At 37.4% G+C, this 60,467-nt stretch overlaps 2 protein-coding genes across 2 annotated transcripts; one reads left to right on the top strand and one right to left on the bottom strand.

Annotated features, from left to right (window-relative positions):
* Positions 1-9,059: 9,059 nt before the first annotated feature.
* On the bottom strand, positions 9,060-10,846 carry LOC139145027 (uncharacterized). The gene is made up of 2 exons (XM_070715928.1): positions 10,689-10,846; positions 9,060-9,810 (listed from the first exon to the last, which is right to left on the bottom strand). Exons 1-2 carry the CDS (start codon positions 10,781-10,783, stop codon positions 9,198-9,200), a joined length of 708 nt encoding a protein of 235 aa, XP_070572029.1. The 5' UTR covers positions 10,784-10,846; the 3' UTR covers positions 9,060-9,197.
* A 3,070-nt stretch (positions 10,847-13,916) lies between these two features.
* Positions 13,917-57,503, top strand: LOC139145028 (uncharacterized). The gene is made up of 11 exons (XM_070715929.1): positions 13,917-14,143; positions 38,646-38,757; positions 42,109-42,202; positions 43,741-43,795; positions 47,126-47,266; positions 48,931-49,196; positions 51,456-51,601; positions 52,354-52,516; positions 53,273-53,385; positions 56,739-56,823; positions 57,243-57,503. The coding sequence occupies exons 1-11, from the start codon at positions 14,029-14,031 to the stop codon at positions 57,294-57,296; spliced, it is 1,344 nt and encodes a 447-aa protein (XP_070572030.1). The 5' UTR covers positions 13,917-14,028; the 3' UTR covers positions 57,297-57,503.
* The last annotated feature ends 2,964 nt before the right edge of the window (positions 57,504-60,467 follow it).

Raw genomic sequence — 60,467 nt, forward strand, 5'->3', positions numbered from 1 at the left:
CGTCTCTACATCTGATCTGATGATTTGCGAAAATGGGGTGAAAGGGATAAAAATATCAGTAAAATACAAGAACAGGCATAAGGATATGGTGAATTGAACAGTTTGCTATTTCAAAATACTGACAGATATTATGCGAATTGAGAAAAATCCATTCTTCCATTTTCAAACAATTTCTCATGATTCTGTCATCTACTGGATTTTTTAGGAATAAGTTTTTGTTGATTCATTTCTCCTTACGGCCAGAGAAGATTTACATGTATCATTTGTAAGGTGATAGTGATGATAGATGGTAGCTTTGCTGACTGGTTGTCGGTTGGAAATGCATGTATTCTTAGCAAATTGAATGATTTCAAAGACTTTGCTATGAAAACTGCTGGTACTTTCACTGAATTGATAAGTTCAGTGACAGTGGATAAGTCAAAACTTGAAATAAAGTGAATGGACTAAGAATACCAAGTTTTTTTCAGCTTTCCTCCTGCTTTTTAGACTTAGACAATTTAAACTACGATAATCGTCTAGCGGGGAAGGGGAGGGACTAATACGCATGCTCTGACTACTGGCGAAAATGTAAATGATTACCCTCCTTAATTCTGATCAACCCCATTATTAAGATAAAATGATGTACGCTCTCTCCTTAAAGTTTGAATGTCTACTCAACATCCAATGGATGGGCAAAGCAAACATTATCTTTGTTCTTGGTGAGGAAGTCTCCTGATCCAACAGCTTAATGGATATGCAATTTTCCACTGGGTCTCTTTCTTGTTCCAGATCAGTATGAAAGTTAAGCTTGCTTAGCCATTAGGGGCTCGCAACTAAATGATTAAAGCATTGAAGTAGCCATGGTTACATTGAAACTGGGAAAAAGTAAAGAAACATTAGTTATTCTTATTCTTGTTAGTTTTTGTAACCGTAACTTTTTAATTTTTAAAAATGCAGAATAGAGCTTTATGAGCGAGGGTGTGTATTTATGCCTTTGTACTATATCTATACCCAAAGCTGCGTGCCTAATATATGACCTGCTGTGACCTGCCTTTATTATTTCCAGGATATAGTACAATCTTGGTTGGCAAACTTTTATGCCCTCTGTCTATTCAGTCATATTGGACAAGTCATGCTATGCTTCAAATACATGTGCAGACCCCAATCTGCTGAGATGCCCTAACTTGCAACAGTTGTCTGATCTGAGAAAGGACAGGTTTTACGTTCACTTGTGGGGGCACATCTTGAGAGATGATGCACATATCAGGTAGCTCCCGGTGTAAAAAAGAAACCAAGCTGGCCGTCTTTGGAGGGCTAGGACTCAGAATTCGGGGATCAAATCTTGTGATATGGCCGGTTACGCACGTAGCTCACAATACTGGTAGACTGGCACTTTTTGGGCAAAAATATAGTAATGTCACACAACTGTCTTTAGGTCATCATTTTTGACCAAACAAATCAGTATAAGATTGGGAGCTGCAACCCTATTACGTGGGATTACTGCAAAAAAAAAAATCAAACTTACACAACTATGTCTTGTTTTCTCTCTACATAGTGAAAACGAGGTAAAAACGAAAAAAGAAGTTTATCGAACTTTTTTGAGGAAGGGAAGAATGTTGGAAGGAGCATCAAAATCTTTGACGCTGGTTTTCAACAGTGTTTGCGCCAGCTTTAAATCCCCTTTCAAGGGATTTCCATAACTCACCTTCAGAAGGAAATTGTTCCTCTTTTGTTGATCCATGGTATGGCCACTAAGGGACCTTGGTCAATCAATGGTCCTCTTGCAAAGGACAGTGTAGGCACATGGTCCCGCCATCAAGGGACTGTGGTCAGTCTATGGTCTCTTTACCAGAAGAACGTGGTCAATCCATGGTTTGTATACCAAAGGACCATGGTCAGTCCTAATCCCTCCACAAAGGGGACAGTGGTCGGTCAACAAGGTACAATGGTCAGAGCCAGGTCTCTCCACAAGGGACTGCCGTTAGTACATGATCTCTCCACCATGGAACTGTGATAAGTTTATGGTTCTTCCACCAAGAGACCATGATCAGTCCATGGTTTCACTAGCATGACCACATTCACCGTATGTGTTGATTTTGAATCCGATCGAAAATTTACTGAATATTCAACAAAGGCACCATAATCAGTCCAAGGTTCCACTAGCATATGACCACATTAACCATACGAAGTGAGTTCGAATCCAATAGAAATTTGCTGAATTTTCGACCAAGGCACTATGATCAGTCCATGGTCTGCGGTAGTTCATGGTCAAAGGGATCATGATAAGTACATGGTCTTTCCAACACAATTATTGCATGATATGAGGCAAAAAGCAACCATGGTCAGCACTTCATTCATCCACCATGGCACAGTCAGTCCATTATCTATCAACTAAGGGACAATGGTGAATCCAAGGTCTTGCCACCAAGGGAATGTGATTAATACATGATCCCTTAATCGAGAAACTGTGGTCAGTCCATGGTCTGTAGTCAGTCCATAGTCACAGCACCAAAAGACAATTATCGTTACGCAGTCCCTCCAACAAGGCATTCTGATCAGTCCATGATCCCTCCATCAAGGAACAGTATTCAGTCCGTGGTCCCTTTAGCCAGGGACCTTGGTCAGTCTATGGTCAATCCATCAAGGGGTCATGGTTAGCCCATGGTCACTCTGATCATGGTCAGTCCATGGTTGCTCAATGAAGGGACAATGGTCAGTATGCAGTCTCTCTTCCAAGTGACAGCGGTCAGTACATGATCTCTCCACCATGGGACTTTAGTAAGTCCATTATTTCTCCGAAAATGGATAATTGTCAGTCCATGGTTCATTTGAACTAACAGATAGTAATCAGTCCATGGTCCCTCTACCAAGGGAATTTGGTGAGTCCACGGTTCCTTCATGAACAGGTTGTAGCCCGTACACCAACTTTCTTCCCAGGGACTGTTGTAAGTCCATAGCTAAGTCTTTTTCTTTTAGAATTTTGAGGAATAGATAACTCAGTGAATAAAATGCATGGCAGCATAAACTTAGGGTAGCATGTATTTTATTCATAGTGGGCAATAAAGTTAATTTGTCCACAAAAATTTAACTTGGCAAGAACAATTGAATTGTTTACTATAATGTACTTTTGGTTCACTTGTGTTCACTGTGAAAACAGTTCAGAGACAAAAGAGTTACTACATTGCAAAGTAATGGTGACATGAGGGATGGTCCATTTGATTCAGGGAAGTTCAGAGTGGTCTGGAATTCTTGCAATGCTGTCATAGATGCTTGTTTCTGCCATGAGAGTATCACATGAACCTAGGGTGTTTTTTTTGACCAAATGACAGTTTTCAAACTATCTGCCCTGATATACCTCCCTGGCTCTGATCACTCCATCTGACTTAATAGTCCACCCCTTACTCATGGCAAATTCTGCAGAAACATGTAAAAGTTAACTCTTGTAATATCTACATTGAAACATATGCTACAACTTGTCCATAGTTCTCCACAAGGGGATTTTGAGGGGTGGGCCACTCCTCTGTTGTTTTGAGTGATCCATTCATATGTTAACAACTAATAAAAGAATACATTTTCACAACAAAAGAATATGCAAACCATGTAGTGTTATGTAAATTGGCCACCCCTCTGATTTTCCAAGCAATGGAGAACACTGTTGTTTATTACAAAAGTTTTAAAGAAGTTCCACACCATAAGTGGTACATGTCACTAACACTAGATAGCATAATTTTGTCTAAAAAATTTGCAAAAAAAGACTTTAACAGTTGAGTACTGTATTATTTGAAATACATTCTTTTCGAATGGCAATAAAGTGTGTGTTTGCAATAATATACTCACAGAGTAAAAATATCACTGGATACACATATTCTACATAAGTGAAACTGTACATAGTAAAGTCATGTCATTCTAAGGATACCAAGCTATGATTACAGACAGAATGCTTGACATGGCTGTGTTATGTATAATCTGGGAGAGTGACTCATTTTCAGAAACACTTAGCGCATGGACTACTAGCTAAAAGGATCATAGCTCAGTCTAAGTTTCGACCAGTCATTGGTCAATAGTTTAGTCATAGTAAGTTCATTGCTCAAGTAGTAGCAATAAACCTACTAGCCCACTTGTAAAAACTACAAGCCTATAAACTCGGTCAAATGGATTTGCTTACTTCTGTATAACCACATTTCGTATATATAAAGCTAAATCCTGTGTTGGTGTGAGCATATTCTGCACATGTATAAGTCTGCCATAGGTGTATCCATATTAAAATATGCATAATGGAATTCTGTGAACTTAACCATGTTGGCCATGTCGGCAAGCATTCAGGTAGATCATGTGGCAGGCAGCCATCAAAAGTGTCTGGTAGTCCCCTTCAGCATCAGATTAGAGCTTGGGTGAACATTGTAATGTGGTAATTCTGAAATACACACCTGAAGTTGATGACATTTGAAAAGTAATTTGAACTGGTTCATCTCCATTTGACTTCAGCAAACAATACTTGTTTGACCACATTATCTACATGACTCCCACTTTCCCAGGAAGATGTTGAGATAACTGAATTTCAAATTTGTAATTGGTGCAGTGATATTTTCTGTCACCATCATGTCATGTTGGTTATAAACTGTAAAGAATACCATGTGTTATGTCACGTATTTTAACAGATGTCATCATTCACAGGTCCTTAAATACATACATGTCCCAGATTTTCATTCAGTAATCTTGTTGAGACGCACATAAACCTGGTGATTTTGATAGTGTGAGTCACAGCAGAGTGCCTATTATGGCAATATTCATGGCACCCTGATTCTGTACTGAATTTAACAACCTGACTTGAAAACGGTTAAAGAGTGCCTAAGACATGATGGCGAGAAGCTACCTTATTTACCGATAGTATTCTGTAAAGCAGCACTGTATAGAAAACTAATATATTCTTTTTTGGTGTAGGTGTGGTATTGGGTCTTGAACAGACAACAATTCATTTTGAGCATGAGGGTGCATTTTCTTGAGCTCTGTACTTCAAGTATGAGGTAAAAATTGCATGTCAATTGAATTGGTTTTGTAGGTTAAGGGGTTTACGTACATTAAAATGAAATTATCTAGATACACAAAACATATAGACAAGGCTGGGTCCTTAGTTGAATTACATGGTAACATTGCATATGCAACATAAGTTTACTAATGTTGCTTTGGTGTTGCTTGGTTCAATAATCCTGACTGGCATTCTCAACAGGCTTCTCAACTGGTATGGACAATCGGACAGGTGGTACTGTAAGGGTAAACCTAAATTCACTCACATGTTGCTACTGAGATTGTCCCATTCTTGGTAACTTCCTTCTGAACATGGTTGTAGAGGATGCAAGATGCAGTATGTAAAACAGCATCATTTGCTAACAACCTGGTGGCATATGCCAGTAACAATAAGAATTTATCCATGGAGAACTGACAGGACCCGGGGACAGGACATGACCAAATATTGAAACTCTAATAGATCTCCAGTTCATTTTTGTCAGCCAGAAATTTTATTTCCATGCCACAATGTACCCTAAAACAAGCTCCTTTTGAGGTAACACCTTGAGTTGTTGTCACGGAGACACTCATGGTTTACAGCAATCTTCCTGCATTGAAGTGCCATGATCTCCCATACTCAAAGTGCAAAGTCCAATTTTGAAGGTCTGGTAAATTATGTGTAAATAGGGCAAATGCCAACCTGCACACTCATGTTGGCTTTTTTGGTGGCAGTACAGGTGCCGTATTACTTACAAACATTCACTGTGGCCTTACCTAACACCATATACACACCAGAAGAAAAATACATACTGATTTTGTGTTGTACAATGGTTTGTTATACAACAATGACACAAATTTTCAATGCCAAAATATACCTTGTGTATACCTTGTGTACCTTGTGTATTGGTATCCATCGCCGACGAAAATATAGCTCAGTGTGTAACCTGTTCAGTGTGTAACATAACCTGCATATACCCTACGGCTAAAAAGCTCTATGAGTAATGGTAAAAGAGCTATAGCCACTTTAAGGCCTTGTGTGTCATGAATTTTTTTTTGACTTGGGAATTGCTAAACAATACTGAATACAAAAAATGTTATACTTATCCATTATACAAGTCACACATGGATTTTTGAAAATTGGAAAGGATGGCATATGAAGCGACCAGAATTACGCTATGGCATCTTTTGGCACTGTATTCTCATTAGTAATAACCAGATGAGTTACAGATCCTTGGCGATCTTCTCTTGCCCTGATTCTAGAGGTCAAGTCCAAACACCTCAGTGATATTGTTGGCATGCATTACAAGTGCCATTCCCTGTACAGATATTGAGGTTGCTTGTACACAGGAAAGACAATTTTCCAAAAGACCCTTTACAAACTCAGTTAAACAATATCAAAGTATAGAGGCTTGATACCTTGTGAAATGTGGGCAGAAACTTCAGCTGTACCTTACTCTACGCTATACCAAAGGAAAACTGATCACTATTATGTAATAACTTGGTCTACATAATGCTAGAAAAAGACAAGATTTTGAACATTTCAGTGTCTCTGAAGATGTGCCAAATTTAGAGGTCTATCTACTTATGATGATGATGATGATGATGATTACTTTGTTATTCATAGAAGTTTCACATTAATAGTTTGATATTTGTATTATGGCATTTTCACTTGATGCTTACTTGAAAAACTTGTCATGTTTGCAGAAAATTAAAAAAAGGCTTTGCACAAAGATCACTATACCATTTCTTTGGTAATCATGAATGTTATATTCACGTCCTGTTACGACTCATACATTGTCATTGGCATTGGCGGTATGAAATATCAAATACGTCTACAAAACAACTTTACTCATATTATGACATACACTACACGAAAGATCTACTTAAAAAAACTCATTGACAATGACATAGTCCCCATTGTAATAGGAGAATTAGTCTTGAGGGGGCAGGGAAATGAGGTCATTAAGAAGTATCACTGAAGTGTATATGTTCAGATCTATGGACACATAGGTCTATGTCATTGTTCCCAATTTGAAACAAGAGGCATGTCTAAGTTATGGTTCTAAATCGGAAAAAAGATCAAACCTCTAGCTGTATTGGCCAGCCAAGAAATACATATGTGCATAATAAATGAGGTACAAGATGTGACATCTTAAGGTCTATTATCCTATCAAAATTGAAGCGTAAAGAACTTGTGATTACTGAGTTATGCATATATATGCATATTCAAGGTCAAAGGTCATCAAGGTCACGTGACATTTGAAAAAAAAACATTGTATTGCTAATTAATCCATATATGCCAAAATTCAGACCTCTAGCTCTATTGGCTTGCCCACAATTATATATGGGCATAATTAACGAGCCAAGGTCACGTGACATTTTGTCAAAAAAATTGTATTGCTAAGGTATCCCTATATACCAAAAATCAGACCTCTAGCTCTATTGGCTCGCTCAAAATTAGATATGTGCATAATTAATGAGGTACAATATGTGGCGTCATAAGGTGTCCCATCATACCGAATATGAAGGGTGTATCACTTGTGGTTCCTGAGTTATGCACAAATATGTATATTTGAGGTCAAAGGTCATTGACATCACTTGACATTTTGTCAAAAAATTGTATTGCTAAGTTATCCCTATATACCAAAAATCAGACCTCTAGCTCTATTGGCTCGCTCAAATTAGATATGCACATAATTAATGAGGTACAATATGTGGCGTCATAAGGTGTCCCATCATACCAAATATGAAGGGTGTAGCATTAGTGATTACTGAGTTATGGACAAATATGTATATTTGAGGTTAAAGGTCACCAAGGTCACGTGACATTTTGTCAAAAAATTGTATTGCTAAGTTATCCATATATACCAAAAATCTGACCTCTAGCTCTATTGGCTCGCTCAAAATTAGATATGCACATAATTAATGAGGTACAATATGTGGCGTCATAGGGTGTCCCATCATACCATATATGAAAGGTTTACCACTTGTGGTTACTGAGTTATGGACAAATATGTATATTCGAGGTCAAAGGTCACCAAGGTCACATGACATTTTGTCAAAGTGTCTGAGATATCTGCGTGAACGGATGGACTCACGGACTGACATGACCCAATCTATGAGCCCCCTGGACTTTATCTGTGGGGACTAAAAACTGTGTCACTGCATCCTTTTTGCAATATGAATACGATGAGAAAAGTTACATTTTTATTTATCTTGGGAGCCTATGTACTGCCTTATACATGGGAGTCTATGGACTGCCTTATACATGGGAGTCTATGGACTTCCTTATACATGGGAGTCTATGGACTGCCTTATACATGGGAGTCTATGGACTGCCTTATACATGGGAGTCTATGGTCTGCCTTATACATGGGAGTCTATGGACTGCCTTATACATGGGAGTCTATGGTCTGCCTTATACATGGGAGTCTATGGTCTGCCTTATACATGGGAGTCTATGGAGGTGAAAACTAAAAAGTCCTCTACCATGGCCAAATTTGATCGCATTGTGAAACAAATCGACGTGCATCTGTATGAGGTATGGTACTATCCTTGTACCAAGTTTGAACGAAATCGCTCCAGGCGTCTCTGAGATATCTGCGTGAACGGACGGACGCACGGACGGACGCACGGACGCACGGACATGACCAAACCTATAAGTCCCCCCCGGACGGTGTCCGTGGGGACTAAAAATGATAGAGAAAACAGTGTGAAACCTCAGTAATACTTTATGGGTTGCCTGTGCCAGTGTGAAAATCTCAGTAATACTTTATGGGTTGCCTGTGCTTATACATGGGAGTCTATGGACTGCCTTATACATGGGGGTCTATGGAGGTGAAAACTAAAAAGTTCTCTAACACGGCCAAATTTGATCGCATTGTAAAACAAATCGAAGTGCATCTGTATGAGGTAGGGTACTATCCTTGAACCAAGTTTGAAAAAAATCGCTCCAGGCATCTCTGAGATATCTGGGTGAACGGACGGACGCAGGCACGCACGCACGCACACACAGACGCACGCACGGACATGACCAAACCTATAAGTCCCCCCGGACGGTGTCCGTGGGGACTTAAAAAAACTATTAAAATGAAAATAGCTTACAAAATATCTAATAAATCTACCATGTTAGGTTGTGCAAAGCAGGTTAATTGCTTATATTTAAAAATAAATATTATGATCGGAAATACACTGTATTCTCTGTATACTTCTTTCTAAGAGTTCATCCACGGTCTTTCGTCTCGTTGCTGTTTGTTGTACGCCTTCATGGCTTTCTTTGGGGGAACGAGAGTATTGCCGAGACCTGCTCGCTTCCTCTTCTGATTTTGCAAAACGTCTTCATCATCTCCAGCACTGTTGTTAAACGCCTCATTATCAAATTGCATGGCGTTTGCCGCTGTCCCGGCCGGAGCGAACTTGAGCACAGGGCCCCTGCCACTGCTGATGCTGCTGCCGCCGCCACCACTGTGCACAAACTTGCATTTGTCACCAAATCTGCATTTTCCTTTCAGAAACTTATAGCAGACCTTTTTTTGTTTGGCTTCCTGTCTCTCTACCGTGCTGAGTTTCACATGCTGTTCCAGGATTGATGTCTTGGCGTCCTCCTGGTCCTTGAAAGGGTTAGCATAGATAGACGAGCTACTCCTCTGCTTGGAAGAGTCTCCCGAGCTGGTACTGAAAATATCTGGAAGGGGCAGTTTCTCTTGTGATTCCACAGGGGAAGGCGTCACCTCATCATCATTTTCACTTTCATCAGAGTCACTAGAGTTGGTCAACAAATTAACTCCACCCTGGTATGTCCTTGATACTGCCTCGAGTTGGTCTGTCCTGCATTGTCACAAAATGAAAATATGTAAAGCGATTTATTATTCATGGACAGAGAAAGACCTAACTGAATAAGAAGTCGCCTTTTATCCTGTCCTATCAACTCTTTACTAAGGCTTAGACCTTATAGTAACAATAAACATGTGTGAAGAACACAAATTGTGAAAATGAATGGGAAAAAATCAAGAGAAAAAATCTATTATGTGGATCTTGAAAAATTGTGGTTTTGTTAATTGGAAGATACATATTTCAAACCATGATAGTTAGCATTACATGGTCACACACTTGTGCCTGCTTAGTTTTGACCTTGGTTTGTTTTGCAAATTTGGAGAAAAATCTCATATTTGCAATTGCATGTGTGTGTATCGTGTTCAGTATGTATGTAAATGTGTATGTGCATATATGTGAGTACATATATCTATATAGCTACGTACACTTTTCTCCATATGTACGTATACACCTGTAAATATATCAGCATAATCTATCCGATGCATGTGTACTGTACTGCTGCACATTTTAAATATCTGTCAATACAAATCAGGACTAGGATAACTACATTGCGGTTGGGAATTTAGAGACTGGGTTCTCGGTGTTCACAGTCATGAACCACCTCCCCAGCTCCATGGAAGGACCATGTACTGTGTGCCACCTCCATGCCCGTTCCAAAGGCCCGTCCCCTCTCCTCTCTATGCCAATGAACGACAGTTTTTTAGGGAGACAGCTCTGGGTTAGTCGCGTCCTGTGGGTTTCACATGTATGTGTTACGACAAGAGCTGGTCTGCAATGTTTCATCAAATATGCCAGATTACCAAAGCGTGTTGCGAACTTATCATCTTCGTTTCGACAGGACGACCACTTAATAATTCTTTAAACTTGCTTACTTCACACAACTTTTGAACACAGCCTCTTCACCTTCGTCTTGATCGGAATCACTGGACGAAGCTCCGTAGTCTGCAACGAGAGCCATAGACGCCATACTAATCACAACTAGGGCAGTAGGTGTAATTAGGTCAATGTTGAGGGCGCTGTGAACCGTGGCTGCATGCGTTGTTCGGGGCGCTGTTCAAGTGAGAATTTCGGTAAATTTTCGATCGGATTTGAACTCAAAACGTACGACACCTTGTCACCTAGCGAGGACATCACAGCCAACAACGCTCAACTAAATTAAATAAAAAGAGGTGGTTCAATAAACGAGACTGATTTCTGAGAGTAATCAACTTAGGAAACTATCATTGCAATACTCTCATCCTTTTACAACACTTAATGCGTGTTCAAGCTATTTCATTTGCTGCCTCGTGTTATCTGTTGGGGCTGTAATCCTTTTTCTGTATAATTGCTTGTCTCTTTGGAACATGTTTCTCGAGACGTATCACTCCCGTAAGATTAGCATGTTGTCCTCACGTAGATTATTAAATACTTACATGAATGGAGGGTTTTCTTGGGGCATCGACTTTCTCAAAATGATAACTTGCTAATCAGACAGTTACTAATTCATTGGCTAAAATTTTGCGATATCGATTAAAGTCAATAGGGTAACAGACATAATAGGGATCGATAATTGTCTCCGAGCGTGTCTTATTTCAGGAATTCAGCGAACTACAGACTGTGAGCGAACCAACACTAAGGCTCTAGTCACCTTCGAAGACATCAGATCTGAGCGGAGCAGACTTCTCCGTTTTAAGCTTATAAAGATCAAGCTCAATTTGTCTGTAATAAAATATCGATGTAGATTAAATAGCTTACCAGAAAATCATATCGGTACTTTTGATATTGCGAAGTACTGATCAAAGCAGTTCATGCTGCAAACTTGTCGTCTATCTGACTTCGCCTCAAACTGCTTCCTGTATTTCAAAGTCGAATGCATTATTTCACACACACGGGCAGGGTCAACCTTGAGGTATTGTAAAAGTCATATCTTTTTCAAACCAACTGCCAACAGCACGTACGTATGCAAGGCGTACCTAATAGCGGCTGCACAAAGTTCGCGGCAAAAACGTTAGTGATAGGGCCTATAGGCCTGCTGTGTTATGGAATAAAAAAATGCAACCCCTTGAACACACCACAATTGGCTCTTGTCCGCTGTATGGAAACCTGGCACAAAAACAAATAAACAGACGATGTTTAAAAAGTAAATTTCGTAATTTTATTATAATTTTAAATATTCACGATTTTATCTTTCGCAAAAAAACTAACAAATTTTGTTAGAACATTTTCTTAAGCAAAATTTTCGCGAAATAGCCCACATGAGGCCGAAAATAAACAAGTCAAATAAATTTGAACTTGTCGAAAATCTAAATCTGTGAGCGCGATGACAAAATTATATGTAAGTTCATACTCTGTGTATTATTCCTTTCATAGTAGTTCCTGCACAGCTTCCCTATGAACGCACCCTCCCATTCACACACAGGGATTCTTAAACTAGTAAAATTGTTCCGGGGTAATAGGTCGACCCTCTCAACATGCGCTGGCTACATACCAAGTTTCCTTCGACATATAAGCTTACGAGCAAATCATGATCGCTGAGCTGCTAAAAAACGGCTGAAATTTTTAAAACGTTTGCTTATGTTATTGAGAATCAATCGGATTTGATGCAAAAACTGCCAAAATATTAACAAATAAACTGAAATTTCTGACTGAACGACTATCTTCTGGTCATAGGTGAACAAAAGTGTTCTCATTTTTCATCAAGTTCTCGGTTCGTGGACTCTTTGAGTTCAGGTGAATACGGACTCTAGTCGTTGCATTTGATTGTCCCGATTGGTTTTTATACTAAGCGTCTCAAAGTCAGGTTCCTACTTTATATGATTTTTCAAAATTTCTATTTTTCCTCGGTAATGCGAGGCTAATCAGCTGGTTGAGTTATATGTAGTCGACAATTTGCGAGATAATTGAAACCAACAAGACTGAAACATGCAGTCGAGTATGGCCGCCATCTTCGACCCCGTGGGGGTAGCGTCGCAGTTGGCGGTCTACATGTAAGCTTATGAATCATAGTTGTCGTATTGTAAATTATGCTATAAGTTGAAAAAAAATTGTATAGCCACAGGGCCATAAGACGGTATTAGTCATAGCAAGAGTGTAAAAAATTAATGATTTATGATTATGAATAATGTTGATAAAAATTTAATATTTCTAGCATTCTTGTATACTTACAAAAGTACCCTACTGCATTAGAACCTTGAATGACAATATTAGTTTTTATGCCAAATTCACGCAGTTGTATTGCAGACTCTGTTATTAATAAAATTTATGATCATGAATGTTGTTGATAAAAATTCAACATTTCTGTCATTATTGTATACTTACAAAAGTACCCGACTGCACTGGTATTAATGCCAAAAATTCACGCAGTTGAAGCACACAACCTCAGAAATATAGTCAATATAGTTACAGCTGTAGCATTGCACAGTAACTTGATGGCACGGTCAGTGTTCAGAGAGACTGCCGAGACAGTACTATGACCACTCATCAATGTATGAAAAACTTAAAAAGGCCAAAATAGTTACAAATTAAAACGAAATTGCTGATCGACTGATTCGATAATTATCTTCACGATGATATGTGAACAACGGCGTTTTAAGGAAGTCAGGCACTTCGTGCGTGACTTTTTGCCAAACTTTACCGCTTCCAGTAATCTTAGGGTTGTTATGTTAATGTTAGCTACAATAAAAGAAAAATTTACATTTACGCAAAAGACACCATAGCTTAGTTGGTCAAGTTACCCTGTGTCGACATGATCAAACGAAAACACAAACCGAAGGAAAACATAAACATCAAATCAAATGATAAACTTCTCGGAAGTATACGTGCATCCTGTACGATTTAGAGTTTTAGACCTATGTCGTAAGTTTGCACCTAACCTGATGGAATTTCTTTTATTATCACATATCACTCAGCTGGATAAGCTTAACCATTGTTCATTTTTTCCAGTTATCAGTGACGCCAACAATGCTCCGTAATAATATCATTTTGTTTTGTTAATTGCGTTTTCTTATTTTCATATTAATGAGATAATGAAACGGCAACATTGAGAGAGAGAGAGAGAGAGAGAGAGAGAGAGAGAGAGAGATCTTATTACCCAACATACATTGCGAATGTACCTTTCCGGAAGTAAGTGGTTAATGACCTAACCGGCACGACACCAAACGTCGAGACACACGTCGACAGCTCAGCTGGCACTGTACTGAATATCGACGGACAGGAAGTGTGAAGCAAGTCAACATGTCAGGCAAAGTCAGACAACGGGCATCAGCAAACCCTACCGACTCAGCCTCAGTTACTGTCAATGAAAGAATTCTGAAAGAATGCCATACACTGTACACTGGCGAGGAGCAAGGTAATATCATTGAGTCTTCTGACTCCAGGAAAATGAGTTTTTGAGTCGACTGAGTGGCTGCGGTGCACGATAACCGGAGTTCGTTATTGATGGTTTGTGTGTCAGTCTTTTGAATGAATCTGCGCGTTGAGCACATCTTCACGAGCAATTGGAAGGTTTCTACATCTGCTGTTTATGCGCGTGAGTGCTGCCATGCCACTGAAGCAGCTGTCTTTGTCAACTCAATCCAATTTTGGCCGAATCACCTTCGGATCACATATGCCGGTTTCAAATGACGTAACCGGTAGCGCCAATGCATTTCGTGCAGTACAGTATTTATATAACGGTCGTTGGTGGCGGGCTGCACGAGTGCCAACACGAATTACACAATGAGTGTTCTGGATTCAGTCATTCCAGAGTGGGGAGTTAAGAATGGACTTAGTACCAGCCTCTCAATCACTTTCATCCCAATTGTCTAAGAACAGCAGAATGATTAAGAATAACATTTTGCCACAACTTGCATTGTCATGTATATTTACAAATAACATCACAAATCAGTAGTTATGAAAATAAAAATTAGAAATTATCAAATCTACTATCCCCTGTACTGTGATTTTAAATCTCTCCATGTGCACTAAAACTCAACATTTTGTAGTGAATTTGTAATAATTGTCCTCTGAGTCTATGTCCTAAGGGCTTTGCAGTTCTTCTGCTGCAATTTTGTTGATTATTTTTGCAGTACTTTGTAACTTGTGATTCAAACTATCTCGTGCAAACTCCATTGGATTTGACATGTGATCCATTTGGTGCCCATCTTTACTTTCACTGTGGGTGGATACTGGATTTTTCCTTCGTGCCTCATTCTGAACCACTTAAGTGTATCACTTGTTCAAAAAACAGAATACATTTGCTCTCAACTGGATGTGGGAAAGATGACAGTTTCATTCATTTTAAGTATTTTGTCTGAGTAATTAGGCTGCATATCAGCCATACTGCCTTGTTCTACCCTTTTTGTGCTGAAACATTGAGATGTCTCAGCTTGTCAAACTAATCAGCCTTAAAAGGTCCAGTGCATCATTGTCAATGCAATGTTCTAACCATGGTTTGAGGAGTGACCCTAAGTTGGACCTCGTCACCCCCAATTCCCTGTAAACAGGTCCACGCTCACCATTGATAACAATGAGTTTGGGACAAACCATGGTGTTCAAAGGGTTAACCTCACACCCCATTCCCCTGTGTGTAAATCCGGGCACAATGGGAATGCACCAAACCCTGGTTGTAGGATGAACACTGCATGTCCATTTCTTCTATCAGCTTCATGTGTACCCTTCAACTGCCAATATCCAATGTGGGCAAGCAGTCATTCTTAAAGTTAAAAGTTAAACGTTCATTACTATTGTCATAGTAAGGAATTACATGTCCTTTCCTATAAAATAAGTCACATTGCAAACCATGCAGTTTTTACTGTTGACCAATGAATCCTAGTCTCAATTTGAATCCAGGTGTCAGCAATAACACTTACATGATGTCACACACACACGCACACACACACACACACACACACACACACACACACACACACACAGAGGCAGTGTTGACAAGTTGAATATTAGGCTTTCCAACGTGATTTTTGGATGAAACAAGAAACTGCACTTCACAAACAGAGCAAAAATACTGGAAAATACGTCAAAAGTTACAGGTGATTGCAGCTGTCCAGATTGCGAACCACAGGAACAAGTTTAGACAATCATGATACAGTAGCCTCAACTTTTGATGGTTTTTTTTTCACTATTTTTGTTTTTACCGGTAATGTCGACCACACTATTTTGTTCTATTCTCCAAAGCATATTGAGAAACACAGTATACAGCTTGTTAAATCAGCCTGTGACATGTGTAGACTGCGTTGTTATTGTTGACAAGTGAATTCTGATCCAGACTAGAATTCAAATGTAAACAATAACAGTGTATTTTACATAGACAATGTATTGACAATTTAAAGAGTTGGTGATTTGACATGCTTTGGGGAGTAGAACAAGACATTGCAATTTACATACAAAACAAAATAATATTGAATTTGGTCTCAAGATACAGCTACATTGTACTGTCCCCTTTACAGCTCAAACATTACAAAACATGTACAATGATAGTTGTAGTAATAATAACCCTCTTTTTTTTGCAAGTTGAATCTTGTTGCATACCTGTCTATGCCCAAGACACGCCATAAAACAACATATTCAAGGTCTAAAAATTATTACGCTGACCAGTGTGCCCTTCAAAAAACATGTATTTCTGGAAAGTGCATCAATTTGAGGAATTGTGCAAAATTCTTTGTGTCAGCCCTACATCTTTACATGTAAACTGGAAAATTTGCATGCCTCACAGGCAATTTTTGTGCGTCATTGTGTGTCATATTGGCTTAGAGGGCACGCTGATGCTGACTGTGAGTTTTTCAAATGATTGATTTTGTTACTATGGATGGGTGTTGGTTGGCTCATAGATTAACAACATACCTGTAGAATGTACAATCGTATGGCTGGTGTACATCTACTTTCAATAAATCTCAATCACATATTTGTGAATTGTGACCCCTTTGGGAAATACAGATGAATTGTGATATCACCAAGGTATTTAAATACTTGGTAGCCAGCAGAAATGTTATTCCAGGCAAATTATCTCAAAGGAAAGCGTTTGTAGTTCAAAGCTAAAAAAATATTGACATCATAAACGGCTCATGAGATAAGAACTGTACCACTAGTTTAATCTAGTAAAAAGGTGACATTTTTAGGGAAAATAAGTTGGATATATAAAAGACAATATCTTTTTCGGGGGAGTTTTCAGGATATTAAATAATTTGATCCAAGGGATCCGGATAGTTTGGTTTAATGCGCTCAGCAGGGAATGTGAGCATGACATTTTAATCTTATGAAAATTAAGCTTTTACTAGACAAAGCCGATGTCTTTAAGTGGTATTTTTTGCATTTCAAGAAAATATGAAACACTGTCTTAAAACCAGCATAGAAATTTTTGAGTAAGCATGCAATGTATTTTTAAATCAATTAGGAACTCAAATAATGCTTAAAATTGCTAATCATGATCATAATGATATTAGATATGAGGGGTGGGGGTATAAGCTCACTGTACTGTTGTCCTAAAACTTTTCATCAATTTTGTATTTCTGTGTGACCGAAGGTAAGTATTGTCAGGAGTTCTTTCTCAGCATGATGAGTAATGCCAATGTAAAGCACATCCAAAATAACATCGAATGACAAAAAACGTTTATTAGATTTGTCCCGTGGAAGTAGATCAGCACAAACAATGAGTGGCCAGTGTATGTGTGTCAGCATTTGAGTTGTCTGTTTCTATTTCATTGTACATGTATGTTTGATTGGGGAGAGGTACTGTAAGTAGCTGGGTTTGGCTCTATACATGTGTATGTTTGACTGGGGAGAGATGAGTGGCTGAGCCGTTTGCTCTCTAGTCTAGGAGTCAAATTTATCCAAAGAGAAATATGGCATTGTTGAAGTCCAGTTTGGCATTTTGAGAAAGTGAAACTCATCATGTCAAACAGCAATCTGATTAAAATCAGATGTAGAGTACAGCAGCAACATCTTCTTATGTGTACGCGGTATTCTCTCGTTGTCGCCTCTCACTACAGGCTACAGCGAGAGAATACCGCATACGCATAAGAAGACGTCGCCGTACTCTACATCTGATTTGAATCAGATTGGTCAAACATGTTTATGTTTGAAAGACGTCTTTGCCATCACCTGGCTGATCTGTCGGAAGTTACACCCTCAGGTATAAAGTACCAGGGTTGGGCAATATTATATTGAATTGATGGTCCAAGGGACAGCATCAGAACAAATCCTATGGTCCTGCAACTTAAATTTGGTTGTCATAGTTTCATTCTCAATCATAGTGTCAGTATTTTGTCACATTATCCAACGGTCACTCTCTATGAGACCATTAACAGCAAAACAACTGCATGAACTGAGACCCTTCATTAAAAAAATCGGTGGTCACAGACCTCGGACCACTACAGTACTTACTTACTGACAAGGATAAGGATGACAGATTTGGATGCACAAGAATAGTAAACCTGAGCAAGCAAACCTGAAAGGGTTTTCTTATATTTGATTCCAATTATGATCTTGCTACTTGAACTTACTAATAATTTTGGCACCGCGTTAAAGGTATACTGTCACCTGTTCCAATATTGCCACAGTTACTACGGAAAGAGAAATTCTGACCAATCACAGATTTTAAGCGGATGGCCACTTTTTAAAAACAGCGCCCTCACATGAGCATTTTGAATACCAAGGAACGCCCCTTTGACCATATACGGGCATATTTAGATTACAGGTGACTGTATACCTTTAACATTTGTAAATTATTTTTACTCAGTTTACACTTCTGAATACAGGTGTATCAGACCGAGGAATATGAACATGCTCCATTGATAATGACTCATTATAATCATATTTGCATACCTAAACAATACACTTAATATAAATTAATACTGTATGGCTATGTCAAGCATCAACCATTGAATGGAGAAGGTGATATTTCCACAGCTTGATAAAGGATTTCTCTTCAGTCCCTGCTACACCCCTTCTTGTCTTTGTTGATCAGGCAGTGTTCAGTATAGATAGAAATTCTTTAATTATTGCAGATGTCAAATGTTTAGAACCTGCCTTTAGTTTCCCAACCCCAATTCATGCACATCCCTATCTTTCTTATCAGGATGGTATGGACCTCCATTGGAGGGAAATGAGCTGACAGGAAAGAATAATCGCCGCATCACTTTGACTTGGAGCAATGATCAATGTTTTCACAACTAGTATATAATGTATTTTACCTGCCATGGGTTAGTGAATGGAGCAATGTCAGTACCAGCATGAAAGTCAAGAATGACAAAATAGCCCTGCTCCCCTCAACATTTATACATAGTTTCTTTGAGAAGGCATTAGGAATCTATAAAACTCTACAAACAATGATTTTATTGGTTTAAAAATTTATCGTTGGAACTTACTTAAGTTCAAACTGTCTACCACTATAATAATGAAAGTCTGTTTTCTCAAGTGGATAGTGATGTATTTTTAGTTTTATGAAGGGCTTTTGATACATTTATAGGCGCCCATTAGAGAGAGACTTGGAGCATTTCCAAGTTCACTGAAATTGGTGTCAACTGGATCATCCCATTCTTCTGAAATAATGGGTTGGATAAGCACAGGAGCGCCTAGCATCCGTTTTTGGTGTGCAGAAGTTTGAATACGGCAAATGTGCACTGCAATTGTATTTAGCCAGAGAGAAAGTGTGATGTGAACTAATATTATTTGATATCGTCAAAAGTTTACATCGTAATGCTCTTTGTAACCTGACAGTAGGCCAATGCAACAAGAGCTTGAACTTGACTAAATAAGACCCAGGAATATATTATTAACTCTCTCATGCTAATATCCAACACACAATTGACAGCCAAGCTGTGGTAGGGCCAGTAACCCTTACTCTTATACACTAGTGGTAGCCAGTAGAAGCATATCGAAACACCAAACACTTAGCTTATCAACACAGACTGCATATATTTATGAAAAATGCACAGTTATTATTTACATTTGAATTCTAGTCTGGCCCCACAATTCTCTTGTCAGCAATATTACAATGTAGTTAACACATGTACAGGCTGAGTTGACAAACTGAATACTGTTTTTCTCAACATGCTTAGGGGAATAGAACAAGAAACTGTAGCTTACAGTAAAAACAGAAATAGTTAAAAATTCATCAAAATTTACAGCTTCTGGCACTTCAGCATCTTTTACAAGGCAAACTCTAACTAATTTATCCCAAAGCTATTTCTGTCTTATATTTTCTTAGTATTATCATCTCAAAGGAATTTTTGAGTGGTGACATTTCCTTCTTATGTGAGGAAATGGAAAAGAAGGAATTATATAAAATTTAATAAGAAAGACGTCTTTCAGTTGTTCTTTGCCATGGGTAAGAATTTCCGCAATTAATGAAAGTAGGAGGCTCAAAATTCTCCCTGTCTACTTTTTAGTCCCCACGGACACCGTCCGGGGGGACTTACAGGTTTGGTCATGTCCGTGCGTGTGTGCGTCCGTGTGTGCGTCCGTCCGTCCGTTAACGCAGATATCTTAGAGATGCCTGGAGCGATTTCATTCAAACTTAATACAAGGATTTCTTCATATGTCATACAGATGCACATCGATTTGTTTTGTGATACGATCCAATATGGCTGCCGTGTGGCCATTTTGTTACGATTTTTAGCTCATATTTGGTTTTGTATATAAATACCAAAAAGAGCTTAAATGATGAGTCAGTGGCGTCTGTATATCTGTATATTTGTGGGTATGTATGTATGTCCGTCACACACAAAGGCTCCCATACCGCCAAAGCTACCATCTCAGTATTTGGTGTACAGGTAGATGCAGGGGTTGAGATGTGAATTTGTTCAAATGAACATGTCAGTGTCAAAAATGTGCAAATGAGGTAAGAAAAAGGGAAATCCTGCAAATATGCATGAGTGATGGCATTCCAGTGTCTGAAACAGGCTTGAGTCATTGCCTGTCATTGTTTATGAAGTGTTACATATTAACAGACAAGATCAAACCATAGACAGTAGAGGGGGGAAGACTGTCTATGGTCCAACTAAGAGGGACTAACTGTTTCTGCTATGCATGTTGCTAAAGTTGTCAGACCTCCAGTACCGAAAGTTTCAGACCTTATTTACTTTGTCATTCTTTTTTTGCTGGTTTAAATATTTCTTGTTGTTTTTCTGGTTGTACTGTGCAGAAATCATTGTCATAACATCAGCGTAGAATTTTCCTGCACTGAACAGATAGAAACAATATGTATTGTTGATCTTTGGTACCCATACTGGTATATACCAATTCTGATCAAATTTGAGCGACACCGAATAATTGCGGTATTTTTTCATGTACAGAGCCATAACTCAGGCATATCTCAACCGATTTTATTCAAACTTGGTACAAGGACATTGACCAATGTCATAGATATGCACGTCGATTTGTTTTGTGATACGATCCAATATGGCCGCCAGACGGCCATTTTATTACGATTTTTTCATGTACAGAGCCATTACTCAGGCATGTTTCAACAAATTTTATACAAAGTTGGTACAAGGACATTGACCTATGTCATACATATGCACATTGATTTGTTTTGTGATATGATCCAATATGGCTGCGGTGCGGCCATTTTGTTATGATTTTTTCATGTACAAAGCCTCTCAACTGATTTTATTTAAAGTTGGTACAAGGACATTGACCTATGTCATACATATGCACATTGATTTGTTTTTTGATACGATCTAATATGGCCGCCAAGTGGCCATTTTATTACGAATTTTTCATGTCCTGAACTACAACTCAGACATGTATCAAGCGAATTTATTCGAAAGTATTTTTATCACAGACCTAATGAAGAGAACTCTATCCTCTCTGAGGACCTGTAATCAAAGTACCCATTAACAAGTGGGGACTGTGTCATCAACGATGACTTGTTCTATACAAAAGATGAACTTTGAGATCATAGGGGCCTGACAATGGTTAAAAAGGGATAATTCGTACCGAAGGTACAAATACGGTACATCTTTTATCCAACTCATGTCAATCTGCGTGAAAGGTAAGCTTTACAATTTTGAATACCCTTGGGCCTGAGGAATGACGGTAAAATGTTATTCTGTATGTTTCCTTGCTAAGACAACAAAAATAACAAATGAATATTTTTAGTTTTTTTATGAAGCAGTAAATTTTTCATGGTTTCATGACACTGAATGCCCCAATCACTGGAACTATAAGTACATATCATAGGACAGAAACAATCAAATATAATTTGTGGGAAGTACATTGACTGGTATCTAATTAAACCACAATGATCATCAATTGGACACAAAGGGGAAATGAAATGCAGAAAAATTTACAGCTGATTGTCTGTCAATTTTTGAAAAAATTCAAAATTGGCAAAATGATGACTAGACTATGAAAGGAACAATTTGAATCTGATTGACCATTGGTACGATACAGCTTGACTCAAAATATTGTATTTGTGTATGTCTAGTCTTTACAGACTTCAACGATTAGCTTCTTGCTTTTGAACTTGTCCAAGAAAATAAATTTCTTAGCCTTGTGGATACAAAATTTTTATTAAATTCCGTGTTTTGTCAGATCCAGTTTCAAAAGATACAATCAATTTGAAAAGTGTTTGCATCTGATGGGGATGCAAGTACGTAGGATTGGAAGTTACAAATTTTGACCAATCAGGCGTGTTGTTTTGCACTAGTCACGGTAAATTAAAACATTCTCTGTGATTAGTCAATGTACATATATGTCTGCCAAATTGACATTCTGAAAGGTTTGCAATGACAAAATTGTGACCTTTCTGAAGTGATGACGCATGTAAAAAGGCCATTTAAGAGACAGAAAAACAAGACCTATCATTAATAGAATCTGTATGGATGAATCCATAAATTTGAGAATTGTAGGCTACGACATCTGAAAAGTGTCTTTCCCATTTCAAAACGAGATGTCATAATGTCATGTTCAATCCCTGTTGATTGTTTATTCCGATGATGGAATCACACCTCTAAACAAGTTCGTTGAATGCTTTGCACTGATTTTTTTTGTCTCTGTTCATTCTCTGTAGGTCATTGACTTAGATATACCAGCAACGCATCCCAACACAATCTTCACACATTCATTTTGGTTTTATAGGTAGCCTCTAGACGTGAACAGCATTATTATCTGTAGCTTTAGAGAAATGAAATAAATAAATAAACAAAAGAAGTCAATAAATAAGAAAGCAAATACGCATATTTAAATGCATGACTAGATGTAGATGTCCAATGGCTGCCAAACCACATGTATGTGTCATTAACAAAGTCATTTGCTGTCAATGCCCTCCGAATTGTTTGGTTTGGAATTGTCAGCTGTTGCTTAGCAACAGCAGCCTTGGCTCTGGCCTTCAACTGTGTGTTTGCCGGTTTTCAACCTCCTTTACTTTGCTTGGCACACACCTTGAACCATCAGTTTGTTTTCACACACAATGCCATTTTGACTCCAAGCCAGGATGTACCATCGTGATATCAACCTTAGAAAGGCTGCAGGGAAATCTTTTATGCAATTGAAAGAGTAGCTGAATGTAATTAGGTAAAGGACAATTTAGTCAAATTAACCCTTTGAGTGCCAAAGTCAAGTTTTGTTGCCCTTGTAAAATATATCCCAGTCAATTTTTTTCAGAATTTTGCCTAAATTTTGATAAAAAAGTATAGCCAATGAAATGTGATGCCCATTTAGTCAAGAATTATCAAAAACATTTCAGAAAAATTTATAAAAATTTGTAAAAATTACAGCACTCAAAGGGTTGACAAGCATTTGGTACTAGGATTCAACATTTGTGAAAAGGGTGTCACAGGTCCTTGCTGAACATCTGCTGTAAATAAATTTATGTTGGTCAAAAGATTGTACTGATGCCTATTGAAACCTATTTTGACAGAAAGATCCCAAAGCTTGGTTGAAGACTGTACAAGTACTCTTCCTGCCTTCAGTGGAATTTTTCTAAAAATATAACATCATCACCAGTTTCATGTTTGATCCACCAGTTTCATGCTTGATCGATGTGTCCATATTACCTGTTTGACACAAACATTGAGATTTATGTTATTGATAAGGCATAAACATACTGATTAATTATTCATGTTTGTTGAAGGCAACAGCATGGTTTTTCAAGAGGAGAATAATTCATTTGCAGAGTTGAACTCATTACGTCACGAACAGCCAATCAGCATTAAGGTGATGAAATTGACCAGTGGTAGGAAGTGATATACAAAATGAACATACAAAATGGAAGTTGAAATATGATATTAGATAAAGATTTTCATTTACAGATATTATTTACATCCTATTGTTACAAGAGAGATAGAAGTGGTGTGCACCTCTGTCTGTATGTATCAAGTTTCCTGTGAAACGGACTTCTGTTCTTAAAATTGAAATTTCACTTTTCTTAAAATTATCCTTAGGTGTTTATACAGTTAATACTTTATTAAGAAGACCACAGCAGTCGTACAGAGAGTCATTCCCACTAATGGTGGTTTGTGGAAATATGCTTCAAGGGTGGCTGTATAAGTTCAGTCAATTAATCGGTTACAATCCGCCATTGAGTCCAAACCCTTTCACCACCTATAATAATATTGGTACTGTATAACCCTGTTGCTTTCAGTGGCAAAATTAGAACACTACATTTTAAAATGGGGGTGAAGGCCCGGGTTTGTTCTGTGAAAAGTGTTCAAGTGAAGCATGATTCTGAGAATCAACTAAATTCATTTTAGCTTCTTTCTGGGTTACCTGAAATGTTATTATTAGACTTTAGTTATTTCTCATCTCCTCATCTTGTAGCTTGAAGGTGAGATCGCATCTCTTCATCTGTATATTTTCATGCTCGATGCCAGGCAAGTTGTTTGTTGTTCACTGATAATAATTGATTGCTTTTATTAATTACATTTGTCCATGTGTGGGTGGCATCAGAAACTTGCAAACATTAAAGTGGTGACGGTATTGCAGTAAAATTCAAGCTTACATGCCAGTGTTTCCATTGCTTCATTATGACAAAATACACGCTATGTCCTTAACTCATTCAGAGAGTAATAAGTAATAAGTAATAAGTTTCCTCATTCAGGGATCACAAGTAATCAGTTCTGAAAACAGAGCAAGCTCTTGAGACTCTCACAGTGAAAATGCAAATGTTTTTGAATATGCAAATCAGATATGCAAATATTCAAGTGTTTGTGAGTGGCAGCTGTGACACCATGGCAAGACAGAGGTGTTATATTGCATGAGAAAACTAGGGACTGCATCTGACCTTGACCAACTATTTCAAATGTTTTCGTTCGGTCTTTGTCATCCTGCAGACATATTCATTCTCAGAAAGATATGGTGTCTGGGTGATAAATTAGCATCTGATATTCATAATTCATTGGGTTAATGATGTGAAAAGTTCAACGCAAAACTTTTTAAGATTCAATTTGAACACGAATCTCAGGACATGGATGCATTTGAAGCCCGGCTGTATTGCAGTACAGGGAAAGAAATTCTGTATCAAGTCACTGGATCCCCCTCCCCCTTCTGTGCAGACAAGTTGTGACGTATAATACTGTTGTACTGAAAGGGAGGTCAATAGACACAGAGTCATTCACCCGGGGACGTAGTGAGCCGACATCATTATTAAAAATTCAGCAGACATTGTGTCATCGACATGTGTACGTGTACAGCGTGTCTGCAATGTTAAAAAAAATGAGGTGGGTGTTGTACAGTTTGTGTTGCGTTTAACTTTGATTTTAACTTTAACTTTGATTTGATCTCCCACGTGCTGACTGATCGGTATGTTTTGGGCTTTTTTCCAAAGCAAGCATAACTGCTCATGGTGGATTTTTCTGAAATCTTGGACAATACCTTGTCCTTTTTCAGCCGGACTCCAGCCACATACTGGAGCTTTTCAAGCTTGTTGTCAAGGAAACATATTTGCATAGGCACAGCAACAATATGGATAAAAAATTATGTTTTTGTCAAAAACATTTTCCAGAGGCAAGTTTTTGATGCACTATGTAACATCCAATGAACTCAGATATTGTTTAACTTTATAGTCTACATGCAAGTAAATGAAGAGGGATTTGAAATTCAAAATGAAAAAGAGTGCCTTGGTCAAAATGTGGAGAAGAGTGAATACAAACAAACAATACCAGTTCATTATCAGGTCATTCTTGCATGTGACATATCAAAGTTCAGTTAGGATTATTTTTTTTCATGTTTGCAGGCTTCAGCAATATTTTAGGGTTTTTGATTTGAAAGGAATTCACCACACCATTTCTGTGGTGAAAACTCGTTTCCTGTTTTAAGACAATTTCATAATTTCAAATATACTACCAGTATTTCTTGACTTAAAAATAAGTGTCAATAATGTCTTTTTTGATTTCATGGTTTCATATTTTATGATCCAGTGCTCTCCAATGTCGACTTTTATTATATCTCTGTTAGAATTTGTATACCTCAGGATTGTGCTACAAGCTGAAAAATTAACCCAAATGTTTTTAAGGTACAATAATTAAATTTCTGAAAATCTCATATGCTGAGTTGTTTGCCCGCAAAGTTAAACAGGATGGACAGAAAAAGGTAAAGCACCATTAGTAATAAACAGAGTTACACAATTTGTGAAAATTAATGTATTCTTTGATATTTTATGATAACTTGTTTTTGGAGGTCATTATTCTGGAAAGACAGGTATACATTGAAAATTTGTTTAGATTGTAGCGAATTTGAGAATAGTCTATCCTTTTTATTGAAATAGCAAAAATATGGATATGGTTAGAGGGTTGATCCATCAGTGCCGCCATAATTTGCAACTGTCATGCTAATCACCGTCATCTTGGCGAGAACCTTGACATGTCTGACTTGGGATTGTTTTGTGCTGTGTACGTCTACCATACCAGCCAGTTTGCTCTGAATACATAGCATTGAAAACTCACTGTGTGTGAGGCATATACAGACACAGTCTCCCAACGAATGAAATCGATCCTGCCATGCTGCATTGTTTTCGTTTTTTTTTTTTTTCATTTTGCTGCTCACTGTAAGTTGTACCAAATTACTGTGATTTCACACTTAGATTTGGACAACATGTTTTGACATCAGAGTCATGAGAACAACGTTATATCAAGATCTCTTAATACGTTTTCAACAGTAATTACATTTTGTGTCTCAAAGACCGTGCTTCCATGAGAAATTCATGGTCCATTAATTGACGTTCAGTCGGAGTAGAACAAGGGATTGTAATCACACAATGTGCAAGGCACAAATATTATCCCTTTTAGGGATCTGATAAGAGATGCTTAACTTTTAGTTATTCCCAGAGGATTTCGTTTATTATCTGTAATGGCAACGTGCCTTTGGTGGTGATCGCTCTTCTTTAGCGTATCCTGACATGGTGTTCACAATTATCAAATTACAGCCAATGTAGTAACCCTGAGATCTTGAAATTGAGATTCTAAGGTGAGATTGTAGATTGCATTCTGTTGTGCGTTCTGTCTGGAATTTACAGCCTGCAACGTGTCTGCAAGACACGGTACCCAGTAACCGTTTCTCCACGGCTGTAGGTCTGATGGTTGGGTCTTTTTTGCCAGCATTGTCAGCATACACTAAAAGTGGGGATAAAAGGATGATAGAACAATTTTTGTCTATAAAATGCGTTGTTTGTGGAAATTTCATCATCCATGACAACTTAATTCCCATGTTCTAGTTTTAACACACACAGTATTACTTCAAACAATGGTCAAGCAAGTTTGTGAAATATGGCTTGAAATGATATTTTCCCTTTCTTGTCCATGGGTGAGTCAAAATAAAATCACAATGTACCTGCCCAGATCAGAGTTAAATTGGTTAAATTGAAACTGGTACATATATTGGATAGCAAAGATAATGTAATACCCATGATCGAAAGAAGATTTTGACTTTCACTGATATTGGAATTTGTCAACTACTTTTCCACAATTTCAAGGCATCAAAAGACCTGTCTGAGGCAGACAAGTATGATCTTGAGTCTTGGACACCAATGAAAAATCAAAATCGCAAGGTTTTTTCTGCCAAAAGTGTATATGCTTCACAGGCATATCTCAGTGGTAGGGCGTGTAGGGAGTGTACTGTTTAGTTTGCTATATGGAAGTAAGTTATCTCTAGCTGCCGTTTAAAGTATATGATTATTGAACTGTGATGTGACTTTGCATGAACCCGCTTCTCTTCGACCTTCCTATTCCATACAATTGAAAGTGTATATGTCTTTACCATGAAGGCACAGCATCTGGAAAGTTTACCAGGTAATTTTCCGTGGAAGAATGATAGCGCATTACGATTTCACCTTGTGCATCAGAATCACGGCAGACAGAAATTGAACAAAGCAAACATTAAATCCAGATATATCAAGCGAAAGGTTGCTGAAAGGGTAAGGTCAGCTTTGCATGGCGGTTATGAAAAAAGCTTTAAAAAGATAACTAGTGGTCCCTGGATTCAAACGAATTGAAACATTCTCAGCCAATCAAATCGCTTGGTTCATATCACAGCCAATGAAGTACAATATTAATCAGTCAAACAGAAATCATGGATGGACATGATATGGAGTTAATAATTCAAAAAAAGACATCAAGTTGCAAGGCACATTTTCATAAAATTTACTGTTTTATCAAAGTATGTATTCATATTTGACAATTTTAACTGGTCAACATCATACCCATGTTCAAGCTTTATCAATGAAAATGTTGATAGACAAGGAATTTGGTTATGTTCTTGGAAGTAGAAATTTGGAAAAGGGACAGTAAACTTTAAACATTTAATTTGCCGTATAGGGTGACAGATGACTGCAAACATTTATTTTTATCAATTTTTCCTACAAGTGCACGTTATAGTCTTTGCAGCAGCACCATCTATGCAATATAAATATTTTTGCTTAAGTTTCTGTTTGGCTGTATGACTGCAGACTGAATGTGTTGTCTGTTTATTGGCCGTTGTTTTATGATAAAAAATCCACAAAGTAAGCTATGAAGGGGCAATATTTCAGTTCCCAGAACAAGTAAATGGAGAGAGTGGTCTTTTGCTGCTGTTTCGTCTTGGACATGTTTGTTTCATCTGCCAGTTTCAAGTTGGAGACTAAAATACTCTTTTTTTTGCCAAGCGACTGTCGAAGGACCTACAGGGCTCAGCATAGCATCATTATTTATTTTTTTGAAGTAAGCAGGGGTACATGTATGTGCATAATATCATTAATGTGAGCTCCCAGAATGGAGCTAAGTTAGCCTGGATAAACTTTCCAGAGTGTGGATAATGCCTGTGTTTTTATTTTTATTTAGTCCTCATCTAGTACAATTGTTTGCCATTGTTAGGAACAGAGTAAGCAGTCGTTGTCGCGGATAACAAAGAAATTTACATGTAGTCGCCCTGTCTGTCCTTGGATTGTGGAGAAATTGAAAAGGAAAACCCACAATGCCATGTGTTGCTATGTTAAATGGTCAAAATCGCGATATTATGCATGGTTAATATCATCTTGGTGACATTTTCCTTCCCAAAAGCAGGAACTAAATTTCCCCAAGAGTAAATTTTGTCATTGCGCATTGCAAGGACGCATTGAGTGCCATTTGATTCATATTTGATGGTGGAAGACTGTAAGTGTTAACTGGGCTTGCGTTCAGCTACAGCACTCAGGACCTCCCTATGGAAGTCTAATTGTTACCAGGCGTTCTTGTATATGCATTTGCAATAACAACATTATGATCTTAACAACGAGAATAACATAAAAACTTTGTGTTCTTCAATTTTATTAGCAAATAACAATATAAACAACTAGATTACTACGTTCTGTGACATATACCATTTCCACGTGCCTTCCCATGTGTTGATGTGCAGTATTTCTGTAGCTGTATCGGAGCAGTCAGTGTAGAATGGTTTCAAGGAACCTATCGGACGATTGACAGAATATCTCTTGTGCTCTGTACGTGTAGTGCTCAGGCTATATCCAGAAGGACATCCAAATTAGTGTTCCACACTTGCGTTATAAATCAGAAAAAAATTGATAACATTGCACAAAAATGGTCAGACAGTGGCGCTTTGCCTCAGCCAATGTCCTGACATCTTTTGTGGTATTTTTGTAATAACCTCACATAACATAAAAGGGGGTCCCTCCAGAAATCATGATCTACCATCATGCGCTAAAAATGCTTCATGGAACGGGCTTTCTGTGATATTGATTGTTTGTTTTCAGGTGCCCAGAGCACAGCACATTCTAGATATGTCTCCACATTCACTAATGGACGGTTTCAAGGGACCCATTGGACACTTCCTGGACGGTACATGTATCTTGCACTCTGTTGATGTACATGTAGTTACACAGGCAATCAGAATCGAGTCCAGGATAGCTTTTCATACTTACGCTATTAATGATCGTGACATCGCATGAAAGCAGTCACTACCCGACCATTTGACGCTTTAGTCACAAACGTACGACGCGTAGTTCATTTCGAAAATACCGCAGAGGATATGATTGGAAAACTAAAAGGGATAGAAGAAGGTTAGAGGGGGCATTGGTTTCGACTTTGAACCAAAATGGGTTTCACATTTTATCACTGTCCACTGTTCTTGTGGCACAGAGTGAAAACTGTGTGAAAATCAATTGGTTTTGCCTTTGGGAATATTGTAGGTCTTGCCAGGTGTAGCTTACCACTCCATTTGTAAAATCATAAATACGGCATTATTAACAGCTCAGGAAAATTGAAATGTAGTTGAGTGTGTGATTCAAGATTTTACTTTTAATTTGAAGCCTGGATGTAGGGATATAACAATATAGAACTCTTTGTATGAATTCTGGAGAAATCGTGAAAATTTTCATAAAAGAAATGACTGTAAGGCCAACAGAAAATTCTAAATTAATTCTAATTAATGGTACATTGTTTAGATCAAGTGAACAAGACAAGACCAAAGATGATTATTGTCATCAAAAATTTTAAATCCTAATAACTGTAAATATTGCTAGAAGTATGTGTAAATAAATTCCTTTTATCCGGAAAAAAAGAAGATCATATTCCTAAGATTGCTTTGTTATCTGGAGAGGTTAAATCTGTATCTGTCAGTAATATTTGGTCATGTCTTTTGAGGCTGGTAACCTTGCACATGCAAACCTGTCTGAAATTTTGTTAGGTAACAAACCAGACGAGACACATCATTGTCACTCCATTTGTTGAACTTTGACCTATGCAAATTGTACTGCACTCCAGCTCAGTGAGGGGCAGTGTACTATTACAATAAGTGGCAGGATTTCATTTATTTATGTTATCATTTGATTGTATTTGTTTATTCATTTATTCATTATGTCTACCATCTAAAAGCAGCAGTCCCAGGTGTCCATGGGGGGGGGGGCGGCTATTTTCAGGGCAAGGGAGAATGAATTAGAAGTCAAGTGCCTTGTTCAAGGGCATAGCGCTATGAGTCACGCCTGGGACTCAAACCCTCCATTCTCTACTCATAAATCTGATGCTCTGGCCAGGGCATCATTATGTGTCCATTTCATGAATTTAACTGACATCTTTTTCTCACAGAGTTCAGTTCATGAAATTGTTATATTTTTCGTTGACATTTCTGAGTCTGAAGGAAATCCTTAATAATAATAATATCAATAAATAATAATAGTTTTTGATACATCATACAAACATTTCATATCTATGCCAACTACCCATGCATTTCAAACCCTATCAGATGTTGTACTGCCTTTCCACATAATTGCTAATTTACAATAATTTCAATTTCAAACATTTCATCACAAATATAGGGGTATCAATAAGTATAAAACAAGAGGGTGTGATCATGGTTGTCAGTGAAAAATCATTAATGTTTTGATAAGAAATGACTGAATATTGTCATTCTGAAAAATGTGTTCCTTGCATCGAAAAAATAAACTTTGCAAAGATAGCACACGTACTGTATAATAAAGTGACATGCAGCGTAAATTCAAACGAAGAAGTCTGTTTCAGACTACAACTCAGTTTCTTATTGTAACATTGGACATTGCACACCCAGACAGGCTCGGCTGACAAGTTGAACACCGGGGCATATAGACGTACAGGGAAATTTGGGTCTTGAATGAGAACAATTTTACAAACAGTTAAAAAAAAATGTAAAACTCATCAAAGGTTACAACTAATGGAATTTTATTAAGATATATCAATGATTCTTGTTATTTTGTGACTTGTACTGGTAGGACTGATTTTAAAAAGACCGAAAGAGAAATTGCTAGATTTATATCTTGATAAAGCTTTATGTCTTGTAGTTAACACATGACTATACAGGGCAAAGGACATGTAAATTTATACTATTATAATTATTAACATGACTTTATGACGTTGTCATATTGGATATGATAATGTTCTCTTTGCTTTCTAATGAACATTGTCAACCAATTCTTTCCATCCGTAAGGCAAGGAATAACTGTCAGTCCTGTTTAGAGATTGTCATAAATTTTACATTTTGCAAGTCAATGTATACTGATTATCTTTTGTGCACCCCCCTGCAAATCTATATGTAAGGTGGGCCAAAGTTGAAGATTAGCTTCAAGTGGGTTTCATGTGATTTGAAATATTATCGAAAGACTAAATTTTAGTCGGTACAAATTTTCTAATTATTCTCTCGATTTTGATTCAGCAATATGAAGTCAAGCCTGACAACCTGTGAGAAAGTGCAAAACTTTTAGCTGTGACTTTCCGGTATAATTGGCATTCTGGTTGTGGCAGTCTGCCATTCACATTCAACATGCACAGCATCAGTCAGGGACGTGATTGGCTGCCTGATTCCCATGCAAATATAAACATGTATAACTGGCAGACAAGTTACGTAATGGGAGTCCTCGTGATATAATGAGACTGGGCAGGGTACAGAGTGGCAGTTGAGATATCAAATACCTGTGGCGTCAACCGCTGTGAAAACTTGGAGGCAGCCATGATGCTGGCATAAAAGCCCAGGGACGTGACCACTCCCTCCTCATATTGGCAGAAAGCTGTGAAAATTCTGAAAAAAATGGTGGCGATTCCAACACTGCAAGAGTAAGTGTCCAGTCATGCTGTTCAAAGATGATTTGCAAGTTCAAGATATTCGTTAAACCACACCGACAATATCAATGTGTTTCCTATGCATCAGCAACATGAAATTTTGAATGGGTTTTCATTTCATTTATATTGTTCAAAATTCCAGACAGGGCCTTGTTTTGAGTTTTACACCATTATCATTATATCAATTTTCAGAATTCATCGTAGTTTGATGTAGTCAGGATCACAGGTGAATCGATCTGTCTGGTCTCAGTGGTCAGCTGTGAATGAAAAACCTTAAATATTCACCTCAAGGACATGATACTAACAAAAACCCCCAACATATTCAAGAGATGAGATACATAATACTGATAATGACCATAAAGAAGTGAGCATTTAGTTGTGTGAATTGCATAGAAATCAAATGAAGTCATCACCCCCATGTGAGATGCTTTATCCCCATGCTCTATCAAATTGATTTAAATCTGGTTCTTAATCAAACACTCCCAAAGATCCCATCACATGTCTGTCAGTCTGAGATACCTAAAGTTGGCAAATTTGGTAGTCCTCAATTATGTAGGTGTGTTACAGATTCCAGCCATGATACACCTATTGTGTCTCTGTGAACATCAGAACACGTCCAGTCCAAGTTGTTATGATGCAATCCTAAGTGATTAATGTTCATTATTTTAGGGGGAAAAGTTATCTACCAGGATGTCTGTGTGTCCCTGTCGTTTACATAATATTCTAATTTGCTTGTACATGTATCCATCTGAAGTTGCAATGTTAGAATGTAGATGAAAGGTAATCAGGGATGAACATGCCAACAGTTCAAAGACGTTTGCTGTTTGTTTGATCGAGAGAAATCTTTCCCCATTTTTCAAACTGTTGTCTAAATTCCTTTCTAGCAGACACCAAAGAACAGTAGACAGGTGAAACAGTTTTGGAAGGAAAATGTCTCAAGTTTTAACATGCAAGGTCTTTCTGTATGAGTTGTAGTATGCAAATGAGGGAGCATAGAACACAATAGGGCCATGAAAGCTTAGGACAAAATAAAGACAGAAATAAATGAGGATGCAACCTAGAATTTTCCCTGAGAAACTGTGAAAAAAATTTACAAAATCTAGCAGTAGTGAAATATCAAGTTTTAAGCTATTAAGGAGAAAGAAAAGGGAAAGAATATTATTGATTATTTCTTTTTCTCCTATGTTTGATGATTATTCTGGAAAGTAAAGAGCTTTTCTATGCTTGTGTATCATTTTTCAAATGGCAAGGATAATAGACTTAGGAAAGTGGAAGGTAACTATGATAGCAGAATGTTGGATATCAGTAACTAGAAATATCCAGCCAGATGCAAATCCTGAATTTTATATTTTTCTTTTATCTGTTGATTCCTTTCTCTCAAGAATTTTACCTAATAGCACAAGAATTTCTGAACGAAAACGTGTAATGAAATAGTTGCGCACGCACATGTTGTCAGCCATTTTTCTCTCAGAAAAGAAACTTGCATTTTGAATTATTTATGGTAATGTTGACCTCCACTTTCGTATTTCATTGCATGGTGAAACGTGCCATTTACGTTCAGTAATTTTACCCGGCTTGCACAGATGTTTCACAAAACTGTAATTTGGCAGAGAAATGAAATGTGCAACAGACTTTATTTTTGAATTTACAGTTGGTTATTTTCTGATTTGTTTTTTTTTTTTTGAAATTTGGAACATTGTGTCATATATTGCTGAATATTTTTCACTGAATTTAAGAATTATTTAAATTTAATATATGATAAGTCAGTGTATATGGTTTTACTCTTTTTATGATTGGGAAAATTCTGTCGAAGTTCACCCTTCTGCATATAGCAGACACCCCTGCTTTTGCAATGCTATGCTACGATGGGAAAGAGCTTTTGTGTGTTGGCCTGGTGGTCGTTCACCCCACGCTGTATTCAAATGCAACTATCAGGTCATATTTGACTATCACAACCTCAATAGACAGAATGCTGCACAGCGTTCAAGTTCAAGCATTGCAGCTTTTCCCTAGGATTGCAGAGCTGTGTTCCAAGTTCAGTTGGAGCCCGTCACAGGAGGAAAAAAGCTGTGTTGGGCATATAAATGTGTGATGCTACTGCTTAAAAAGCAAGGCCAGTTGTCTGTGTGTCGAGGCATTGCCTGAACTATTGTTACGTAACAACCCACGCTAGTTAAAAAAGGGCTTCGTGTAAAGCAGACATACTGTTCTCTGTGCAGTGCATTCAGGATGATATAGTCAACCCAGGGACAAAGCTGCAGTGTGAGTCAACTGATTTCTTATCGAAAAAAATGGGGTAAGGACAGTTTTGTGGTTGTTGCTCCTTTTCAAAGGTATATGTATTGTCTCAGGTATGTGGGATTTAGAGTCTATCGGATTCTGAACGTGTCAATTCCTTAATTGATTATCAGACTTGTTGTAGACAGTTATATGGTAAGTGACTGACAAATATGAACATTTTAATGACTTTGTTCGGGACTTCTTTAATCCACTTGTCTTTACATGGGGAGATGCCAGAGTTAATGGAGGCTGTATGTGCGCATCAAAGCTCTGTTTTTAACAAAAGTAAAGGGATTGTACCGCAGTCTCAACCAGGCCCTTTGTCTTAATAAGCTTTGAAACCACAGCCAAGTGTTTCTCTATTGATTTAAGGCGTGTTCTTTTGTCTTCACCCAGACATGAAAGCATTTGTTTTTATGTTAATCAGTCGTTCAACCAGAAATGCAATATCGACTGTATACACGCTACAATTTCAGCGCGGAAAAGAATATATTGGTTTTGTTCAAAATATTCAAATTCAGTGGCCTTGAGATATACATTCATCTAGTGCTTTGAAACACCTATAGAGGTGTTCAGTATCACCTAAGCATTAAATTTCCAAAGGAAACATCGTCACAAAATTCATTTGGTACATCTAAAAGTTTTAATATTTCCTCAGCAATTTGCAGGGCAGTTTATTTTTTTTTCACCCAGTTGAATATCACAGAACAGGCTTTGACCTTGCTTCCAAAATAATCCCTGTCTGGGCATACAGAATGGAAGGTCAGTCTGTCTGGTCTTTGGAAAATTGTTCTGAAACTGACTGTGTTGATGTCCCGTCTGACGCTTTGTTTCATGACGCAGAGACTCCACTTGTCTATCATCTATTGCAGTTTAGATGGTATTTCATTGATGTCAAATTGGTCACCAAGTGCAAAATACTGGTATTATGAAAAGGGACGATATTTCCCCATTAATGGGCGTTGTCTCGAGTCATCAGCCTGTTTTTTCTGCTGTATCATTTCAAGAAGCCACTTTATCAATGTCATTTGTTTGTGTTTGCATGATTAGTTAGAGTGCTCTTCTTGTTCTTGCTCTTCCTTTTGGAAAATTATAAAAGTGAAAAAAATATTCCATGTGCTGTCTTGGGAGTAGTGTGAAGAAGAAACCACGAAAGAAATATACTGCATGATTAAAAGCCATGACGTAATTCCAGCCCAGAGCTCAGAACCCTCGTCTAGGACCGCTTGGTTGGCCTGATAGCCTAAGGTCGCTCACCAGACAGTCAAATGGTGCGTCTCAGCTGCTCAATAGGTGTACCATGAATTTCAGTTTTTTGAGAGAAAAAAATCGCTAAATTACTGAGTGTTTGTAGGCAAATCTAAATTAGTATGTATTGAGCTTTTACAATTTGAATTGTTCAAAGGTTTTTTTGAGGCGTTTTCATATTTTTATTCCAATATCTTTACATACATTATCAAAATTATGCCAAAAGTGTAAGACTTTAAGAAGTTATCTAGTAAAGATGGAATGTGCTTCCAAGGACTTTGGCAGTTCTGTCATGAAAAGAAATTAGTAAGGCGTTGTGCTGAAAGAGAGTTTTTGATATTTTTTCAAGCTTTAGAATTGCTTAAACATATTTATAGGATAAACGACTTTTTATTTCAATACAGATCCTAATATTTTGTTTTCAAATCTCTCCAGTCTGTTGGCAGTTAACGATTTACAAAATGTAATTATAAACTCTGTCGTAGACATATAACCTTCCAAGTTCAGGCAAACAGAGAATGACAATGTACACATTGCAGTTTGAGCGGGAAAAATGGTCAATGTCATTCTTTATGTTTCGTCAGGATTTCCTGCATGATGTATTGTTCAGAGTATTTTGTCTCTGTTAGCTGAAGTTTTAGCGGGAAAAATTTGTCACTAAAATAAACATACTTTTTCCTTTCAGTCAAGGTATCACCATTATTATGTATAATTCATGAAGTTATAATTAGATTTAAATGATTTTCTACCGGTGTATTTGAATGCTTTTCATTCGGTTTGTAGAATGTCACTGTGGATTCCCAGCCTAAGGTGCCCATGTTACTTGTTTGTTTATCATTACGCCATGTAATGGCAGACTGTCAACCATGTGACATGTCACATGTCAGCAAATCACCAAATATGGTAACCACAGGTTTTCATTTTCCCATGCTTGAAGATCAAGAGATAAAAAGCTACTATTGATTCATGAGATAAAGTTAATGATAGCTATGGTAGGGTATAATGTACAGATCATCTACATTTTTAGTGAAATGGCAGTCTTTTTTTGCATGTATATGCATCACGTGAGTTATGAGAAACAAGTAATCAGGAATGATAATTATGTGGATGAGCTTGCTATTCATGATTACTTTGTGTAGATTGCTGCGAAGGTTTCTGTCTCGACAATGCGTGTAACTTAAAGCGATATTTTTTTCACAATTTTTTCAATGTCAACTGCAATTTCTTCTTGTTGCACTGCTTAAAACTTGTTTGTCCAGATTGAAATGCAAAAGTAAACAGTAACAGTGCATTTTACTTGTATAAACACTACATTGACAAGTAAAATGGTAGCGTTTCAACTTACTTTGGGGAAATAAAACAAAAACTAGCAGTTGATGTACAAAATCGCGAAAAAAAATTATCAGAAAGTTATAGCTACTGTCCCTCTAATAGGTTCAAATTCAAAGTTTATGAGTTGCAAGAATAACTTTTTGGGAATTATAGTAAAGTACAACTGATACCTTAAGCCTATTTATACACATAAGTTGTGTTTTCCTTTTCACAAAAATTAAAAAAGAAATTCCCAACTTTTCTCTGATTAAGTCATAGTCAATTTTGTGCGATTGAAAAAACAACTCTGCTTCTAAGTTCTAAGCTGTAATTTTGGTTGTTCTTTTGACTCCTTTTGATGATCAGTCGGACAAAAATCTGGAATGTGGTTCTACACAGACATGAAGATCACTATTATTGTACCACGGTGCAGCAAAACTGCAGCGCGACAAACAGAAAAAAATGAATGAATGAGATAGATGTAGAAGTTAGTGGGTGAGCTCAGACATGTACACAGAAGTGCTTATCAAAATTCCATCCAACGTCACCCTGCAGCCGTCCGTCTGTTATCGTAATACATGTATTTTCACCACAACTATTCCGTTCACTTTGAGAACCAGGTTAGATGAGTGAATCATGTGACCAATGCATCACATTCATGAAGTTGAAGCATAGAACATGAAAAATTTTGCCTCAAAAATTTTGTCGTTCAATTGTGCAGTTATGAAATGCCAATATCATTATTGTTCATTTGTTGTTCAGTCAGGTCAATCTTGTTTCCCTTTTAAAACTGCATGTTTGAACGGAAGCAGATTAACCAAATGGTAATGATTGTGTGCTGCCCCCCCAAGGGTCTGCCAAAATTGTAAGTCTTTTTTCATGAACTCACAAAAAACAAAACGTGAATTACATTTTGTACGTAGTATAGCTGTTTTAATTTGAAATCTCGTTCATAGTATTGAATTTTTTTTCTCCCTCTCTCTCTCTCTCTCTCTCTCTCTCTCTCCCCCTCTCTCTCCACAGGGATTATCAAGATAGCACAGAAACTGGGTCTGAACTTATTGGCACCAAGGAAAAAGATCTCAGTCTTGCTAATCGGGAACCATTCAGCTGGCAAAAGTTCCTTTATCAACTGGTAGGTACAGAACATACCATCACCACTGTGCTATTCCTATATTTCAATGGTTGGCTTTAACCCTTTCACCACCATGGTTTGTCCCAAATCCATTGTTTTCTATGGTAAAGTTGGACCTGTATACAGGGAACTGGGGATGAAAGGGTTAAATAAGGTACTGTCCAATAAAAGCCTGAGATTTTTGTTTTTGACCAGGTGTTGTTGACCAACCGTACTAGTATTACAGTTGCTGTGATTTAGGATTTGACCGGGTGACTTCCACCAACTAGTCAAAACTTGCTGTGTTTTTTTGTTTTTGACCAGGTGTTGTCCAGCAAGTAGTCTAACACTGACTTCTATCATGACGCATATCAAATTGCCTGTCCAGTGTTTGAGTTCTTATAATCATGATCAATGTACATGTCGATAGGCTAATGTCCCATACAGCCTGGATTGCAAGGACTTCCTGCATTAGATGTTAACCCCTATTCAGATAGTTGTTGAGTAAACGCTCACAAGATGTTTATTTAGACAGTGTCCTATGCCCCTGCCACAGTCCTTGAATTTCAAAGCCTCTTTGAAAGTCCTTGAAAATGAAATTAAATCCTGGAATGTCCTCAAAAATTGATAATCCGTCCATAATTTTCAAAAATGACAAGATGATCAATAGAGATATCACAAAAATCATATGCAGAATGATAAGATATATAAAGATGATGTATTGTAAAAATCATACCTGGAAAATTGTAGTTTTAACCTGAAAAATCGCTGGAATATTGCTACACAAGTCCCTGAAAGTCATTGAATTCGAAGTGACTTTGAGTGTGTGGCCCCAATCTGAATAGTTTACTGGTTACTAGTTTTAAAAGACAAAGAACTGACAATCGTAATTTTTCCTCGATCAAAATTTCAGGATTGACCAACACATTCACAGCATTCAGCATTTGAACTTTGAACTGTACTGATGAACACACTATTTCCCTTGGAAGGGAACATAAGTGTTAAAAAAACCAGGAAGTCAATGAAAAACAAGTAACCGTAAGAAAAATTATGCCAAATAAAGATAGAATAATTAATCTCATCAAAGATAGAGCAAGAAAAAAAGAAAAAATTCGTGGTAGCTGTTTCTTTCTCAGTTTCATTCATGTAGATTTGTACTATGCTAGAAGAACTGATATGGTTTTATATTTTATCATGAATTCGGTAGGCATTTGTGATATGTAGCTGTTGTGCTTGCAGTGCAATTTTATTCATATCTGGTACAACTCTGCGTGGAACAGAAGTACGGGACAATAGACTCTAGAAATAGCTCATAATTTTGTAGAATTCTGCTATCTTCATATAGCAGTTTGGTTTTAACAAATTGATTGCTAGATAAAACTCCTGAATATGTTAGCTAGTCGCTTACGTCATTCTGCAGTGAACATTTTCTGTAGTTGTTCTTTTCAATTTAACTTTTTCATCTGCCACATCCCTAATTAGATGTTCACTCATTATATTTGAATCAATGAGTATTTGACAAAATCTGATGATGAAAAGTTACTTCAGTGAAGTTCTCAAACAATTTACAAAGAATATTCTTCAAATGTGCAGATTACTACCGAGTACTTTCTTTTAGTTATCAGCCTTTGGAAAGGCAGCCAATGAAAACAGCAAAATTAGAGTTGAATAATACTTTTGCTGGTGTTGATATTAGGGTTTTGTTATACATAAAAGATAGACAGAATTACAGGTCTTGGATAAAACTTCAAGGATTTAGCAGTTCAAGAAGAATTTGTGGTACGTTCAGAAATTTCTGTACAAAAAACCCTGCTGGAATCAGAACAGCTGTGCAGCAGTCAGACAGCTTTCTAGCAAGCCAGAGCTTTATCCATGCTCCATGATGTTGGGCAAGAATGATGGTACCGGTAACATGTAGATATTACTGTAAAGCTTGGTCTTAGATTTACTGTGATTTCAGAAGAAGTGAGAGAGGTCCTCATGATATGTAACTGGCAGACACCTTCACAAGCCGACATATTCGTACGCTGCTAGACAGGGTGTGTGTGGAGAGTGTCTATTGATACATGGGGATATAAAACGCCAGCTGCAGGGAAAAGCAATTGCATGTAATGTAATGTAATGCTTGGCCAGGCAGAGTAGCAGTAAAGATTGACAGTCATTAGGGAACCAGCAGAGACAGAGAGAGAAAGAGAGAGAGAATTTACATGTAATGAAGTGTATCTTTCATTTCTGTTCAGTGGAAGCAATTGTTTCTTCAAATTTAAATTAGTCTCTGCAGTCACTTCTGCAAGTTTATGTATGTACAAGTTAGAATGCTGAGTGAAGTACAACTGTGCTGTAGTCTAACACACAATATGCAAATGTGGGTAATGTCCTTTTCCCTCTTCAGTGATAACATTAGATCACTGTAAAAGAAAAAAAGATGGACAGATGTTGACAAAAAGTGGATAATCTAGTACAGTTCTTCCCCCAAATGACCCACTTCCATCATTCACAATGATCACTATTTAAGGAAGGACCACCCTATGATGTAATTAGTACAGCTATATTTGGTTTGTAGATTGACTCCTGTTTGAATTGGCTCATGGGCTGACTTGAACAGTTATATATGTAGTGACATAATAGGAGGGGAAGATACACGCTTTCCATAACTGTTCTTGTCTTTGGCTGCAAGCCCAGATGCTCCAAATACAGATTTGGTCATGTCAGATATGGATACAAACACCGCCTGACCATGCCATTTGCTTTGATTTTATATCGATGTCTATGTACGCCCTGGTCCAGAGTTCTCAATAGTTTATGTCTTTGGTTTTTTACCAACCACCTAGTTAGTTATTAAAATATTAATAATATGTCCAAAAAGCTGTTATTTAGTAACTTGATTACGTAATGAACTTAGCCTGATTTGGTTATTATCGCCATCTGTAAAGACCTGATTCGCCCACAGGATATCAACAGGGTCAAGAATGAGAAATTTTTTGACTCAGAAATTGTTCAGTCATTCTTTATTTTGCTTTCCTTGATCTTATCCTGTGTGTTTTCCATGATCGTTGGTAATCGGTGTCTTGAAATGACTCTTTTTCCCATGACCTGGTTATATTTACATAATTTTTTTTAAACGTGTCCTGTCCACGTGCAACTGTATTATTGTTTTCCTATGCATTCACTGTCGCTGCAATTGTCTGTCTTTCTTGGTGCCAGCCTATTGCATTCATAATGTTATGTTATTTTTCTGGGCTCATCTTGTGTGCAAGACGTTTTCTTTACCTCTATAATACTAAAATATAATTCAAACTGGTAACAGTATTTGTATATATTAATATACAGACCCATCTTATACCAACTCTTGTCATTGCTCCATTATTCTAGGTACATCGAAGAACACGTACAAAGGACAGGTGTTGCCATAGAAACACAAGGTTTTACCTTTGTCACCAGTGGGCGGAAACGAGAATCACTCACAGTAAGTAGGAGATCTGATGTACGTCTGTTGCTATGGAAATGATTACCTAATCAACAAGAATGGCAAAGGAGATACAAAATGAGATTAGTGGAAGAGTAAGATTATGCCATATCAAAATGTATCCAGTGTAAATGTTGTTTTGATTTTAATATCATAAGTACACAGCCCTGTGTCTGATGTAATGTTAGTCGGTTAAACGTAACAAGGAGATTTCTCAGAGCTTGTCATGGAAACTGCAATTATATGATAATTAAGGACAGAACTGCATTGGTAAGAATTGGGTGTGGCTGTTACTGACTTTGAGAAACCTTATTGAAGTTTGAGAGGAAGGAGGCTCATGGTTTTGTGATGGGTTTGCAAAAATGAAATCAAAGTAATGGTCTGTACAGTTTCTAGTCCTGAAATGAGTTTTGCAGATTTTAATACGAAATCTAATACCAAAAAAATTAATTGATATCTGCTAAATAATGAATAACAAACAAGGCTTCCAAGGGATTTTTTTTCTCAATGGGTAACCACTAACTACAAGAGCTAGTAAAAATTGCCTTTTTCATGACAAAGTTGAGGGGATATCTTGCAGCTTTAGACTGACATTAAAGAGTCAGTGCATGATGGGAAGGCACCATTCAATGTCCGCTCAATCTCTTTGTGACAATTTTCCTGTATTGTTTCAATTTGGCCATTGAAAGCTCTTGTTAATAGCTGTAACCTTTATTCTGTTCTCTTCTGTGGTCTGTCGTTCTGCTCCCAAAATGATCTTGAAAACTGTCTGCTGTTCGACTTTCAACAGAGTCTTGATGTTATTATGTCCAATGTTTTTTTTGCCCATAAATTTCCCCTGGACTAAATTCAGTTGCTTCATATTGTACACAATGTATCATATTTTCAAGGCTAATACGAATTATTTCAACGATTTTCAGGCAGGAGAGAGCAAGTTTGTTTAAGAATATGTTTTCTTGAACCAAATTAGTGAAAAAACTATTGAAAGTTTAAGCTCTTGATCCTTTCATCGGTTGCAAAAAATTTAAAGCTGACTTTACATATGCTCTGCTTCTTAAATTATGCTTGTGTAGTGTAGAGTGTATCTCAATCTGTCTGTCTGTCTATGTGTCACTTGTGTCTGTTAGTAAGGATGTGCATCAATGTCTGTCTGTCTATCTTGGTGTCCACTCATCTTTGTCTGTTAGTTAGGATCAGATACCTTTATTGTGCAGAGTATACTATCTGTCTGTATTTCTGTCTGTCTGTCTATATATGTCATCTGCGCCTGTCTTTTGGCTAGGAATGGATGCCGGTGCTGCATATACATGTATTTCTCTTTCTGTCTGTCTGTAAGTCCATCTATGTCTATCTTTTTTGTAGGATTGGATACCTATATTGTGGACATTTGCGTATCTGCCTGTTTGTCTGTCCATCTGTACCTATCTGTCAGTTAGAATTATCCCCTTCTGCTCTGATTGAAAGTGTTTACCTCTACAATCTCTTGAAATACAAATGCCATGAAATGTTGATCGGTTGTTATGTTTGGTCTCTTTCAGGGCAATGCAACCCTTCATCTTTACCCACACTTCAAGGAATTGGCTGATATTGAAGGTAATTACGACTCTGTGTGATATATTACATTATCATTCATGATTGCATTTTTGGGGGCGACACAAGATTATACACCTATGAAAATAGTTTTGGAAGGGTCAGATGCTCGCACGTCAGCACTTTTCACCTCAAATATCATAACTCATCTGTATCATACCTGTCCCAGTGCTGCACTATCTTATTATTTCTTTTTTTTTGGAACAATTGTCAGAAAGATTTATCAGTTACCATGACAACAAGTTAACTTCAAATTCAAATGAACAGCGCTGGTTATGTTATTTTGTTTTCTTGCCCGATAACATGATGCTGTGACCAATTATGGGTGATCTTCGTTATTTATTGGCTGTGAAAATGTGTAGCTTGTCATAGTTGGGGGTATTTTTGATCTAGCATACGGTTTTCCAGTATGTGTTCTCTGTCAGTATACAATGTACTTCCAGTCAACAAAGCAAACTTGTCTTCGGAGCAGAGCTCACAAGACCAGCGGATGAGATGAGTGTCTAATGATGACAGGAACCACTGGTTTAATACCTTTGTAATGAGTTTTCGGAGTTTGCTCAATTCATTAAAAAAATTTTACTGTATCTGATAGGCAACAATTTTGAAACATTTGATCGATACAGTGTTTTGATTAACTTTACATCACAGCTTGCATACACTACCTCTCATGGCATGTTGTCACAGTCTCTATAGTACATTAACAGACCTCAAACCAATGATTTTTACCCACTGAACACACACAAGCTGTGCAGTGCCCTCATAGGCACTAGCGTACTAGTCATTACCCGTCGGGTTACCTGGAAGTAAACTCACAACTTCCTATACCCATCCACTCCCCCCTGCACTATAACATGCGCATACACACAAGCCAACAATTTTTAAAAACAGAGAAGCTGCATACAGAAAACACTTCAACATATGCACACACTCAAGACTGCCCCCACCATCACAGCATACTGTGTACCGGTATGTGCCTACTAAAGTGCTTCCTTATGACATACCCATATCTGAAGATATTCACTGTGGATTACTCCCAGGGTAGCATATACTTTTCCTTTCTCGAATTTTGATAGTTGTGTTACTTTTAAGCTCATATACTAATCCATGTTAATTCTCAAATAAGTGCAATGCTTTGCATTGCTACACTTCACGCTGCAAGCTATTGTCAAGTGGTTTAAATGTCAACAGCTGCTACGTGGAGTGGAGCAAGGTCAAAGGTCATTTCTTCCAGTCATATTAACATTTTTTACCCTCCACAGAAAAAAAAAATTGTAAAGTGGGTGGAACTTTTCAATTTCTTGTGGTCTTTGGTTTTTCCAGTTTGAAGTATGAAATAGGTTTTTGTCCAAGACGCTACATGAAATGGTAGGGTTAGGAATTTTATGATGTTTTACAATTGCATGTAATTTTCCTGCATGTACCAACTCTTGCCCTTTTTTTTGAATCAAGAAAGAAGGGACCCTAGACAATACAGAGACATGCTGGTCTTTGAACTGTGAGGGAAGGGTGTTTGTGCCCATAGTTATTGAGGAGAAACTTTTCTAATGTAGCAATAGTAACGAGGAAAAAGTAAAAAAGTATGTTCACTTGGTTGTCAGCATTCCCAAAGACGATTCATTGCAGCAAGGACAGAAACATAGTGAGCTTGACGTGGCATATTACATATGTGGTGTGGTGTGTAAATTTGATGATGGCTCACCGTAGAAATCACTCGGGCTCTGAGCTGCTCATCACTAGATCTTGCTGATATCCTTGTGAAGCTCAGATGCAGCATGATGTAGTGGTGTGCAGTGGAGTCAACGAATACCAACCCAACAGCCCAAGTACAGATGTGGCAATTTCTTCCTCATTTCATATGTCATGAACAGCACGGCGTAAACATTTCCCATCAATTTGGTTCATAAATTTGTCACCACAAAAACTCATAAGAAGTCCAAGATTCTCAAGATCACCCTTTCTTCAACGTTTTACCTTGTCATTGTTCAGTGTACGTCAAGAATACAAAATTGTAATAATTTCATTTTCATGGCACATATATCTCTGTATTTGTCATTTCAGGTGTTTCTTTCCACATTCTGCATACTGAGTCGTATCTTCATATCTCAAGACCACCTTCACACATTTACCTCAGGATCCAATGTCGTTATCAAAGCATACACGGCACTGCAAAGTCTGGGTGGTCTGCATGAAGCACGGCACTGGCCATAAATATCACATCACAATGCACCACACCCACCAGGTTTCCCATCCCAAGATTTCAACCAAGACTTCCATGCAAGCATCCATTCAGAGTAGAACATTCAACAGTGAAATAATTGCACCCAAAACCACTTTCAAAATCAACCTTTACCAAGTACATTCTCTACAATCATCATTCACATTTTAGCATCATATTGCCTTCTCACATTCTCTCGAAAAACTTTGTGAACGATTCATTACCAGCAAGAAAACCAACCAGCCTGCCTGCCTGCCTGCCTGCCTGCCCAAACTCTGCACTCCTGCTCGCACAATGGCTTGTGTATGTAGTTCTTCATTTGACTGCTCTGTTTCCATGGTGACAAAGCTGCCAGGTGAAGAGCTATAGACATGAGTTACTAACCTTGCACTCTTATACCAGCTGCTCCTGTTTGACTCGCTTTTATTTTGCTATGGTTTTGTTTTCTTTGTTTTTTAATAGAAATAATATTGTTGCCCCGCTTGTCAATCCAGGGCTTTCTTACATCCAGGGTGAATTGCGTCTTTCACACTTTCCTTAAAAGGCATGCTTGGCCATATTCCCTGAATTGTTGCAACCTTGAAATCTACCAGTGACTTAAAACATTGAATGCGTCCTTCTTTTATCGTTACTTTGCAATATACACAATTGTTGCCCAAGTAATTAGCATGTAACCAGTCTATTCCAAGGTTTTTTCACCACTTTATTGTATGCCTACTTTACAGAGGAGATACAGATGTTGCTGCTGACCTTGGTGACTAGTCTCCGAGGTAACAGGTCCTGGCCATGGCAGCCATGTTTAGGTGGACTGACTCACCAAGGGGGATGGACATGACATCAATATTTGCACTTTGTAGTCTTCGCTCACCATGTTCAGAAGTTAGAAAATGTTACATTATGACTAGACTGTGAAGTACACTTTTAAACCTTTGTCAGTCTTAATAATATTCCCAATTTCCACAAAGCACAGGTGCTTTTTGTTCAGGCCCTATATTTTGAAGGGCTATCAAATAAAAATCTCAGCTCCTTACACAAAAAGCTCCACAGTGTGGAATATCACTCACTATTAAATGCAACTTGAATTATGTGTTTCTGGTCTTCCTAATACCCATCAGGTGTGGTTGAGTATCTGAACACAGAAATCACCACTTCTAAACAGAAAAAGTTCAGCTTGGTGACTTTCGTTGACACTCCAGGCCTCGTTGATGGCGACATGAAGTATCCATTTGATGTTGACAGGGCTATCACATGGCTCGGTAAGCAATATTTCAAATTATATCGATAAATGTTGTTCTTAATATCTAGCAAATTGCTGGGAAAAATCTGAAAGTGTTACTGCACCGGTACATCAGCCACAAACTATTGACACCACACCTGCCATGGGCGAAAACACAGAGGCCCTGGAATGGCGGCGCATACTGCAGTTTGTTACCGGAGCACTTTTTTGACTGTTGCAAATTTTGACTCTGATATAGAAGAGTTTTGTAATGTTTTGTCATGTCATGTTTGATATTTCTCAGTCACCTATAGAAAGTCTCATCTGGCTTTGTTTTCAAAATCAAAACCATGAGAATGAAAACCTGCCAGGGTGCATTACCAGGGTATCAAAATGATAGGAAAATTTATCAAATTACCAATAAAAAGGAATTTTACAGACTCTGCTAATTTTAATAGCATATAAAGTTTTATTGATATTCAACTTAGTCCAGAAAATCAAATTTTCTCACCGTGGGTGGCCTTTGCATTTCTCACTTAGTCCTCATGATCTGCAACTTTCTAAAATCATGCTCCAATGACGTCAGTTCCACATATTTTTGCTGTCTTTACGATTCTTGTCCCATTTGGAAAGATAGCTCAACTATCTTCAATGTTGCCCTCGACTGAGCGTATTCCATTGGAATCCTTTATGCAGCTAATACCATGATACTGAAGATTTGATACAGTTTACTATAACTTTTGGTCATTGAAATGTCATATGCCATTTCACAGACTTGAACCAGGGCAAAGTGTTCATTGTGGACATGCTTATTTCAATCCAGGCTTTACCTTATTGAAAGGCTACTGCATGGCGTATTCTGTCCCCTGTGTCATAACACTGTCATCATTAACGCAGATGAACAGATGAAGTGTTAAATTTCTCTGTAGGGACTGTCTGGGACTGTCCTCATGTCTGGTTTTCGTTAACGCCTTTGCATTTATTTTGATCTTGCGTGCTCGCAGCAATCAAGCTGAATCTTGTTTTTAATAGCAGTTGTGAAGTAGACGCTACCAGAGAGGCACAGGAAGCTCACTACTTGTGTCCTTACTTAGATAATCAATTGAATGGCAGGCATCTCTACTGACCTTCAAAGTCAATCGGCATAATAGTCTGAGTATGTGTGTATAATGTCTGGCTTTGCAAAATCAGACACTATTTTCTTTCTTTAGTTTGGAGATTATGTTATGTGATGATGCTTTTCACACACACGCACTCTCTCTCTCTGATGAAAAGATGTGGTGAAAAACAGATGATAAGACCAGGGAAGGTTTCACCCTTTGATCTTTACAATATTATACACCCACCTGGATTGATAACCTACCACAAATGGTATTTTGCCTGTCTCTGAAGACAGATTTCATTAAAGTTGAAACACGGCCCTCCCGTAGACCATGGTTGAAACATGGAGCTACCAAATCTTTTGGTAGCTCCATGATTGAAACAAGCATTTGTTACGCTGTGAAAATAAATGTTTCATACAAGATTGTTTTCAAGAGATTCACTGGTTTCGTCAAGTTGTTTTGCTAGGCAAAGCTGTCATTTGAATCATTTCTGAGAAAAAGTTTGTCAGTCACTACCTTCTATTGTTGAAATACTAAGAAATGCTGTTACTTGAAATGTAAACCATTTGCATTTCCGTTTTTTTGTATTTCGACATTTCAGGAGACCGAGCTGATCTGATCTTCATATTCTTTGATCCAATCGGCCAAGCCCTGTGCAAGAGAACGCTGAATTTGGTTGAAGCACTGAACGAAAAACACAGCGAGCGCATACGATTCTACCTCAGCAAGGCCGATGAAGCAGGCCATGAAAGTGATCGGCAGCGGGTCATGATGCAGATTGTCCAGGAACTGTGCAAGAGACCAGGCTTGAACAAAACCTGTTTTGACATGCCGACCATCTATGTTCCTAATCTGACCAGTGGGAAGGTAAAATAAAATTTGACACAATCAATGGTACCTAACAAATGTTCAGCTCATTTGAATAAAACTTGTCAGAAAAGTGACAGCACCCAACAATAGTTCAGCCTGGCTAATCAGAGGTCGATTACGTAATTGTATCCGCGACTGTTATGTAACATGTCTGCACTGCAGTCTCTCAAACAATAGTTCTGAAATATGCACATTGATATTTTGTCAGAGATACATTGTGGCCTCAAGTAACAATGTACCTTCTCCTCTGTACAAAGATTGTATGTGATTAATCTAAGCTTGCAATTGTTGAAAATGTTCAATACCCAGACAAAAAGGACACACTCTTGTCATTGAAATTGTCCAACAAACACTGTCTGGGCATTTCAATGTCTTTTACGTGATACATGCCATGTTGATTATGGACTATGTTAATGGCCATATAGATTGAAATTTTCCAATCATTTAGATCTATCGCTAAAAAAAAAGATGACAAGTGTGTTACAATATTAACGTGTTTGTGTTATCTGACTGTGTGAAACATTCTAGCTGACAATTCTTAAAAAAAACAGATACTTGTAAATATTCCATGCTTGAATATTCAAGGCCTTGGTCAGAATAGCCATGTAAAATTACAGCTCAAATCTCTACCAGCCAAAGTGCCAAAATCTTTGTCAAAAGTGAGAAAATTATAAACAGTTTATGAGAAATTATTGTTGGTTTCGCCACGGTCCCTGTATAGGGACCGTTGTTTCGCAAATATTGAAATATAAATAGCCAGGATTCCAGCATTGTATCAAAATTATGTTCTTTTAAACTGCTCTAGCCATGGCAATCCTTTCTTGCAAAGGTCCAAAAATACAAGCAGAAACTAGGAATAAACACTTACCTGTAATAAAGCTAATGAGATATTCAGGCTTTTAGGGTTACGTTGTGAAATATGATGCTTCTATTCATGTAGGCAAGTCTGATTAAGAAACTATTTAATAAAACATCTGTTGCTATTACAGTAGTGAATGAAAACTTGCTGAGTCAGCAAAAGTAGCAGGACAATGGTCAAATTTCAACATTTCTGTACTTTTGTTATTAAGTTTGACCGGCTTCACAGCTGTTCCTGCAAATCTGTGTGAGTTAGTACTGGTTTGTCCATGAACACATTCTATGGTCCCTCAGCGGTGCAAAGTCATGAAAAGTCATAAACGTCAGATGTGCATTGTCTGAGATTAGCAGTGCTCAAATTGCACTCATCCCATTTTCCCAGAGTGCAGACCAGGCCCCGGGCAGCTAAAGATGGACATTATGTGGTTAAGCCACAGCACTACCCTGAAGGGATGAATTAATTGCCCTTCTCAATGTTCTATAGTTCACTTTAAACTGGCACACAGTATATATGAGCCACCTTGAAAGGGACTGTTTCTTTCTTTGCTAAAAAGGTCCTCATGTTACATCCATATCTATTTCTGGACATCTTCACAATAAGCCCTTGTGAATTAATAATGAAGTGCATGATATGAAACATGGAAAGCGCTAAGTAAGATATGACAAAACACTATAATGGGTCATCGTCACAATATAAGAAACAATCTCAGAGTATTCCAATTTTTTCTTCCATGGTTAAGGAATACGTAATCTCATTTAAAACATTGTAAGTGCAGTGACAGTCCTCCTGTCCTTTTCCATGCATTGATAGTACAAGGAGGCTGGCCCCCTATCAACATGTCTATACTGGCTGACCCACAGTCCGGACTGTGGCTGACCACATCATGCGAGCAGACACGAGCTATAACTTCCGATAAATACTTTCATAATTTCTGTGTAAGAAAAGTACTTTCATTCTTATCCTTCTCCGTAAAGGATGTTGAAATGCTGAGTATTGTCCTTGTAAAAGACACAATGGATTGTCGACAATACACAATGAATGAATATTGTACTTTATAGTATAGTACCTTCAACTAAAATTCCATAGTCAGCAATGATATTTGGCAATTACAGACAACATGACAGGTTGTGCGAACAAGTTGAACACAAGAATTGTGACTTACGGGTTTTGGAGTTGAACAAGAAAGGTCTCTCACAAACCGAACAAATGTTACGGAAACTACTCAAAAAAATTACAGCTTATGGACTTCGAAGAAAAAAATACTGATACCATGACAGACTAGAATTCATCAGGTTTTGATGAACTTGAAACTTTTCTGATTTGTGTATATGATCTGTATATTTCAATGTTTTATTTCCTGAACTTAAAAAAGTTATTTTGTCAAAAATGTTTTGTAGACAACTCGGTGCGTCAATCAGATTGAGGAAGTCTGTAAAGAAATTGAGAAGACAATCAACCAGACCATACAGAACACTTTAAACACACTTGAGAAGGACTGTGAAAAGATCTCAGGCCTGATTGATGAGAAACTTGAAGTTGACAGGTAAAGATAAGAATTACAGTGCTTTTCTACTGAAGATGCTCATTTCTGCAGAGTCATTTTTAGTAAAAAATCCAATACTCGTTGTCTTTTCCACTTGAAACTCTCCCATAAGCTCTGTCTGATTTGATGTGAAATTATGATTTTGGTCATTAGTATTTGAGAGCGTGGATGTGAATTTGAAGTTTTTCTGTAGAAAAAGGCAGCAGGCATTCAACAAAATTCAACATTGCAAAATTGTAAAAAGAAGATTAAAAATTTGGATATTTTCTTGGTACAGCTTATTGTGACTGTAGTCAACAGAAGCTTTCCTATAATATGATGTCACAAATCCTGGCACTCAAACTATTCCTCATTAAGTATGATCTTCATCAACTTGTAACAGAAGGAAAGTTTGTACTTGAATTAGAAAACCAGTCACACAATTTGTAAAAAATCCACACAAAGCTGTGATTCACAAAAAAACACTCAAGAGACAAACTTTGACATTATTTGTGATTGACTCCCCACTTTCATCATTTCATTTCATCATGTGAAAAAAAACAAACAGATACACACACCAATCTGCAAGGAAAATCTGTTGACGGAAAGCTTTACTTTCAGTGTCAAGATGACCTAAAGATGTCCAAAGTTCATTGTGGTCATATCAATAGTTTCAAAATTTTTTAATGCAGTGACATTTGCAATGTAATATATACTTAACTTTTGAATGTTTAATATTTTAAAATAATTATATTGTAATTAATCGTTCACAGTGCTGCCAAGTCGTACAATCTACGGGCCAGGACTAAAGGCTGTGCATTTTCACTGCTGAGCTTTCTCCTGGGAACTGTACTTGCCGTTGCATTCCTGGTTATCACACTATCTGATGAAATGGTTGAAAGCTTCTTCGGCAAAGAACAGAAAGAGGTGTACTTGGTGAGTATTCAAACTCTGTCCGGAAAAACAGATAGATTGGACTGAGTTTTTTTCATACTGAAATCATCCCTGATAAAAAAATGATCAGTTGTGCTGATGACTTCATCATCGGTTGTCCAGTTTCAGCAAACAGCCAGGGGTCTCCGGGTACTGGTACATATACATGTATACCCAAGGGGGTTCCAGGTACACTGTCTGCCATGCAGTGTGTTCAGTTTCAGCAAACCGCCAGGCGGTTCCAGGTACATATTCTGTCTATCACATAGGCCATCTGTTCAATGCAAAAAAGTTGTTTTGATTTTCTCATTCATCGTTCCATAAGAAAAATGGTTGGGCAAACAATTGCTTTTTGAATGTCAGGAAGGTTTTAGTCGTATCTTTAAGTGGGGAATATCTCAGCAGGTCTGCTGTGCATTTTAGAATGATTGTCAGTTCAGTTCAAGGCTCCGAGTGGCCATTCTGTCATATCATTGAGCAAGACACTTGACTTCTCATTCTTCTCTCCAACCAGGAATTATGGGTAATTGGAGTGTGTAATTGGCTGTGTATAGGTAATTTGCATCAGCTCCAATCATCTGTAGAAGATAAATTTGAATATACAAAACAGATGAAAAGTGGAAAAAATGAGTGCATGTTAAAACAATAAACAACAGCATATTTCCCAGAAAGCTGCTCTAAATTTCTGTCGAAAACATGCTCCTCTACTGAGATACATTGATAAAAGGGGAGATTCAAGTCAATCTTATTTTCTTGCAGTCACCAGTGAAGAAAGGTTTAAAGTGGATACCAGACGGCTATCACCAATATGCTGCAATCGCCATAGTTGTTCTTGCCCTGATTCTACTGGTACTTGCAAAGCTGTCATCAAGGTGAGCTCTCCCCCCTCTCTTCAATGGTTTCAACCATCATCCCTATTTCAGTGTGGTGAGATTTAAAAAAAACTCAGAAAAACATTGGAATATACCCAGTTACAGTTGGGTTGGAGATATAGCCAGCTCAAAAAATCTAGTAATCTTCGAATCATAGATAGTGAAGAAATGTGGATAGGTTGTGCCAAGAATGCCAACTAGCAAGTGTTGAGAACTGGACTTAATATTTCTGTTTTGCGTGAACTGACTAATCATTTCATTATCTTAAATGTTACAAAGACAAATAATTTTTAGTCCCCACGGACACCGTCCGGGGGGACTTATAGGTTTGGTCATGTCCGTGCGTGTGTGCGTGCGTCCGTCCGTGCGTGCGTGCGTCCGTCCGTCCGTTCACGCAGATATCTCAGAGATGCCTGAAGCGATTTCATTCAAACTTGGTATAAGGATTACTTCATATGTCATACAGATGCACGTTGATTTGTTTTGTGATACGATCCAATATGGCTGCCAGGCGGCCATTTTATTACGATTTTTTCATGTACAGAGCCATAACTCAGGCATGTTTCAACTGATTTTATTCGAAGTAGGTACAAGGACATTGATCAATGTCATAGATATGCACGTCAATTTTTTTTGTGATACGATCCAATATGGCCGCCGTGCGGCCGTTTTGTTACAATTTTTTCATGTACAGAGCCATTACTCAGGCATGTTTCAACAGATTTTATTCAAAGTTGGTACAAGGACATTGACCAATGTCATAGCTATACACATCAATTTTTTTTGTGATACGATCCAATATGGCCGCCGTGCGGCCATTTTGTTACAATTTTTTCATGTACAGAGCCATTACTCAGGCATGTTTCAACAGATTTTATTCAAAGTTGGTACAAGGACATTGACCAATGTCATAGCTATACACATCAATTTTTTTTGTGATACGATCCAAAATGGCCGCTGTGCGGCCATTTTGTTACGATTTTTTCATGTACAGAGCCATAACTCAGGCATAACTCAACCGATTTTATTCAAACTTGGTACAAGGACATTGACCTATGTCATGCACATTTACATTGATTTGTTTTGTGATACGATCCAATATGGCCGCCGTGTGGCCATTTTATTACATTTTTTCATGTCCAGAACCATAACTCAGACATGTATCAAGCGAATTTATTCAAAGTTGGTACAAGGAGATTGACCAATGTCATACATATGCACATTAATTTGTTTTGTGATACGATCCAATATGGCTGCTGTGCGGCCATTTTGTTATGATTTTTTCATGTACAAGCCATAACTCAGGCATATCTCAACCAATTTTAATCAAATTTGCTACAAGGACATTGACCTATGTCATACATATGCACATTTATTTGTTTGTGATACGATCCAATATGGCCACCGTGTGGCCATTTTATTACGATTTTTTCATGTCCTGAACTACAACTCCGACATGTATCAAGCGAATTTATTCAAAAGTATTTTTATCACAGACCTAATGAAGAGGACTCTATCCTCTCTGAGGATCTGTAATCAAAGTACCCATTAACAAGTGGGGACTGTGTCATCAACGATGACTTGTTACACTTAGAACTACACTACCACACATTTCAGGGATATTATTCTTATTCACATTGGTTGTGTCCCTTTCCTACTGCTTAAATATGACCTATACAGAGACATTCAGTCAGCCTCATTTTCTTTTCTTGTCACAAAATCACTTGTTGTGTGCCCAGCTGTTGTCTTTTACATTTGAGATCGTAAAACCTACTTTGCTACATGCCTTCTATAAAGATTAGGCAGTCGTCCCAAAGAATATTCAGCTTGTCAGTGAAAACTCCGGCTTCAAATCACCAGGTAGTAACCCTCTCACCACCATAGTTTGGCTCAAACTCATTGTTTTCGATAGTAAATTGGAGCTGTTTACAGGGAATTGGGGGTGAGCAGGTTAAAGCGTATCTGTGTTAAATTTGACTCTAAATGATTGCACAGTGTGGATTTGCACAAGATTTGGTTGTGGATTCAGATTAATTTGTGATGATACAGCACATATTGATTGTTAGTATTTCCTTTTCTGGTTTTGCAATTACTCTAATAACAATGATACCAGAGATGGTAGCAATATATTGTAATAATTTCACGATTTTCAAAGAAATTTCATTTCTATGTTTGTTGTGAAAATCAAGCAGGGATTTCTTCATTCCATTTTCAATTAGATTTCAGCACAGTACATAAAGGTTAACTGACAAAATTTCTGTTTTCAAGGAATAAATATGAACCAGTTGCACAGGTGCCTCATCAAGTGCTGGTGAAACTTGACACTTTGATATTTGATCTGTCTGCGCAAAGAAATGCAGAGGTACAGCACTTGATTAGTCTGGCAAGGCAGGGTCCCTCAGGACTGTGGGCAAAGCAATTTCAGACAGATTATTCCTTTCTTCGAAATGTTTTAATGTTGATTTTTTTACGACTTTCTCTGTAAGCTGTGTAAAGAGTCATTCTAATGGATAGAGGATTCAGTTTTTGTGTGATTACAAATGTCCTTGGAAGGAAGAAAAATTATCTCAGATAATATGTGCAGACAGAATAATAATTATTCACATTTCTACCTGTGAGGGCAGTGTTTGGGCAGCTCATCTTCACCCCGCGGCCCCACACCTGTAACTTTTGCTATTATTACCATCAATGTACATTTTGCGTCTAAAGACAGCTAATGTTCTCCAACAATGATTCAAAATATGACAAATAGCAAATGAAATGAGAACTTTAGTCTCATTGGTAAAGAATGTAGAAATTTTTGACTCCCACCCTCAGCAACTGGAACAGCCTACTCTGTTACCCACACATTACTTATGGTTGCTCATCGTACCTTTGAAAATTGGGATAATTTGGTCGAGCATCTCTCATTGTCATATTAAGAAAAAAAAATAAGTAACTTTGAAGCTTTAAGTTGTCAGATGCACATACAAAAGTTCTCTAGTTACAAGCAATCATTTTATCACAAACAAAAACAAAAAAATTATTTAGTTAGAGCAGATGCACTTAAGCTTTCACATCTTTCAAATTGCTCATGGGGTTTTCCTGATGAATCTGCTTTTCTTTCCCTTTCTGAAATCAAAAGAACACTCCTTTGTGGCTCTGTCATGTAGACAGATGTCTTGGCAGTGTGGTGCTATTTTACTGCCTGCCAGGTAAAATGTAATACATGTGTCTAATAATACATATATGTTGCTTAGGGATGAATAATTAATTGCATATGCACACTCAATGACGCTGTAGATGCTCTAGGATGTTGTTGGAATATGAAGGAAGAGAATTAGAAATTATTTTTGTGATGTTGTTTTGTACAGACTGAAACCCACCTTATCCAGAAGAGAGACCAAAAAATGGATTGAGCAAAGAGACTATGTGCAAAACCATGTCAAGAAAGCTAAGGTTAGTATAAACAGATTATGAACAGACACACAGCCACTTCTAATGCTGGCATTGTAAGGTTGAATGCACCTTGGGGATAACTGTTCAGACCCGTCATCTGTATGCAGGGGCTCATTTTGAATCTCTTTGGAGTAAGAAAAAGTTTCACATCCTCAGTTTTATGAAAATTGAAAATTATCCCCATAGAGTGAATGGTAGTCATTTCAAATTTTAAATGTAAAATCAAAATCTTTACAATCTTGAAAGTTGGCACCCAAAAATTCCAGCTACAGATATGTCCTTTGTTTAATAGGATGATTTGAAATTTGTCATCACTTCAATATCATTAAAAGAAAATGATGATGAATCAAAGATTAGAACAATAGAACAACATTTTGGCAGACATTTTCCTAACTGCTTTGTGTTCTTTGTTTCTGCAGGAAAAGCTGTATGCAGAGTACTTGCACCAGAGTGTTGCTGCACATGACCTGTAGACTATTTGGCTGAAATTCTTGAAATGGCAGTTTATTCAAAAAGCAGAACAAGATAAATAAATTAAAATTACTACAAAATGATCAAAGCAATGAGATGCCTTATCTGCCCTTTTCTGAAATTTTGAAGAAGAACCTGGTTTTTTTTGGTCACATAATGTTGATTTTAGATGTGAGCTTTACTGAATAAAGAAAATTTGATGTTTTTAATTTGTTTGTCATGTGGTTGTCCTACTTCTCTTTTCCTTTGAACTAACCATTTATTGTTTTATACGAAAATCAATCTCACCAAGTGTTAACATTTCTCACCCTACTCAGGACAGCAATTTATACAATGTGTATATTGAAGATGATTGACATGAAAATACAAATATCTCACTGTACAAGATGTTAGTTTGTCTGTAGTTTATGCTTTCCAGTAAGTAAATTTCAGCCCTTATGCCACTTATAGAGGATGCAGCCATCTTGAGCAAATCCATGTTTGTCAAATTGGGGATCAAAGGATAAAATCTAATAATAAATCTTGCAATTCAAGTAATTTTGAAATTTGATGGATAGTGAAATGAGCATGGAGATTTGTGGATCACATCCACAGAGAGAATTCAACACACTGAATTGTGCAAGATTATGGGTACCGGTATTGCATCTTGGTTGTTCTCTTTAATGGATATTTTGATTTGACAAATTCATTTTCAAAAAATATTTCTATCTGTGCACCTGAAACAAAATTTGTTTTTATTGAAATGAATATGCTCAAGTTATTTTGAATCATGATATAAAAAATGACAGCCATCTTAAAGAACTCTGAAAATAAACTGGATAAGACGAATCACTCTGAATGAAAAGAATTCTCCAATATGCATAAAGACACAATGCATTTTGTGCTTGCCTTAAAGGTAGGGGACTTGATCCCAAAAATCGAGTTTGTTTTAGTCTGTAAGAAGAGGTGTCATAGCCTTTTGTTTTCCATTTTAATTTTAATCTAATTAATAAATTTCCTGGCATGAAAATCTGAGACCTTTAAATACAAATATTGTAAGAGATGTTAATTTGTCTGAAGTCTATGCAACTTAGTATTGTTCAGGAATGTTCTGAAAAAAAAATTTGTATAATGAAACTAAGCTTTTCTCCTAACCCAGAGAATATGATAAGACAGTCATTGTATCTGTACATTTGCATTAACCCTCTGAGTGCTGTAATTTTCTCCCACCAAATTCTAGTGCAAAACTTTACCAATTTTCATGAATTTATCTGTATTTGTTTGATAATTTTGGACCAAATGGACGTCACATTTCATAGGCTACATCTGAGAAAAATTGACTGGGGTTTATTTTATAAAGGGGATGAAATAGACTTTTGCGCTCAAAGGGTTAAGATCATTTTGTGCTATCTCGGAATGTTTAGAAATTGTATAATAAGTAACGGCTAATGGATGTTAGCATTGATTCAAGCTTAAGTAACACGTTAGACACTGTGCATGTGACAAAAATCTGGAGGTATTTTGATTCTCTTTCACTCTGATGATCAACTGGATTATCATCACACCAGAGGTAGGAGATGAATTGTCAACTGTACACCAATAGGGCTGCATTATGAATAACATCCAGTGAACCCAACCCATGAATCTATGTGACAGCATTGGGCAGAAATGAAACCAAAAAAACACCTTGATTCTCACAGGTTTTGAAGGATTATTTTAATATACTTTACATTACAGATAAAAAGTCTCCAACTATTTCATGTCTCAAGAAATGACAAACATCCTCCGTAATACCCCTTATAATCTACACGCTAACTTTTTATTCTGCTAACCCCCCAGTGCCCAAATTTTGATCTTCACTGGTGACACTGGATTTGAAAATTGTGAATAGAGGGTGATGCTCTTTTATTTCAGGTTCTATTATTTGTTAAATATTTCTTGATGCAGAAATGTATTTTTACCATCACTAATGTACAAAGTCTAGAATTGCTGCAAAGCTTCTGCTTGATGTGGTCTAACTCCATCAGGATGTGAAGTCAACTCCGACTTTCTCTTTTCAATGCATTATATTTGCTCAAAAGTGTTTTTAAGAACATTTTTTCTTTCCAAAGTTTTCAAGAATTAATACAGATTTATCCTTTTCCAACAAAAAATTTGTTTTCAGTGAATTGCTGTTTCAAAATGAACTTTTCTTCAGTGACTGCATGTGAACTTGAGATTTCCCAACCATGGTTGAAGCTTTGCCTGTTTGCCTGTAAGAATTATTGATTTTGTGATGTACAGCGCCACCACATGGTCCATAATGGTATTGCATACCCCAAAATCCCTTCGCAACCATTGAGGACATCATCCTATTGGTTTCATTGGTACACGTGCAATGTATAAATGGTCTACAGTCAGAAGAGTCAATATTTCAGTCTGTGATGATTGTGTTGTATTACCGCAGTATGAGAATGATGCACCCCATTAAATTAGCTGGTCCCCGAGCTGGTCCAAGAAATTCAGCCAAAACTACTGCATTATAGGCAAAAAAGCTATTAGGTGGTAAAATTAACAAGTCATATAAACATACATATATATATATATATATATATATATATATATATATATATATATATATATATGTATGAGTGTATACATTTGTTTATTTGTTTGTATGTTTATTTATCCGACGTTCTATGATATTGTATGTTTGTTTATCTATTTATGTTTGTCTGTCTTTATTATGTATTTGTATGCTTGTTTGTATGTTTGTTAATTTTTTGTTTATTTGTTTGTTTATTTGTTTGTTTCCTGAGTGCCCTGTGGAAATACGAAGGAGAATTCAACAATTCACATTCAAATGACAGTACTTTCAAATTTCCTACAAAGTGGCTGCAGTATAAATTGCTTGACTTAAAACTCTTGGAACTTGAGACAATGCACGTCCAATAGGTTAGACATCAAGGCTGGTGAAGTGTGACAGATTGAATTGAAAACATCACAATTGTAGATTTATATTATACCATGGTGTTCATTTTCTGGTCATCTTTTGATCAGAGCAAACTTGGATGGACATGTTCAGTCCATGACATTCCCAGCTGTATTTTAAAATAAACTGCTAAGTTACACCTTTGAATTTATTTTACATAAACACAGGGCAATGAATTATTATTTGATCCAATTTGACTGGTCAACATGTTAAAATGAATTGC

Source organism: Ptychodera flava, chromosome 12 (assembly GCF_041260155.1).
Source record: "Ptychodera flava strain L36383 chromosome 12, AS_Pfla_20210202, whole genome shotgun sequence".
Classification (NCBI taxonomy): domain Eukaryota; kingdom Metazoa; phylum Hemichordata; class Enteropneusta; family Ptychoderidae; genus Ptychodera; species Ptychodera flava.

Coding starts and splice junctions, on each gene's coding strand:
- LOC139145028 (XM_070715929.1), top strand. CDS start 14,029: ATGTCAGGCAAAGTCAGACAACGGGCATCAGCAAACCCTACCGACTCA. Junction 51,602..52,353: donor GAGAAACTTGAAGTTGACAG/GTAAAGATAAGA, acceptor AATCGTTCACAG/TGCTGCCAAGTCGTACAATC. Junction 56,824..57,242: donor ACCATGTCAAGAAAGCTAAG/GTTAGTATAAAC, acceptor TTGTTTCTGCAG/GAAAAGCTGTATGCAGAGTA.
- LOC139145027 (XM_070715928.1), bottom strand. CDS start 10,783: ATGGCGTCTATGGCTCTCGTTGCAGACTACGGAGCTTCGTCCAGTGAT. Junction 9,811..10,688: donor GTGTTCAAAAGTTGTGTGAA/GTAAGCAAGTTT, acceptor GTGACAATGCAG/GACAGACCAACTCGAGGCAG.